The sequence below is a fragment of the Pyrus communis genome, chromosome 4 (genome assembly GCF_041283825.1).
Source record: "Pyrus communis isolate YQ-2024b chromosome 4, ASM4128382v1, whole genome shotgun sequence".
NCBI classification, from domain to species: Eukaryota; Viridiplantae; Streptophyta; class Magnoliopsida; order Rosales; family Rosaceae; genus Pyrus; species Pyrus communis.
In genome coordinates, this window is record NC_142568.1 from 12,583,265 (window position 1) to 12,655,353 (window position 72,089).

A 72,089-nucleotide genomic window follows, 5' to 3' on the forward strand; every position below is an offset into this window, starting at 1 on the left:
TACATTTCTGCAATGGATGAGTGCATGAGAATGAATGCAATGGATGCTTATTTATAGGTGAAATGGGGGGAACATGACTGCTAGGAGGGAATGTGGCTGCATGTTTGAATGATTAAAGGATGCATGTGGGTTGGAATTGCATGTGCAATGAATGTGTGGCTGCATGTGCAAGGGGACAATCTGAAAATGCATGTGAAAGCATGTGTTGGCTGCAATGATGAAATGGATGGGAGTGCATGTGGCTTAATTAATTAAAGGGAGTGCATGTGCAATGTTTTAAAGGATGGAATGCATGTGAATATGATGGAAATCTGATATGGTGATGGGAGATGCATGTGGCTGATTTATGCATGTGATTAAAGGGAGTGCATGTGCAATGTTGTTGTTGGTGCAATGATGGAGGAACAAGTGCATGTGAATGCATGGTGATAGCATGTGCACGGTTTTGGTTGGAATGATGGCAGATTGTGAAAACATGTGAATGCATGTGTTTGATGAATGATAAGTGGTGAATGATATGATAAGTGATAAGTGGTGAATGATAAGTGATGAATGATAAGTGATAAGTGGTGAATGATAAGTGATGAATGATAAGTAATGGGAGCATGTGAGGGAATGAATAATGAATGCATGTGTATGGTTTTGGGAGAAAGGTGGAGATGCACTGCATAAGGGAATTGGAAGGTTTAAATGTCCTAAAACTAAAGGGAACAAAGTTCCAACACTTTGGTCTTCAATTTCGTCCAACATTTTGGCGCCAAGCATAAGCTATCCATCCTTAGCCCAAAAGTGCTCCAAAAGTCTCCAAAATGCATCTTTTTGCTCCTTTAGCCCTTTGGACCTACAAACACACGAAAATAGCTTAAAGGACTAAAATAACTAAAGAAACATAACGTAAATGCACGAGAACAAGCCATTTAAGTCGCATGAATATGCTCCTATCAGGTTCCTTTCGTCGTGAAACGTATGTAATCACCCTAACATTTGCATCAACACGCATCCAATACCATTCAAGAAACATCACTAAAAATTTATGATTACCACTATTCTCTGGGAATACTAAATTACGTGCATGAGTGAGGAAATGCTTCAGTTGTTGAATCCTTTGCTCACAATTTTCTTCCCACTCATACATAACCTCTTTTCTCAACCATCTCGTCAATGACAAAGCAATGACTGAAAAATCTTTCACGAACCGTCCATGATAGCTTGTTAAGCTAGGATAACTCCGAATCCCAATCACGATTCGTGGTTGTTCTAAATTCTCAATTTCTGCTACCTTTTATGAATTCACTTGAATACCTGAAGCAGATATAATATGTCTCAAAAATGCTACTTGATTCATCCAACATTGGCATTTGCTAAACTTAGCATATAATCGACATTCCCTCGATCTTTGCAATACCGATTTAATATGTTTAGCATACTTTGCTCTAGCCTTATCAATCTTTTCAATAGCAACAACAACAAATCGGTCTAGATATCATTGGAATACTTCATTCATCAAATTCATAAAGTAGTAGATGCATTCGTCACTCCAAATGGCATCACCAATACTTGGAATGACCTTAACGAGTCCTGAAAGTTATCATAAGGGCATCCTCACCGATAATCTTCAACTAATAATATCCAGACCTTAAATCAAACTTAGAAAATATACAACCATCTCGAAGCTGATCAAACAACCATCAATGTGAGGTAACGGATAACGGTTTTCACTTGTTACTCGATTCAACTGCTTATAATCAAAGCACAGCCTTAACGTCCATTTTCTTTCTCACCAATAAACTGGGGTTCCCCCAACGTAATGTACTAGGTTGAATAAAACCTTTATCAACCAATTTCCAATTCTCTTAGTTCAAAAGGCAACATTCTATAATATAAGGTTTGTACCTGGAGACAAATCCATAGTGAACTCTACATCTTTGACTGGCGGCAATCCAGGTAAATTCTCAGGGAAAATGTCAGGTAAATATTTGACTACTCCCACTTCTTCCACACTACTAGAAGTGACATCACTTAGCACCACATGATATAAATATCCTTGGCAGCCTTTTGATAATAATCTCTTTGCTCTCACAGCATAAATAACGGCCTGCCTCACTCCACTTTGCATACTTACAAAAGTAATCTCTAGTCATCCAGACCGATGGAAAATAACATATAATCAATTCAACATTCAGCTATAAACATAGCTCATACTCTTTCATTCTAATCAACTCAGCCCTCGGCTGCATATATAACTCATAATTAACTCATCGTATCATGTATATCTTGCATACATTCAGTACCACCCCGCGTGGTCTGCAACTCATCACTGTATATAACATAATATGCTCTAGAATAACATCGAAATCCACAATCTAGTGAAACAAAAGTAGCTGGCAACAATATATACTCTACTATTACTGAGCACTATAAATAAGTACGATACTAACATAGGATAACCTACCGGTCTACTTGCTTAACGAATCCACGAATAAGTTATTAATATTACGGTCTGCAGCCCACAATACTGATAAATCATCGTTGTCTCGATAAGTAAGCAACAACTCTCGAGGGTGTAATATTACTATTTTGCCACTCATTAGGAAATACATACACACGTCTCAACCGCGTTTAAATACTACTTTCTAGGCAATAACAATAATAACGTAAAATTTCTACATTATTACCAAATAGACTCTAGCTAAGTCATTAAGAATAATTATCGTACCCCTAATCAAATCCAAATAATTCTGAGTATCTTGCAGTGATGTGTAGTTAACACATCCCTGGGCTTGTTGTTGTCTCCCACAACCTCTATTAGTGTAAATACTTCTTTCATGTACACCACGACCTAACTGACCATAATTAATAGATCCAGGAACTTGCTGGATCGGCGCTAGTTGTGGCAAAGAAGACTGCTAGGGATTCTGTTGGCTTTGGACATAATTTGCAGTTCTATGTCCCATCTATCCACTTGTAAAGCGTCCAATGCTTTCTTGCCTACATTCTCAAAGGTGTCCATTATTGTACCTACAGCCCAAAGGTACATTTCTTTTACCAAAATCACCTTGTCTCTGAGATCTGGGATTACCAATACATCTATCACTTCGCTTCTAGTCAATGGCATTAAAACCTTTGCCAAAAGAACTAGAATTAGCTTCACTTCTTTTGAAGTTCCGAATCTTTCTATATTCTTGATATGACGAATCATTAACTTTATCGTCCTCTTTTGATTCCCATTCTTTTATCATTCTTCTTTACTCTCGCTGAACATGTTCTCAGAGTCCTCAAGGCTCAACAACATCTTGTATATTCCTGGTAAGAATTACAATGGATAGTGGTCACCCAAAATACCACTGCCTTATGCCACCTAGCCTAAAACAATATAACACTTCAATCAAAATAGCAGCAATATTCGAATGGGACGAGGCAAGTCTGAGAACTTTTTATAATACTCATTGATCGTCAGCTTTCCTTGTCTCACATTTGCAAACTCTTGCTTTCTACCATCATAAGATGCCGAAAGAATAATTCTTTTCTTTAAACAAGTCCTTAAACAATTCTCAATCGGCTGTTTCCTCCGGTGACAACGAATTATACTCTTGTTTCCACCAGGATACAAGTTCATAACTCAAACCAGGTAATCGTCTCAACCCTTCTGTCAAAAGGAAGATTCCTTTGACTTGCATAATCTAAAACATCTTTTCCAATTGGTTAATCCATCACTTTGCTCCCTCAGGTTCATCATTTTTCCATAAGGTGATTCAAATTCAACTCATAACCCATCTTAAAATGTCCCTTTTTGATAATATACTGAATCACCAAAATAATGGTTTCCCCTAACAGCTAAATCAGGGAGACTAAATTCCTCTAACTACGTGGTTTGCTATGAGGCGGTGTAGTTCTGACAGAATTCACTAGAACTTCTCAAGATGTCCAAGATTGAAACTAGGCTCTGATACCAACTGACACGCCCCGTCCCGAAGGAAGGCATGCTGGCCGTCACGTGAGAGTGACGTAACCATTTGCACAGTTCGGAAGCTTTAAAATATACAACTTCTAAAATGAAACACCCGAAGGTGAGTCCTTATTTGGTCCATTCGGTCAGAACACCGTTGAATTTCCTCGTAGTCACCACACCTTTGTAATTCTTGAACCTGGAGGGGCGCAAAACAAAATTGAGTGGGTCAGCAAAACGAACGTATTCAAAACCTTCTTTTCTCTTTTGCATAAACTAACCCCTCGCCGTAAAACAAGTATAGTTTCCCAGAGAATAACATATATACGTATGTATAGATATGCCAGTCCTGCTCAAAGATATATCATTCATGCTCATAAATATGCCATTCATGCTCGAGAATATGCCACAATGGAAACTCATAATCAAATGTAAGTGCTCAAGCGTAATTCACATCAATAACATATAATCTGGCAGCCAGGAGTCACCTAACGTGACCTGTACGGCTGCATCTAGAGCTCCACTCTCAACTCAATAACTGAATCTGCACACGAGTCGGAACCACCTAACGTGGTCTGTACGACAGGCTGGGTGTAATATATATATATATGCTCTAGTGCTACGATCACGTGAAGCTGTGCGATAAATCGCGGGTCACCTACAAGTCGGAACCACCTAATGTGGTCTGTACGACAGGCTTGCACCTAACTTGGATCCAAGGCGAGCATGCGGTGCTGGTGAACATACACGTGAAGGCTGTGCCCTGGCCTCGGGCGGGAGCACTAACACCGGGGGTGCAGATTATGAGCTCTCTAATCCTCTCAAACTACTACTGCATACAAACATGAATACCACTTACCTGGCACTTACCTGTGCGTCCACAGCACCAAATACATATATATAAATGTATGCCACTACTAATGCATGTGATGATAGTATTTCAATCGTATTCCAAACGTATTTCATACGTATATCAAATGTATTTCAAATGTAGCTTACCTGGGCCTCCTCAGCACCATGCAACAGTATGCATAATTATGATAATGCACATATTAAAATATGATGCATATATGACAGAATATTAAATTCTTATTTCTTTTAAAATACGTTTTCTGGGAAATACGTCAAGCATACGTATATATATATACTGAAAAATAACTGCCCACTCACTGATCACATCGACGTCTCGTAGGTCCCTGAGCCTCCCCTAGCTTGGTTACATTCTTCCTCTGTATAATTTTCACCTATACAAAAAGTAACCAAATTGACGTTATTTAACGCACATACACCAAACATTCGTCCATAACTTTCTCATACGTTGCTCAATTTGGGTGTATGAATATACCACGGTGATCTACACGACGTCACGAACGCGTGACAATTTTCAGAACTCAATTTGGAGCTCTCACGCGCCTCCACGCGCCCTGTTCACGCGCTGCCCATGCGCGCGTCTTCTTCCTCGCGTCGCCGGACTGGTTTCGCCGGCGGTGGGTGTTTTGCCGGAATTTCTGGGTAAACTTCAAAGTGTCATAACTTCTTCATTTCTTAACCATTTTCGACGTATTATATATCAAAATGAAGGTATTGACGAGACGAACACATCCATACCTGCCTTGACCCCTAACTCGCCGTGGATTCGCCGGAAAAAGCCCCGAAAGCTCCGGCCAAACTTTGAACTTGTCATTCTCCTTGTTCTTATGTCCATTTTTCACGTAATCTATACCAAAATGAAGCCCTAATCATAATCTACCACGTTGGACTAGTTTTAGGGCCTAAAAACAACGGAATCAAACTTTTCCAAAAATACGAAAATTCGGCCGAACTTACAGTTCGTGATCCCGACGTCCAAATCCTTCAAACGAAGCACTCCGAGCTTCCTTAGGACCTCACCAAGCTTCCTACAAGCTTCAAAATCCCAGAAAACATCAAGTTTTACGTGTGCATGAACAGTGCACACGCACAGTGAAATTGAAATCCATGTTTTCCGAAGTGAAACTCACCTGAAATTGGTACCATCGTGTTCGTGTGGTCTTCAGGAGTACGATGGTGGTCTTAGATCCTTCGTTGGTATAGTTTTAGGGTGGTTTGTGGGTGGTCCGTGTGAGTTCGAAGAAGAGAGAGAGAGAACTGACAGAGAATGAGAGATTTGTGAGGGAGGAGAGAGAGAGAGACAAGATGCAGAAATGGGGGAGAGATTTGAGGGAGGTGGGATCCTACCCAATCCCCAAATCATCAAGCTACAACATATTTTACGCCCCTTAGTCCCGTTTAAGGGCATTTTCATAACTTCACGTCCTCGGAATTAAAATTCCGGGACGGGTTGTGACACCAATACACTCAATAACTCACTCATCAAATAAACAAATAGAGAAGGAAATATAATGAATAAATTCCTCTCTATACAAAGCTCAAAGATAATACAACAAATACAACTTTGATGGAGTGATAGCTAACCAATAAGAGGGCAACCACTTTCTTCTTTCTCTTAGGGTTGTCGGCTGCTCCTATTCTTTTTCACCTCTTTGCTGCTGCTTCTTTTTTTGCTGCTCACAACAAATGGCAGTTGCTGCCCTAATTAAAACTTAGCCACTTTCCGTGGCTTTCACAAAGGGCCAAATAAAAAGGGCCACTTAATGGGCTATTGCAAAGGCCCAATAGAATTTGGCCACAATTCAACAGCTAAGTCACAAAAATTATCCTTTAATTGTAATGAAATTATAACCTCTTTTTCCTTTTCTTTAATTCATGTTGATGTGTGGATGTCTTCTACTTTTTCCTTCACTGGTTATCATTATTATGTTCTTTTTATGGATGTGTATATTCGTTATTCTTGGATATTTCCCATAAAGCATAAAAATGAAGTCTTTTCTTATTTTCAAACCTCATTTAATATGGTTAAGAATATTTTCATTTCTTCAATACAATTTTTGCAAAGTGATGGTGGTACTGAATATGTTAATTCTCACTTCACTCATATTTTGTCAAACACGTGCTATTACGGACTAGCTGAACGTAACATCGATATATTGCCCAAGTTACGCGTCTCCTCTTAGGCACTTCCAGTGCACCCTTTTCACTTTGGGTGGAGGCTACTCTTATAGCCATCTTTCTTATCAATCTTTTACCTTCACGCACATTAGGGAGGGCTGGTCCATATACTCGTCATTTTGTTCGCTCTCTCTCTATCTATCTATCTCTCTCTCTCTCTCTCTCTCTCTCTCTTTATCTAGCCTTAGGACTTTTGGTTGTGCATGTTATCCTAACCTTGGGGCCTATTCTACTAACAAATTGGCATCTCGTTCCAAGGAATGCGTTTTTGTAGGTTACAGTGTACAATACAAGGGACATCGCTGTCTTGATCCTACCACAAACCAGATGTATTTGTCACAACATGTTGTTTTTTATGAGACAAAATTTTCATATGCTCATTTCGAGCTACCCCCTATTGGCCACAATGATGATTTTCAGATTACACTCATTGGATCCTCAATGTCGTCCTCCTCCGTTCAACTTCTATCCCCTGCCCACTGCCTGCAGTTCCACAACCAAAGTCGACTGTAGTTGCTGACTCCTTTGATAGGCCCCTAGTGCAGTTCTCTCATTCAGCTCTGCCCACCAATTTTGCTCATGCCGAGACAACTAGAGGACATTTACAAGTCACTAATGCTCATCCCATGGTTACCCGAGCTAAGGCCAGTATTCATTGGCCCAAATAGTGTTCTGATGGCATCGTACGATATCCCTTTTCCCATGCACTAGCTGATATGGCTTCCTCATCTCTTACTGAGCCTGCCTGTTACACTCAAGCTGTTTGTTCTCATGAGTGGTGCGCTGCTATGGCTAATGAATTCAATGCCTTGTTGAAAAATCAAATGTGGTCTTTAGTGCCTCCTCATTCTTCTCAGAACCTAGTTGGTTGCAAATGAGTTTTTAAAATCAAGAGACATGCCCATGGTTCCATTGAGCATTACAAGGCTTGGTTAATGGCTAACAGTTATCATCAACAATATGGTTTTGATTATGATGAAACAGTTAGTCCCATGGTCAAACCCACTTCTATCTGTTTGGTGCTCAATCTTGCTATTTCACAGGGGTGGTCTGTTCGCCAACTTGATGTTAAAAATGCCTTTTGCCATGGTGTTTTACGTGAGGATGTTTACATGACCCAACCCCCATGATTTGTTGATCCCTCATTTCCTTCTCATGTTTGTATGTTACATAAAGCTATTTATGGTAAAAAACAAGCGCCTCGGGCTTGGTTTCAACATTTCAGTTCTTTTCTAATATGCCATGGTTTTTGACAAAGCCAAGCTGACCCTTCCTTGTTCATTTTTCGTCATGAAAAGTATGTTATGTTTTTTTTACTGTACGTGGATGACATTGTTCTCACTCATAATATTCCTTCGGTTAATGCCAAGTTCCTCTCTTTCTTGAATTCAGAGTTTGAGCTTAAGGATCTTAGTCTTCTTCATTATTTCCTTGGCATAAAGTTACTTACGCCCCTTCTGGTGTTCACTTGACTCAAACTAAATATGTTGTTGATCTTCCCACTTGCACTAACATGTTAGACTGCAAGCCAGCTATAATGCCTATAACCTCTCAATCTCAATTGTGTAACTAGGATGGCAAACCCCTTATTGACCCTACGGAATTCAGACATCTTCTTAGGTCCTTGCAATATCTTACTCTCACACGACCTGATATTGCATTTGCTGTCAATCACATTGCTCAGTTCATGGCTCATCCCACAGTGACTCGTCTCATTGCTGCCAAATGGATTCTTCGGTATGTTAAAAGTTCTCTTGATTTAGGCTTGGGTGTTTTGACCCCATCATGGTTCACTTTTTCTCTGAGGTTATTTTGATGCTGATTAGGCCGGTTGTCCTGATACTCGTTGTTCGACGTCTGGCTACCTTTTGTTTCATGGGCCTAATTTGATTTCATGGAGTTCTACAAAGCATGTTGAAGGAGATCGAGCTTAGAATAGGAATGTTGATTTTGCCAATATTATAAATAACTTCTTTCCTTATTTGTGAATGATTTAGCTTGTTCGTAGGAACCATATTAGGATGGTTTTGTAACTATAAGTGTGTGGCTCTGCCTCTTGAATGAAATTATCAATTCATATCATTTTCTTACATGGTACTAGAGCATCTGGGCAATAAACAAAACCCTAGCCGACCTCTATGGCAGAAGACAAACCATCAGGCACGGCCTCAGGAATCTAGTAGGATAATCCCAATCATCAACTATATCTTCATTATTCAGACCAACCCGGTGCTATTCTTGTGCCGTAGCCTTTGGTCGAAGATAATTACAGCATATGGAAACAATCCATGACTATGGCCTTAACAGTCAAGAACAAAATCGAACTTGTAGACGGTTCAATCGAAGAGCCGAGTGAAAAGAATCTCAATGAATGGCAGCAGTCGAATCGCTGCAATAATCTGGTCCAGACTTGGTTGCTAGGGTCGATGTTGAAAGACATCGCTAGCAGCGTGATCAATTGCAAAAACGCCAGGCATATGTGGTTGGAATTGCAGGAGTGATTCTTGCATGTGAACGTGGTTCAACTGTTCAACATCGAGAACGAGATTCATGATTATGTGCAAGGAGGTATGTCTGCGGGATCTTACTTCACGAAGTTGAAGGGACTCTGGGATGCCCGTGATGCTTTATGCACTTTCCTAATCTGCACCCGTGGCTCAGTCAAGGAAGTGGCTGCATATTTGGACACGCAGAAGACTATGAAGTTCCTCATGGGCCTCAATGACCCATATGCAAGTGTTCGCAGCAACACCTTGCTGCAAGATCCTTTACCCACAGTGAACAAGGCGTACTCCCTCGTTCTGCGGCATAAGAAGCAATCGGAAGTAACAGCAGGAAAAGCTTCGACACAACTGGATGCGGCTGTGTTTTCCGTGAAGAATGCCAACCATGAATCCGAAGGAGACAAAGGTGAGTTGTAGTGCACCAAGTGTAACAAAACAAACCACACTGCCAAGAATTATCGTGCACACCTCAAATGTGCATTTTGCGGTTGGAAAGGTCACACGGCAGAATACTGCCGCAAGAAGAAGGCAGCGACTGAGGCTGACTTTGGGGGCAGTGATTTCCAAAGGGAACTAAGCAGCAACGTGTATGACAGAGATGAAGGAGATGAATTTCCCATTTACCGCTGAAGAGTGCAAACAAATATTGAGTGTGCTGAAAAACAGGTCTTCATCTGCTAATCATGTTGGTAATTCTACAATCCATGAAACACTTTCAGGTAAAGCTTTTTCATTCAACTCTAATGGCAAACAGAGTACTTGGATTTTAGACAGTGGTTGCACGTACCATATGATTTATGATCCCAATCTGTTTTCTAACTCGAGGCCGGTCACTAATCACATAGTAGAATTGCCGAATGGGTCCGTGGCACAAGTGACCCACATTGGCAAAGTTGTCTTGTCCCCAAATTTGATTCTTGAGAACGTTTTGTGTGTCCCGTATTTCAAATTGAATTTAATTTCAATTAGCAAGTTACCCAATTCATCTTGTATAACCATTTTTTTGAACCAATTTTGTATCATACATGACTTACGTTCGGGGATGATGATTGGGATCGGAATTGAACGGGAGGGCTTCTACTATCTCGATCGAGCCACGAAAGGAACATGCAATCAGGCACAAAGAGCCAATCCAACCCTTTGGCACCAACGTCTTGGACATCCCTCTACCAGAGTTCTTCCATTATTCTCCTTTTCAAATTTTAAACATGCTTCTTGTGATACCAACAAGTGTGCAATTTGCCCTTTGGCTAAACAAACAAAACTTCCTTTTCCTTCAAGTTCAATTACTACTCATTCCAGTTTTGATTTAATTCATATTGATATATGGGGTGGTTATAAAGTTGCTTCCATTCCGTGTGCCCAATATTTTCTTACCATTGTTGATGACTACACAAGATGCACATGGATTTACCTTATGAAACACAAGTCTGATGCTAGGGCTCTTTTAGTCAATTTCATCAATATGATTGCTACTCAATTTGATTCCAAAATTAAGATCATACGTAGTGACAATGGTCTTGAATTCAAACTTGGAAACTTCTACGCAGATAAAGGTATAATGCATCAAACTAGTTGTATCAACACACCACAACAAAATGGGGTTGCTGAAAGAAAACATAGACACTTGTTAAATATGGCTCGTGCCTTGCTTATTTAGGCCAGGCTTCCAAATCGTTTTTGGGGGGATGCCATTCTTACATCCGCATACCTCATAAATCGAACACCTACTCCTCTTCTTGATGGCAAAACCCCGTATGAAAAGTTGTTTAACAAAACACCTAGTTATTCACATTTGCGTGTTTTTGGTTGCTTGTGTTTTACTTCTACCCATGAACAGAATCGCTCGAAATTTGATCCACAAGCATCTCGGTGTATTTTTCTGGGATATCCTTATGGTCAGAAAGGATATCGCGTTTTTGATCTTCGTCACCAAAAAGTGCTTGTTTCTCGTATGTGAGTTTCTTTCAAAATGTGTTTCCTTTCTTACTTCCTCATCAATTCGCTGCGTCACCACATAATCAAAATCTACCCAACATTTTTTCTCATCACCTTGACCCGTTCTTACACTTCGACATGGACTCCCTCTCCAAAACTTTACCCACCGGCCCACCTCCACCTACCGGCCCACCTGACCACACTTTACTCACCACACCCACTGCAGACCTCACCGATCTGCCCTATCCCTCCCGTGCAATCGCTCCTTCCCCAAACCCATCTCCTTCCCCACTAACCCGCACCTTCACCACTTCTGTCACCTACACCTACCACCCCAGCTCCGCGCCGCGGCGGTCGCTCCACCCGGCCGTCTGCCTATTTGGAGGACTTTCAACTCGAGGTTAGCCTCCATTCACGGACCGCCCCGTCATCCACGAACTTGGTCACCCATTCAGGTACGGCTCATCCAATCTCTCAGTTCTTGTCTTATGATCACCTTTCTCATCTTCACAAAACATATCATGCCCAACTTACCCCTCTTAAAGAACCTACAAGTTTCTCTCAGGCAGTCCAAATCCCACAATGGCGTGCTGCCATGAAATCTGAGATTGATGCACTATAGGCTAATGGGACTTGGAGCTTGGTGTCGTTGCCACCTCATAAACGGCCGGTTGGCTGTAAGTGGGTGTATTAGGTGAAATTGAAGGCTGATGGAACAGTTGAACGCTACAAAGCCCGTTTAGTGGCCAAGGGATATAGTCAGGTTGAAGGCGTTGATTACCGGGAAACTTTTGCCCCGTTGCCAAGGTGGTGACCGTCCTTGTCCATCTTAGTGTGGCATCTCTGCGTGGCTGGGATCTCCATCAATTGGATGTGAACAACGCATTTTTGAATGGTGACCTGGATGAGGAGGTGTTCATGTCCTTGCCTCCTAGTTTCGGACGAAATGGGGAGAATCGGGTCTGTCAATTGCACAAGTCGTTGTACAATTTAAAACAGGCATCTAGGCAGTGGTTCATCAAGCTGTCTACTGCCCTTAAAGCTACGGGATTCCAACAGTCACGATCCGACTATTCTCTATTCGTCTGAAGTCGTCAAGGCAACTTCCTGGTGTTGCTTGTATATGTTGATGACGTCATATTGGCACGGAACAATTTGGAGGATATAGGGAACACGAAATTATTCTTAGCCAACCAATTCAAGCTTAAGGATTTGGGGCAACTGAAGTATTTCCTCGGCATCGAAGTTGCCAGGTCACAGCATGGAATTAGTTTGTTGCAACGTAAGTATGCCTTGGAAATTTTGGATGATGCTGGATTTTTAGGTGTCAAACCTTCTCGGTTCCCTGTGGAACACAATTTATCACTCACACAGTTCGATGGAAAGTTATTAGATGATGCTTCGGCATACAAAAGAATGGTTGGGGCGTTGATATATTTGACCATAACTAGGCCGGACCTGACTTATGTCGTACATATACTGAGCCAGTTCATGGACAAGCCACGACAACCGTACCTGGAAGCAGCCCATAAAGTGCTTAAGTACATTAAGCAAACACCAGGTCAAGGTATCTTGCTACCATCTACAGGGTCACTCCAATTGCGGGCATTCTGTGATGCTGATTGGGCACATTGTAAAGACATAAGGAGATCAATCACGGGATACTGCATTTTACTCGGGCAAGCACCGGTCTCTTGGAAGACTAAGAAACAAACAACAGTATCGCATTCAAGTGCGGAAGCCGAGTATCGTTCCATGGCTACCACTTGCTGCGAAGTCACATGGTTGAAGAATATTTTGAAGGATTTGGGAGTTAATCACACACAGCCAGTAACCTTGTTTTGTGACAATCAGGCGGCTATACACATAGCATAGAATCTGGTGTTTCATGAGAAAACCAAACACATAGAGATAGATTGCCATATGGTTCGAGAAAAAATTCAAGAAGGGATGATTCAGACAGCTCATATTTGAACTGCAAATCAACCGGCTGATTTGTTCACTAAGCCATTAAGCTCGACACAGTTTGAAGTGCTACTTGGCAAGTTGGGTGTCATAAACATACACTCCAACTTGAGGGGGAGTGTTGAAGGAGATCGAGCTTAGAATAGGAATGTTGATTATGCCAATATTATAAATAACTTTTTTCCTTATTTGTGAATGATTTAGCTTGTTCTTAGGAACCATATTAGGATGGTTTTGTAACTATAAGTGTGTGGCTTTGCCTCTTGAATGAAATAATCAATTCATATCATTCTCTTACAAAGCAGCCTACTGTTTCTCACTCCAGTACAGAATCTGAGTATCGCGCCCTTGCTCATGCATGTGCTGAATCAATTTAGGTGCCTTACCTTCTTCATGACCTTCATTTTGCTTCTCCCTACTCCTACTTTTCTCTTTTGTGATAATCTTGGCACTACCAAACCCGTTGCTTCATGCTCGAACGAAACATATTGAATTGGACTATTATTTTGTTTGTGAGGGGGACAAACTTGGGACTCATAAGGTACATTTTATGCCGTCTGTTGATCAACCTGCGGATCTCTTGACAAACGGACTTTCCAAACAACGGTTTCTTCTACTGCGTTCCTAACTTCTCGCCTTTCGGCCTGTCAGTTTGAGGGGGGATGTTAAAAATGAAGTGTAGCAGTCCTGGCAGTCCAAAAGCAACCGTTCTTTTTAGGTTTAATAGTGATTATTGTGTCTTGATTGTTTTGTCCTCTTGTATACTTCAGTTACATACTTGTACACTAATTCGTACGTGTATATAATTGGCACCTTTGCTATCGATGAAATCATTAAATTTTATAATTTCTGCAGATAGACTTTCATTCCATGGAAAAAAAGGGTTACAAAAGAAGAGCACGTGCTCGGTCCATTTAAAAAGAAAAACCATCCTCCAGGAGCACATCTACTATAAACCCACGAGGGAAATCTAACCACAGGCAAAGGACTAGCAGCTCTAAGTTCACAGCGGGCTAGGCGATGGGCAACATTTTTGGCTTGATGACAAACGTGGGTATAAGAAGCCTCAGTGATCGATCGCAGCAGGGTTTTAGAATCCTCAATAATACGACGAAGATACAACATATTAGTGGAAGGATCCCTCAGTGTTGAGATAATCTTATGTGAATCGCTTTTGAACATTGTGAAAGCCCTTGTTGACGCCAAAACCAAAATACCATGTTACTCCTTGTATTAATAACTTGAGACAATTTGCAGATATTGTGGTCCCTTGTATTACAAGTTAACAAAATCTTTGCTCTAATGCAGAATATAACTGGCGAGGAAATTTGTCAAGTTAACAGTATTGGGAGTCTTAAAGCACCTCGACCTGATGGGTTGCATATATACTTCTTTTTATCATGGGTGTTGGGATATGGTTAAGGGTTCAGTTTGTGACTTAGTTAAAGACTTTTTGAATAATAACTGTAGCTTAAGACTTATTAATCATACTAAAATAGCTCTAATTTCCAAAATTGAGAATACTGAAACAGCCTTCGTTAAAGAATTGTGTTTCTCAAACTCAGGGTGCTTTTGACCCGGTAGATCAGTTCATGATAATAGTCTTGTAGCACAAGAAATGTTTTCTACTTCTAAGAACAAGAAAGGCAGATTACGTGCAATGCTGTCAAGGTAGACCTTGAAACAGCTTATGATTTTCTAAACTGGGGCTATAATAAGTATGTCATAGATATATTTGGTTTTGATGATTGTTCGATTAAGTTAATTATGGAATGTATTACTTCCATTTCTTTTTCCATGTTGATCAACGGAAAACCTTACGGTTATTTTTATCCTTCTAGAGGCGGTAGGCAAGGAGACCCTCTGTCACCTTATTTGTTTATTCTTTACATGAAACGACTGGTAAGACATTTGAGTAGAATGACTATCATTCTAAAATCTCATGTGAGTCTATTAACTTCCCCCTTTGGTTATAAATTCTATAATCTAGTATTTTCAGATGATTGCTTGATATTTGCTAGGGCTTCAGGTATAGCTGCCAGGAAAATTTGGAGATTTGGAATTTGTTTTTCTTTGCTTCTGGTCAACAGGTTAATTTTCATAAATCTTCTCTTTATTTCTAGAATTGTACTAATAGGAATGATATTGGAAATATTCTTCATATTCAGCATAAGTCTACTATAGGTAAGCATTTAGGAGTACACAATAAAATTTTTTGGAAGGATCCTACTAATACCAAGGAATTAATCCTCATAGTTAAAGTTAAGTTGGCTGGCTGAAAGGTTAATATCCTATCTAGAGCTAGGAAGTTGTGTTTAATTTAATCTTATCATACCGCCTAACCATATTATGATCTGTTTAAAATGGGCGAAGTGAAAATAAACTTGGATGGGTGTGTGGTTGGAAACTGTGTTGCTACTGGGTTCGTCATTAGGGATGAAAAAGGTTGCCATATTATCGTGGGAGCAACGAATTTGGGAGAAAACACAATTTCTGTGGCTGAAGTTTTGGCCTTGAGAGATGCTTTGACTTTTGCCAAGAGGACGGGTTTTCAGAATATTTGTGTTGAAGGAGACTCAAAACTGGTCATTGAAGTTGTTTAGGGTCGATTCGCAATGCCATAGAGATTGACGATTATTATAGAAGGCATCATATGACTGGCTGGAGCTTTTCAATCAATATCTTGGAAGCATATACTTCAAGGGAAGCAAATTTTTTTACTTATGGCATTACTAGTGTTGGGCTTAGTATTCAAAATGTTCCCATTTGAGATAGGGCTCTGCCCATTGTAGCTACAAATGCTTTCTTATTTGACTGTATTGGTAATGATGTGACTCTGGTCATTCTATTTTATAATTAGGCCAAATTTTTTTGGTGATCCTTGTGGTGATACTCTACTTTTAAATAGACCATTGTGGAGAAAAAACTATTAATTGTAATTCTGTGGTGAAACTTGTTATCAATCAAAGTCCAAATTGAATTTTTCCTCATTCCTCTGTCATTTGTAGGAGCAAAATTGTTATTTTTGTTTTTATTGAGTCCAGCAACCAATCATAAAGCGCCATATGAACATAAAAAAAAAATTTATTATTAAAACTTTTAGAGCTACAATAAAAGAATAAATAAACAATAAAATTACAAGGTTTATATTATCAGACTTTCTCATTTCAAGAGAGCCAAGAGTCCAAATTCAAGATTTAAAAAAATCACAAAGTACCTCGCCATGTTTAGATTAGAATATAAGTTATTATGCAAACATTGAATTTAGTTTCATTTTAAGAAGAACAGTGGTGGACGAGATGGCTATGGTTATGTGAGAGAGAGGGGGGAAGGTGGTGGGTGATCGTTGTGGTTGTGGCTGACAAGGGTAGGGATTGGGGAGGGATATCTTTTTTTTTATTTTATGTTTTCCTTTTATTTTTGTTGATCATAAAAAAGTGGAATTACCAAAAAGAAAAGAAAAAAAGGGATGGAATGACCTTTTTACCCCTACATGTGGATGAGATTTTATAAATTTTTCACTTTGGACTACGATTGATAACGAACTTCACCATAGGATTCAGATTAACACTTTTTTCACCACAGGGGTCGATTTAAAGTAGTGTCTCACCACAGGGATCAAGAAAAAAATTTAGCCTAATAATTAATTTAATTTCTTAAGGAAAAAAAAAAGTATCTGGTTAGTAATTACTAACCAAATGCTTATACTAGATTTATTATGTCCTCAGAAAAGCTAAAGGCTCATTTGGTATCCTTCAAAAAAATATTTATCATTTCTCAAAACATTTTTTAAGAACATCTTTGAAGAACAAAACTTGTTGACATTAGATTCAAAATTGTTTTAAATCTCAAAAATAATGGCATCGTCCTCCATCATTTCCTTGATGGAAAGGGGAGAGAGGAGAGGCGAGATAAATTTGTTGAGGGAGAGGAGAGAAAGAGCAGATAAAATTGCGTGAGAGAGACGATAAAGGGAGGATAAAGAAGGAGAGCAGAAAAAATTGGGAGAGCGGGTAGAGAAACAAGATAGAGAGGAGAGAGCACATCTTTTGAGTTTAAAAACTCTAAAATGATACGCTTCTGTTTTTAAGAGATAGGTAATTTTTTAAGTAGCTCTTTAAGTCCAATCTTTTTTTAAATCAAGAAGAAAATTATTTCATAAAGAGAAACCTCTAATACAATAGTTACCAGTACAAACAAATATAAAAGCATTATGAGCAAGAGTCCGAATACAATGCTCCCAAATATGAGGACAAGATAAGATACGATCATGGTGAGCTAAAGCATCAGTAGCAAAATTCAATTCCCGATAAATATGGTTCCACTTGATATTTGTAAACTTGTAGACAGCCACCGGATGTCTTCAATAATGGATTTCAAGTTCCAAGGAACTTGACAAAGCCCATGCACCGATTGAAGAATCAACATACAATCGCCTTCAGCCATGTGGAACTCTTTTTTGTTCGTCGTACTTCAGACCTTCCCTCAAATCTCAATTGAATACATCCTCTTTAGAGCATTCCCAATGAGGCGCTCTATACAAGGCTGGAAAAGTAGTGGATATAGCCCAATTTAGAGCTTTGAGGAATCTTTGGAGCTCTAAAAAAATTTCTCCCATTAAGGGGCTAGCTATATAGTTTCTGGCTCTATATGGGGGTATATATTTATTTATGTTGTAATTGATTAAGCATTAAATTTATTTTTGTAGTAACTTTTCTTAAGTTGCTTTTTTTTATGTGTTATCTTAAATTTTTGCTTATGAACTTTTCAATCTAAAATAAATCAAATTCTAACAGAGTTTGATTTCATCACTTATACACCATTGTAGGTTCTCCTATCTCAATCTCATCCGTTGGTTGGTTTCTACGAAATCATACAAGATAAGATTTCATTCCATAATAGTCATTGGATTGGATTATCTTATTGCAATCTCATATGTTGATTTATTTCTTTGGTTAACTCATTCTCCAAAATCAAATAAGATATGATTTCCTTTCATAACAACCATTGGATTGGATTATCTTATCACAATTTAGTTATGTTGTTGGTTTATGTTTTTGATTTAGGCCTCTAATTTCATCACCTTTTTTTATGAACTTTTCAATTTAGAAAATTAAACATAAAGCACAACAGTTTTTCTTTAGTCAGTAATACCAAAAAATAGTCAGTTTATAATTTATTAATCAAACAAACGGTTGAAAAATAAGCCTTTTAAAATCATGTTTTGGAATTAAAAATTGTGACGTCTAGATTTTGTGTTTTGCTTTCTATGTCAAAAATTGTAAACGATAATCTCTCAAGGGTTTATCTCCTCACCTCAAAGGTTTGTTCATGCATACGCATTTCATGCTTAAATTTTCAGTCCATTCTGTCTAGTGATTCTCTTTTGTCAAAATTTCTCGCTGCTTTCATGCAATAAGACAGCCTACATGGGCCAACTGAAACCTTTTTCCTAAGAGTGGAGTTTTCATCCTAGATCCTTCCAGATTACTTTTGCACTTGACACGTGTTATTTGGTCTCCTTTGTCATTCAAGCCTTCCTTTGATTTTTGGTTAGAAAGTTTATATTTTTCTCAAGAGTATGTTTATAGTTTTGAGCCGCCTCTTGTATTCTTCATTAGAAAACCTAGTTGTGAAACCATCTTCATGCATTAAACACCGAATCATTGCATAATAGGGTTGCATTGTCTTCATGGTTTTGCATTAAATCCGTGGTCAAGTTCTTCAAGTTTCAAATCTGTTTATTGACCCGTATTTCGGGTCCATGTTGGTTTTTTCCTTCAACTATTTGACTGGAGAAACTGACTGGTCAATTGAATCCAGATTTCATGTCATCTATATAATCATACCATTTGCATCTTGTGAAGACTAAAGACATCTCCATCTTAGGCAAAGTAAGGTTGCACAAAGGTACAGTTGCTTCATAGATTAGATCTAGGAATTAAGTTTGTTGTGGTACTTTGTAAGAACCTTATTTGTACTAGTGGATTAGACTCATTGGAGACCTTGGTTTTATGGTACTTTGTAAGAACCTTATTTGCTCTAGTGGATTTGACTTAGTGGAGACCTTAGTTTTTTAACCTAGGGGTGGGATTTGCGGCCAAAACTTTCTTGTGTTCTTTGTCTTATAAAGTTATCTTCATAACTCATTGGTTAGTAATTGTTATATACTTTGTAGGACTTGCTACTGGATTTAAATTGATAACCAAGTGAACTTCATACAATATTCAAGAATAAACAAGACTGTAGTTAACAAATCTTAATAACCTTAGTTTATTTGGCTTATTTGTATTTGGTTGTAAGATCTCACATCGCCTAGAGGAGTGATCCTTATATGTATATTCTCATCCCTACCTAGCATAAGGCCTTTTGAGAGTTCACTGGCTTCGGATTCCATGGGAACTCTGAAGTTAAACGAGTAACGTGCGAGAGCACTCCCATGATGGGTGACCCACTGGGAAGTTCTCGTTTGAGTTTCCAGAAATAAAACAGTGAGGGCGTGATCGGGGTCCAAAACGGACAATATCATGTTACGGTGGTCGAGCAGGCCCGGGATATGGTGAACCCTAGGCTGGGATGTGACAATATGGTATCAGAGCCTAACCCTGACCGTGGTGTGCCGACGAGGACGTCAAGCCCCTAAGGAGGGTGGATTGTAAGATCCCACATCGCCTAGGGGAGTGATCTTTATATGTATATTCTCATGCCTACCTAGCATGAGGCCTTTTGGGAGTTCATTGGCTTCGAGTTCCATGGGAACTCTGAAGTTAAGCGAGTAGCGTGCGAGAGCACCCCCATGATGGGTGACCCACTGGGAAGTTCTCGTACGAGTTCCCAGAAACAAAACCGTGAGGACATGATCGGAGCCCAAAGCAAACAATATCGTGCTATGGTGGTGGACCAGGCCCGGGATGTGACATTGGTTGACTAACAAATCTGTATTTAGTTGACTAGTGCATTTGACTAATCATTCTAGCAGATTTTGAGTTTTTATTACAGGTTATTCTGCCTAGTACCAATTTAAAAAATGAGGTTCACCCATTTATAAACTAAAAAAAAAAAAAAAAAAAAAAAAACCCAGGCTGGGCCCTCAATTTGGTGTGGGTCCCCTTACTTTTTCAGAGCTAGATGTAACCTATTTTTTTGCCACCGAAGGATTGAAGTTCCAAGCTCATGTAGTGGAAGTAGCCTAATTTTTCGGCCCTTTGGGGATTAAATTTTCACTGGAACTCAAATGTAGTAGCCTCAATGAGGATAAAGTTCCTATTAGATGTAACTTTTTGGGCTTGTTTATTATTCAACTTAAATCCAACTTTTAAACTCAAAAATAATTTCAGTCTTAAGCCTTGAATTCTTGTTTGATAGGACTATTTTCAAGAACTAGACTCAAAACTAACTTTTAAAAAAATAGACTATTTCTTAAAAACACCAAGATTGAGCTTTTAGAATTTTTCTAACTAAAACTCTCAACTCTATGTATGTCTGTCATTTCTCTCTCCGCAATATCTCATCTCTTCCTCCCCGCCATCTTTTTCTCTCTTCTTGCCCACTCCTTCGTCTATGAACTCTCTTTCTTTTTCTCTCTTTTTGCTCATTCTTTACTCTCTCTCTCTCTCTCCTCAAATTTATGTTCAAGGTAGCTTGAATTTAAACAAGAAAACAATTCTCTTAAAAAAAGATTAAAAAAAAAAAAATTTATTTTCATGACTTAAAAAAAAAAAAAAAAAAGGTTTTTGAATTTTTGAGAATTTTTTTCTTGAAACTTTTCAAAAGAGATGTTTCTTGAAAAATGGTAGAATATCAAATAGGCCCTTAATTTTCATATTTTCTTAAGAAAGGTAGCTTTACATCATCCCTTTCCTTCTATTGATTATTAGACCCTTGTGTTCAACCATGGCCATTTGTTCTTAAGTATTCAATTTTCATTCTATTAAAGGTGGTTTTAAGTTCAAATGTCATGGACTAAGGATTTGAGAAATTTCACAACAAAAATTGTTGGTAAAAAAATATCGTTACATGAGAAAATTTTTATCTTTGAACATGCCTTTCTGTTAATATTTGGAGCAATAACTTCAGACGTATTGTGAATACCCATGACATTCACGAGGGCCCTAACAAGCTCTTGGCTTCAAATGTTAGAAATTTAGATGATTGAACAATTGTTTTTTTACACAATGATATATTTACAATAAAAGATGGGTTAGCAAATTGTTATCAAACTTCTCATTTACAAGATCAAGCCTAAAATCTCTCACTTAAAAGTGAAAAAATATTACTAAACTTTAGCCCTAAGTAGCAGAAAATGGGACAAAATTTAATAAGTGACGTTTAGATTTTTTATGTTTTTTTGTCAAAATTTATTGAGTCCATTGATTCCATCATGCTTCACCTCTCATCTACCTCTCTTGATGAATTGCACGGCTTATTGCTCACCAATGAACTCTTAATTGTCTTGTCGCAAGAAAATTGCAACTTCAAGTGCATAGGAGCCTTTTCATGCCTTCTTCGTTCAATCTTAGGCACCAATTCTTCCTACACCACCTTCTCAGGTGTTTGCTGCTCACAACAATCAACCCTTGCAGTCTTCATTCAGATACAATTTCAACCGAGGCAAGAATACTAGAGGATATAACAATAATCATGCAAATCGTGGCTCTTATCGTGGAAATCATGGTAATAATTCTCGAGGCAATTATCAGAATACTCAAAACTCATCATTTTCTGGCACCAAAGTACCTGTCATATATGTGGCTCAACAAGCCATGAAGCTATAGACTGTTTTGATAGGATGAATCCTGATATTTTTTGCAAGATACCTCCATCTAAATTGGCTGCCATGTGTGCACATTATAATTCTAAGTCACCTACTTCTTGGCTTCTGGAGTCTCCTCCTAATCACTAATGATATTTTGCATATTTAGTCTCCTGCTCCATATCAAGGTGAAGACAAAGTCTATGTTGGAGATGGTACAGGTTTGACAAAAAATCATGTTGGCTCCTCTATTTCACATACTCCCACTTATGCTTTTAAATTGCACAATGTCCTGCATGTGCCTCAAATGTAGCATAATTTACTATCTACATATCAGTTTCTCAGAAATAATCATTGCTATTTAACACTTAACTCTGATGGATCCCTTGATAAGGATCGTTTTACAAGGAAGACGCTTTTGCTAGAACAAGTTAGAGATGGCTTGTATCCTCTCCAATGTTCCTCCCACATGTCAAAGGTTCCTGCAATCTCTCATTTTTCATTAATAAGTGTCAAAACTTCAGCTCGAGTATGGCACAAGCGTCTAGGACATCATTCCTCTCCTATCTTTAGAAGAATAATAACTGGTAATCAACTTGCACTACGTGGTAAAGCTTTTATGGATTTCTTTTGCAATGACTGTGCTATTGCCAAGAATCACAAAGTACCATTTCAAAGGACAATGTCTCGAACTTTTGCAATGACTGCGTTATTGCCAAGAATCACCTTGGGAATTGCTTTTTAAAACTTCTCCAGATTATTCCAAATTGAAGGTTTTTGGTTGTACTTGTTTTCCTTGGCTGAAACCATATGTTTTTCCAAGTTAGATGGCAAAAGTATTTTGTGTGTATTAGCACCAGTAGTAAGAGAATCTGAAATTTCTTTGATTTGCTGCAAGTAATCAGAGATAGATTAAGAGCCTTTTTGAAATGACTGGAGGCGTGATCGAAGTTGATGAACGTGTGCATCAAAAACACCACCCAAGCGTTGTTCAAGCTTAATCCAGAGATTGTGTGAGGAAGATACACCAATAATGAAGGGAATGATTTCTTCGGAGAGTGTAGAATTCAGCCAAATCAAAATATGTTGATCCTTTTCATACCACAACTCAAAGGCTGGATTGAGCAATCGATCAGGAAGCAACGATGAAGGACAAATTTCTGAGCCATCAATGATGCCAAGAAACTAGTAGCGCCTGAAAATTGGAGCAAACAGTGCTCGCCATGGAAGGTAATTGGATTTTTTGAGTTTAATTGGAACCATACTTCCAATGTTTTGGATGGTGAGAGAAGTGTAGGAATTTCACAGATTTGGGGAATTAGGGTTTGAGAGTTGAACCAACTCAATCGGAGTTGAAGATGCAGAGTGAGAAGCCATTACAAAGTTACAGAAGAAAATTGGAGAAGTACCAAAGCAATATTGAGTTGCAGACAGAGATGATTGGAGATACACCAACAATCAAGAAGTCACCAACGATCAAAGAAGGGCAGAAGCAAGGATGATCGAAGGGGTGGTGAAGTAGTAAGCGAGAGATATTATAAAGAATCTTAAATATCTTATTCTGTAAGAAATCTCACTTTCATTAACAAAATGATGATTACAACAATAATTGTTATATATACATTTGTGACCCGGTGGACATTTACATAATTTTCTCTAACACTTCTAAATAATTAAAATAAAGACAATGGCATATACATGACACGTTCTAACTAACTCTATTTAAAAGGTACCCAAATGGGCCATTGTTGGCAATGGCATCCCTCTGCAAAGCCTTAATAACCAACAAAGCTTCACCTTCAAAAATCAAATGTGTTGCCTCCAATTGTCTGCCTACTTCCACAGATGCACGAGCTACAAGAATCTCTGCCAACATAGGTGAGCAAATCCTGAAAGCCATAAATTTCCCATTCTCGTCATGAACCACCACCCCACTTCCTCTGAGAGCTCTGTTTTCATCCCAAGCACCATCAAAGTTGCATTTAATCCAACCATGGTCAGGTTTCTGCCATTTATGCGTTGTGGGAACCCCTCTGGACCTTTTTACTTCGTGCCACTTTTTATATTCGTTCAACCAAGTTTATGTATTGGTATGAACATCCACCGGATCTATGGATGCACCTCTCAACAAAAAGTAGTTTCTTTCCTTCCATATACTCCATATTATAGCTAAGACCATATCGAAGCTCTATCTTGACATCGAAGCAACTAGCTTCGCCAGCCATATCCTCATCCCCCCATGTCTATCCTTTCTTATCCATAGACCCAACACATTTGAAAACCATATGGATATAGACCTTGGGCATTCCATTAACAGATGCTCCACAGTTTCGGGGTCCCTGCCATAGAATATGCACATTTCCTCCCTTACAACCTTCCGTTTTCGATAGTTTAACTTAGATGGTATTGCATTCCAGCAACACCACCAAACATAAATTTTTATTTTCCTCGGAATGTGAGCTCTGCAAAGTGCCTTCCATAAATATTTGATATCCGTGATAAGAGTATATTTATGCTACTTAGTTATATTGTTTCCTTGCATTTAGTTAGTTAATTACTATCTATTTTAGTCTTTTAAGCTATTTTCGTATGTTTTTAGGTCCTAATGGCAAAAGGAGCAAGAAAGTGCATTTTGAGGCTATTTGGAGCAGTTTTGGGCATGGATTGGATAGCTTAACTATGGAGCAATGTGGATGGACGAAATTGAAGTTAAGAGAAAGCTAGGAAAGGCTAAAAATCTGGAGAAAAAAGTCCAAATTCAAAGAAGATAAGGAAAGAGCAAGAAATAAGGAACCTTATCCAAACCTTATCCAACCTTATCTTATCTTATCCTATCCTAATCTTTTCCTACCTTAATCCCAACTTCAAAGAGGACTCATTTTCACATTAAATCACCTAAATATCAAGTTCTAGAAGCCCTATTTTCGTGCATTAAGTTTATGCCACATGTAACCCTTCTAGAAGTTCTAGAATCTGCCACAATGACCATTCCTTGTCCTCCTTGGAATCTGATTGAAAGTGTCCTTGTTCTTTGGTGATTTGGAGTCCTAATTCCTCTCCTTTTCAACCCAATTTCGTGCCTCCCCTTCACCCTATAAATACATGATGCCACAACACTCAAAAACCACCACCCTCTACCACAAATTCACACCACACCATCCACCACACCTCAAGAGCCTAAATTCACACAAATCCCTATTGTTATGATTTTCACAAAACTTAATGACTTTTGATATGTATCTTTATTATGCGTTTCATATAGAGAACTTGAGAAAGATAATTTGGTTGTGATGCGTATTCCATCTAATTCAATGAAATAAGGAGAATCTGATGGTTAGTTGTGCGATGCAATTAACTTGAGGCGTTGTCATTCATAGTCTAAAGGAATAATAACTAGAAATTGGTTCATATGCATATGTGTCATGTGTGGAGAAGGACCCTCTAGCTAGCTTATCACCCATAGTTTTCCCTAATTTCGTCCAAGTTGTTTAGAGTCTTTATAATCTGTTTGTTTTTACCTTAATTTCGTCCAAAATCCAATCCCTCTTTACTTTGTTGTGTCAAATTAGTTAGAATCTGTCCAAGTTGTGTTTTTAAGTGTTTTGAGTTAAGTTAAAAGTTATTTTCGTCCAAAACACTTGTTGAGTCTAAAATTGAGTCTTTTTGACTGTTGGTTGCTGTTTTAAGTGTCTAAAGTTAGTTTTGAGTCTATAGAGTCTAGTTTAGTGTTTCTTAGTTTCAATTGTGTTGATTAGCATCCCTTCTAATCCCCAGCCGAAAACGATCCCTACTTTCATATACTACAATCATAGGGTTAATTTGAGTGTTAGAATATTTCACATCAATCCGCATTCATAGTAGACCCACTAGGTTCATCCCTATAAATAACTTCGCAAGACTGAGCCATGATAAGTGCTCTTTGTTGTGAAAATACCATATTTCTCCCCATGCAAATCAAGGTATTGGGCTGTTTGAACAAACTTAGAGGGATGCTTCTGATCAGAGTAGCCTCCTCCTCAGAGAAGATACTATGAATGAACTCTAAATTCCAACAGGTGTTCTCATCCTCATTGAAGAGACAATTCACAGTTGTATCACACTCCACACCCATCGGAACATGACTTAGCACTTTATAAAAATGGTCTCTAGGCAACCAACTGTCACTCCAGATTTTGATTGAAGTCCCCTCACCAACCCTTTATCTTGCTCCCCTACAAATAATAATACGAGCTTCCGTAATACTTCTCCAGCAATAAGAGGAATTAGCTTTCACAGGGGCTAAAAGAAAATCATGCTTAGGAAAATACATTGCTTTAAATAATTGGACAGAAATGGATTGTTGAAAGTTTTGAGTAGAAATTTCACTGTCCCACATTGGTCACTACCAAAAAGTTTCCTCACCTTATGAGGCTTTGTCCCTTATAGAAAGTGATTAGAGTGATGGACCATGGAGAATAAAATTGGGCTCACCCTTGGGGTAGGCTTTGGGGTGTACTAATTAATTGATAATTAATATATAATTTTTAATTAATTATTTATTTATTTTCAACAAACACATCTTTTCAGATGAAGTCTGAAGTGATGAAAGAACACTAGAGCAAAGTACCCCTTTGAGAAGATGTCTCCCAATAGACACATCTCATTCTCATACCTGTTGCGAACAGGCATAAACCTAATATATATACATCCATCTGCATGACATTTAGAACATAGAAAAACAAAATTCTTCTTCTACAATCCAAAACATCCTTACTGAGAGAACCACAAAGACATTCGCTAGAAGTCAAGTTTTCCGGTGCTGGAATTCTGACTTAGATCGTTGAATCCGAGTGAAGCAGACGTCTGAAGAACTACAAGCACTTAGTAGGGACAAAATATATGTTTCAAGGACATTGTAGTATGCAAGCCTTGATCTTAATTTGTCTGTTTCATATTATTTCACTTTGTTCATACTTTGTTAATTTATTTATTTGCATTTATTATTTATTAACATATATAAAATTATCATTTATTGTTGATATTTATCCAACTGGGACTTACGTTGACAGAGCATTCTTCAACCTTGTCTCGCTAGTAGAGTGAGATTAAAAGCATACAAGTCTTTGAAATTGAGACCCCCTTTGCTCGTGGATTTACATAATTTGTGCCACTTCAACCAAGGAATGTTTCGTTTGCCTTGTTCATGTCGCCACCAAAATTGAGCAACCATTTGATTTGATTCATCACAAAACATTTTGGGCAATAAAAAGTCTGCTTTGTGTATAATGGTACAACTTAGGGCATAGTCTTGATTATGATCTATTTCCCTGCACTGGTAAGCAAACTACCTTTCCACCCATTAAGCTTCTTCCACAATCGATCCTTAATATATGAAAAAGTGGCTTTCTTAGCTTTACCAAGAAAGATGGGAATCCCAAGATATCAATCATGATAGTTCACCCATGGCATACCCAAACAATCCATTAGAAGTTGTCCGTCGTACTCAGTTAGATTCCCACTAAAGGCCACACAACTTTTTTGGAAATTAATCACTTGCCCAAAAGCCAATTCATAGTTTTTCAGCAAGTTTTTCAACTGTATGCACGCATGGATTGTACTTCTAGTGAAAATAAAATTGTTGTCAGCAAATAACAAATGGTGCACACTTGGTGCCTCTTTGCAAACCTTTACACCTTTAATTCGTCCCTGTCTTTCCCATGCCTCAAACATGGCTGATAATCCCTTAGCATAAATGACAAAAAGGAAGGGTGAAAGGGGATCCCGTGCCTTATGCCACGCTTTGGATGAATGTAACCTACCAGATCAGCATTTAGTTTGAACGAATAAGTAACTGTGGTAACATAAATCATTACCAGTTGAATCCATGCCTCTGCAAAACCCAACTTTCTCATCATTTGCTGAAGAAAATTCCATTCAACACGGTCATAGGCTTTGCTAATATCTAATTTCAAGGCCATCACCCCATTCCACCCCATTTTTTTCTTTCTTATGCATATAATGCGCAATCTCTGAAGCAACTAAGCTATTATTGGAAATTAATCTTCCTGGGACAAAACACTTTGTCTGGGAGAAAAGATATCTGGAAGAATTCTCCTTAACCTATTGATAAGAACCTTTAATCAAATCTTGTAAATGATTTTACATAAGCTAATCGACCTAAGTTGGGTCATTAACGTTGGATCTTTATTCTTTGGGATGAGAGTAACATGAGTGAAGTTAATTTTCCGCAGCATGCAACCTGAAGGCAACAGTGATCAAACCCCATTGCAAATATCTTGTCCCACAATCTCCCAATGTTTCTGACCAAAGCCGGGGGACATACCGTCAAGACCCAGAGCCTTAGTCGGATGCATCTAAAATAAGGCATGTTTGATTTACTCATTCGAAAAAGGTAGGAACAGTTCAGCATTCATCTAAGCCGACACATTTGGTTCAATATAGCTTAACATTTCTGAAGCTTCAGTATGTTCCGAAGAATAAAAAAGATTCATAAAGTAATCTACAATCACTTTCTCTATACCATTTTTATCTTCATGCCAGATGCTATGTTCATCAAACAACCTTCCTCGAATCAAAAGCATTTCTTCCGTCTACCTCATGGCTTTGCTGCCCACTCAATCAAAATAGGGATATGGTCTAATAAAATAGACTTTAAATGCATAACCCTGAAATAAGGAGATAAATCGAGCCATGATTCATCAACCAAAGCTCTGTCTAAACGAACTTTGATGCCCCTGAACAAGTTGCTATCCAAGTAAACTTATTTCCAATTGAAACCCATGTCTTGGAGTTGGCACCTAATTAAAGCATTTTGAAAACCTTCCATTTGTCGATCACCATGCACATCACCACCTTCTTGTTCCTCTGCTTTTAGGAGTTCATTAAAATCCCCTACACCACACCATGGCAAGGATGAGTTATTATGGATAAGTTCAAGTAGCTTCCATGACCACCTCCTTTGCTACATTTATGATCATGATTCATGCAAATGGAATCAACACTAGTACAAAAACATGTTTGCGCAATGTTTTGTGCGTCACGCAAGATTTTGGCGCCAAACCAAGAATGTTTTACCACTTTTTTCCCAACTTTGCTCGACCCAGGTGCACCTGCGTCGCGCAAAGTCAACGTCTTTTTTTTACATCACTTAATTAGTTTGGGAGGTAGAAACTAAAAACTAGTTATTATGATTGTTGCAGGTGGTAATTTTTTTTCTGCTCCCAATGCAATAAAAGAATATAGTGCAAAATTAGGTGCTAGAGAGGATTTGTATGCCTTATTTGGCATGGAAGCCACAACTCTTTACCTTGATGTCAAATACACCACAGTGGACGAGTACCTCAACCAGTTTGTCTAAGACTTGGAAGCGTGTTGATGGTTTTATATGAATTAAACTGGCTATCTTTCCAAATAAGTAGTAGGTAGTTTGATGATTAATGTACCTCAGGTTGCGTGGAAATAACTAGCATATGGGGACAGGTACTTCCCCTTTGTCTCATCTTTGTTCAACTCTCTGTACTATCTTTTGTTAAAATGAAGGAATATTCAAAGGTTATCAAGATCTTGTCCTGGAATATTCAAGCTTGGATATTCCATGACACTTGGAATATTGAATTGGTCAGCAAACTAGTTTACTAGTTCCATGTTTGGGTCAATATCTAAGAAAGGAAATGAAGGTTTAATGCTTTGAAAATCTTCTATGAATTCATACATTGGTCTTTCTTTTCTTTTTTTGGATTTGCAGATGCCGCTGCTTGAAGGCTTCAATTGAGTTTTGGATAATGTGGGTGAGGAGCTACTATTTATAGTGAAGGAGTTCTTGTGCATAGTGAGGAAGGTGTTCACGTGGCACATCTGTGTGTCCCCTATGGGCCCTATTTCAAGAGATATTACAATCATGTTTAACTTTGAAGTGTATGATCATGTTTATTAATATATGATATGAAGTGGTTGAACTTTGAACAAAGTGTGAATCAGTTAGATATTATATTCTAGATTTTTTTTTGGTTATTTTTTTAGTGGATTTTGAGATTTTATGGATTTAAGGATTCAATTACTTTCTATTTTTCTTATTTAGTCCCCAAGTAATTGAAGTAGGAGTGATTTGTTGTTGACCAATTCAACTTGGCTATTTTTTTCTTATGAGTTTTGGTTCAACCTTTTGAGTTTTTAAAAATATAACTTTGCATGACGCCAGAGTGGGCCAATGCGTTACGCAAAGGCTGTTTGATTGATGTACCAGACAACGTGTCACACAAAAGTTGTTTGCGCGACGTAGCAAACAATACGTCATGCAAAGGTTGTTTGCGCGATGTACCAACCAATGCGTCGCACAAAGTGTTTTTATATTCTTGATTTTTTTTTTTTTTTTTTAGTAGATTTTGGAGATTTTATGGAATTAAGGATTCAATTACTTTCTATTTTTCTTATTTAGTCACCAAGTAATTGAAGTAGGAGTGATTTGTTGTTAACTAATTCAACTTGGCTATCTTTTTCTTTTGAGTTTTGGTTCAACCTTTTGAGTTTTCAAAAATATAACATTGCGCGACACCAGAGTAGGCCAATGTGTCACACAAAGGCTGTTTGCACGACGTACCAGACAATGCGTCACACAAAGGCTGTTTGCGCGACGTACCAAACAAAGCGTCACGCAAAGGCTGTTTGCACAACATACCAACAAATGTGTCACGCAAAGTGTTTTTACTACTTTCATCAAGTATAACATAAGATTTTGGTATCCATTAGTGTAAATATTTTAAATTGAAGATCAAATTAGTTCATTGTATTCATATGGGATCAAGGAAATCGGAGTTAAAATAACCGTTAAATCATGATTTTTTGTTTATAACCGTCGAAAAGTTTTGTTCTATTACTTGATCTCTGAATGTTTCTTTTTTTACGATTTTTGGTGCATACGATCTCGAAGTATATACAAACAAGTATGACGGTTGGATCGTTGAAACTAGTTTCGTACAATGTATATCCTAACAAAACAATAGATTCACTAACACTTAAAGTTTATTTATACTTTCATGAAGTATAACATAAGATTTTGTGGTATCTACTAGTGTAAATATTTTAAATTGAAGATCAAATCAGTTCATTGTATTCATATAGAGTCAATGAGTGTAGCTATAAAAAGATCATCAAAATCAGAGTTAAAATAACCGTTAAATCATGATTTTTCGTTTTTAACCGTCGAAAAGTTTTGTCCCGTTACTTGATATTTGAATGTTTGGCTTTTGCGATTTTTGGCGTATGCGATCTCGAAGTATATACAAACAAGTTTGGCGGTTACATCATTGAAATTAGTTTCGTACATTGCGTACTCCATCAAAATGATAGATTCACTAACACTTAGAGTTTATTTATACTTTTATTAAGTATAACATAAGATTTTGTGGTATCCACTTGTGTAAATATTTTAAATTTGTTGATTGTATTCATATAGGATCCAAGAGTGTAGCTGTAAAAAAATCATCAAAATCGGAGTTAAAACTACCGTTAAGTCGTGATTTTTTGTTTATAACCGTAAAAAAGTTTTGTCCCATTACATGATATCTAAATGTTTGTTTTTTTGTGATTTTTGGCATATGCGATCTTGAAGCATATACAAACAAGTTTGACGGTTGGATCGTTAAAACTAGTTTTCGTACAATGTGTTTCCCATCAAAACGATAGATTCACTAACACCTGGAGTTTTTTTATACTTTCATTAAGTATAACATAAGATTTTTTGGTATCCACTTGTGTAAATATTTTTAATTGACGATCAAATTAGTTCATTGTATTTATATAGGATCCAAGAGTGTATATGTAAAAAATCATCAAAATCGAAGTGAAAACTACCATTAAATTGTGTTTTTTCGTTTATAACCATCGAAAAGTTTTGTCCCATTACTTGATCTTTGCATGTTTGTTTTTTACAATTTTTGGCATATGCGATCTCGAAGCATGTACAAACAAGTTTGACAGTTGGATCTTTGAAACTAGTTTCGTACAATGCGTTTCCCATCAAGTTCAATAGTATATATATTTACTACGTAGATTTTAATTTATTTATTTTGTACTTATAACACTTAAGAAATTGAATGATATATATGTAAAAAAATTATTGTGGGTTTTGTTAGAAAAATATATTATTGTGGGGTTTATGTAAAAAAAAAAAAGTTGAATTTGAAGGGAGTAAAGTTACATTTTCAGTAATTTTTATAATAATTTAAAAAAAGATGCCTTAATGTGGTCATCGCGCAAAACAATTTTGCGTGACGACAAATTGTATACCTACGTCGCGCCGATTGTATTAATTTTTGCGGTGCAATAGTGAAAATTAGGCTTTTTTTTTTCAATTTTCCAAGTTTGGCAACCTTGAACCCCATAGATCTCTCTCTTCCTTATCGTTCTTTCTTTCGCGTAGACCTGCATCTCCTCTTTCTTTCCTGTAGACCTCTCTCTTCCCTCTCGCTCATCTCTTTCTCGTAGACTGATAGAAGCATATTCATGCGACTTAAATGGCTTGTTCTCGTGCATTTACATTATGTTTCTCTAGTTATTTTAGTCCTTTATGCTTCTTTTGTGTGTTTTCAGGTTCTAAGGGCTTAGGGAGCAAGAAAGTGCATTTTGAGGCTATTTGGGGCACTTTTGGGCAAGGATTGGATAGCTTAATCATGGAGCAAAGAGGATGGACGAAATTGAAGCCTTGTATGCTCTTTGGGGACATCAAACAAAGGGCCTAGCCCAATCAAACAAATCCTTTGAGCCATGGAAAACCTCTAGCCCAATCAAACATATTATGCCATGCAAACCAACCTATTTTAGGCCCATTCTATGTACTTAAACCCTAGCCCTTTAAACTAGCCCTATTATCACTTATCACTTTCATTCACTTATCACTCACCACATATCATTCATTTATCACTTAACATATCATTCACTTATCACTTATCATACTCATAATCATCTACACATTTCAACCATTTAAACATATGCATTTCAACTCACATGCACATCCACCTCTTTCCACCTAATCCACATGCTTTCACAACCTAAAACACATGCACATGCACCACTAATCCCTTCACTTTCATGCCATCATTTCCCCCCCCCCCCCCAATGCCGTGCACTCCTTGAGCATTTCCAGTTTTTCCCCTTCTCTTTGTATTCACAAGTCACATGCATTCACTTCATCATTACACCACCACTCATTCTTTAAATCCACATGCACTTTAATAATTCAATTACCCCATTCACACACCTTTTCTTCAAACCTAACCCGTGCATTCCCTTGCATTTCCACAATCTTAATCAGCCAACACATGCACAAATCCATCCATGCCGTGGGTTCCCTTTGCTCCCCTTGTGCAATTCCAGTTTTCACATGTGTCCTAGCTGTTTTTCCATCATTCCTCCACACAAATGCTTAAACAAACAGCCATATGTTCCCTCCACTACCCCTATAAATACCCTAGCATTCATTCACTCCCCATTTCAATTCACATCTCTCCATTTCTCACACCACAACACAAACACACACCATCTTCACATCCTGAAATTCCCTTCCTTGCCGTGGGTTTCTTTCCATTTTCTATCTTTCCTCATCCATTTCCATAAGTCCCCAATCCATTCAACACACCAACAACATCCCTTAGACCTTGTGCCATAATAACGAAGAAGAGAAGAGTGCCTAAACGTTCATACAATTCAAGTTTGAGTTGTTGGAATGTTTAGGTGTTTCTTTGATTTCAATGTTTAAATTCAATTTTCTTTGTTTTGTAATGGAAGAGAAGAGTGCCTAAACGTTCATACAATTCAAGTTTGAGTTGTTGGAATGTTTAGGTGTTTCTTTGATTTCAAAGTTATGAGGAACTAAACCCCCTTTAGCTAGGGGGTGATTCAAAATACATGTTTATGCTTGCATTATGAATTGATTACTTTTGGTTGGAATTTCATAAGTTGTGGATTCAATTTGTTTAACCGTTTGATTGATAACTTATTTATGAATGTTTATTAAGAATGCGCGCTTAATTTTCATGCATAAATATGACGCTAGAATATAAGTGAATTTCACCTAATCGTAATGAACTTATATTCACAAGTAGTGGAGGTTGCTTATAAACAATCGCGTTAAACGAATTCTTGGCATAAGTTTCATGCGTATTCCATAGTAACGAATGCCTCGTCGATGTTTATGATTTCCGTTGAACTTAATGATCTTTGTTGAATGTCTCTATCATGCGTATTCCATAGTTAGGGACTTTGATTAAGAATAATTTGGTTGTAATGCGTATTCCATTCAATCCAACGAATCTAGGGAAATCTGAAAGTTAATTTAAGCGGACCTAATTAACTTGGAGCATTGAGTTTCATAATTTATCGAAAGACCAACCGAAAATCAATCTTGTATGCAAGTGTAACATGTGTGGAGAAGAACCCCTTAGCTATTCCATCATCCATATTTTCATCACATTCATCTTTACTATCTGTTTTAAATTATAATCTGTCCGTTTAATTTAATCTCGTCCAACCACAATCACCCCCCTTATTTTGTTAAGTCTTATTCATTTGATTTGTCTTATTTTATGTTTTTGAGTATTTGGAGTCTTTTAAACTTGTTTTGAGTCTTTTAGTTTGTCTTAGTGTTTTAAAAGTTAGTTTTATTTATTTGAGTCAAGTATTTAGCATCCCTAGTTAATCCCCGGTTAGAACGATCCCTACTTACATCATTACTACAATTGTCACAAACCTGAAGTAGAAGAGGAAGCCACGGATTGGGTTAAAGAGGAAGTACCAACCATGGCCGTGGACAATCGAACCATTAAAGAGCTTTCTGCCTCAGGTTTGGCCAATGCAGCCCCTCTTTGCATTCAATACCCCGCGGCTGCCCAAGGCAAGACCGATGAATTCGAATTGAAGTCAAGCTTGTTGCACCATATTCCGAAGTACCATGGGCTTTCCATGGAAGATCCCAACAAGCATCTCAAGGAGTTCGAGGTGGTTTGTTCGAGCATGACCCCCGTCAATGTGGATGGGAGTATATTGAAGATGAAGGCCTTTCCATTTTCACTTATGGACAAGGCCAAAGATTGGCTCTACGAACTAGCCCCGGGAACTGTGACTTCGTGGGAGAGTATGAAGCGTGCTTTCTTGGAGAAATTCTTCCCTACTTCGAGAGTGATTCTCCTACGGAAGAAAATTAGTGGTATTCAACAGAATCATGGTGAGACATTCCTGGCTTATTATGAGCGCTTCAAGGGCCTTGTAGCTTCATGTCCTCAACATCAAATGAAGGAGGAACTTCTCCTTCAATATTTCTATGAGGGCCTCCTTCCTATCGAACGTCAAATGCTTGATGCATAAGCGGGAGGAGCATTGGTGGACAAAACACCAAGGGATGCCAAGATTCTCATAGCCAACCGAGCACTCAACGCTCAACAATATGAAGGAGTGGGTCAAAGGGAAGCCCCACGGCAACAAAGTGTAAATGAGGTGAGTGCTATTTCTGAAATTCAATCACAACTTGCTAATCTTACTTCTCTTGTTTCTCAGGTTGTGATTGGTCCAAAAGCACAAGAACACCAAGTTTGTGGCGTGTGCTCAATTCAAGGGCATCCATCCGACAAGTGCCCTCAACTAATCGAGAATGGTGGGTGGGAATCTGCCAATGCAATTGGTTTCCAAGGACAAAATCAAAACAACCCATACTCGAACACTTACAATGTCGGATGGAGGGACCATCCAAACTTCAAATGGAGGGAGCCACAACAAGCTGCCCAACAAGGAGGATTTAGGCCAAACCCCCTTGGTTTTTATTCCAAGCCGTATGCACCCCAACAACCCCAACAACCTTCGGCATCATCTCATTCAGGTACGTCCTTGGAAAGTGATCAAGCTATGCAATTACTAACCTCTATTTCGCAGGGATTGCAAAATCAAAACAACCGGATAGCAAATAACTAAAAGGAGATGATGGATATGAAGAAACAAATAGGGCAGATTTCTGAGTTCCTTGGACAGATTAGAGAGCAAGGAAAGCTTCCTAGCTCAACCACAGTCAATCCAAAGGGAGGATTCGAATCCGCCAAGGCCATCACCCTAAGGGGTGGAAAAGAAGTTGGGACCGAGACAAACAATCCCAAATCTGCCCAGAAAGTAGATGAAGAGACGACACAACCTGAGGCAGATCACCCTAACTCGGCCAAATCAGGTAATTTAAGTTCAAATTCATGTACTTTACGTCCTAATCTGCCCAATGTACCTTTTCCTAGCAGGTTCATGCAAGAAAAAAAGGAAGAAAGCAAGAAGGACATTCTTGAAACGTTCCGGAAGGTGCAAGTGAACATACCGCTTCTCGATGCAATCAAACAGGTTCCAAAGTATGCTAAATTCCTCAAGGACCTATGCAATACAAAGAGAAGAAGGGCAAACAAAGAGGTAGTGAAGGTAAGCGAGAATGTGTCCGTTGTTTTGCAACGTAAACTGCCTACCAAGTGCAAAGACCCCGGTAGTTTCACAATTCCTTGTGTGATTGGACATAATCGTTTTGAACATGCCATGCTTGATTTAGGTGCATCCATAAATGTCATGCCTTATTCTATTTATGCATCTATGAATTTGGGTGAATTAAAACAAGATGGTGTAATTATACAATTGGCCGATCGTTCTAACGCGTATCCAAAAGGAGTTTTGGAAGATGTGCTTGTGCAGGTGAACCATTTAATTTTTCCGACTGATTTCTACATCCTAGACATGGAGGATTCAGCCCATTCTACATCTTTGCCGATTCTCCTTGGTAGGCCATTCATGAAGACGGCCCGAACGAAGATTGATGTATACAAAGGCACCTTGACAATGGAATTCGATGGGGAAGTGATTGATTTTAATATTTCTGAAACTATGAGATATCCCGTTGATGACCATTCTTGTTTTTCCATTGATGTTATCGATTCTTTGGCGCAGGTATACCTTGAAGAATTGAACGAGGACGCCCTGGAAACAACCATCACTAAGGCCATAGAGCGCAAAAATGAAGGATTTGGGCCAATGCAAGGCCACGGCAAGGAGGAGGTATTCTTTGCAATGGGTTCTAGTGAAGAAATAATTGAGGTTGTGGCAGCCCTTGAGTCATTGCCACAACAATATGGTAAGGTTCCACTCTCACTTTCAAATTCAGTTTCCACTAAGATGCTACCTTCTGTTGTTCAGGCACCATCGCTTGAACTTAAGCCGTTGCCGGACCATTTGAAGTATGTGTTTTTGGGAAAAGGCAAAACATTGCCCGTCATCATTTCATCAAGTCTCACGGCAATGGAGGAGGAGAAGCTTGTGAGGGTGCTGCGAGAGCACAAAACGGCCATAGGGTGGACTTTGGCCGACATTAAAGGAATAAGCCCTACCACATGCATGCACCGTATACTTCTTGAGGAGGGGGCTAAACCAACTCGAGAGGCTCAGCGCCGTCTCAACCCTCCAATGATGGAAGTTGTGAAAAAGGAGATTATCAAACTTCTTGATTGTGGAGTGATTTATCCGATCTCTGATAGTCGTTGGGTGTCACCGGTGCAATGTGTTCCAAAGAAGTCCGGAGTGACAGTGGTGAAGAATGCTGAGAATGAGCTTGTGCCAACCCGCATTCAAACAGGTTGGCGAGTATGTATCGATTACCGGAAGCTAAATGCCATGACTAGGTAAGATCACTTTCCTTTGCCATTCATCGACCAGATGCTCGAAAGGTTAGCCGATCATGCTTTTTACTGTTTTCTTGATGGATACTCTGGATATAACCAAATTGTGATAGCCCCGGATGATCAAGAGAAGACCACATTCACATGTCCCTTTGGAACATTTGCTTATCGTCGCATGCCATTTGGCTTATGCAACGCACCGACCACTTTCCAAAGGTGTATGGTAAGTATATTTTCCGATTTTGTTGAAAAGATCATTGAGGTTTTCATGGATGATTTCAGTGTATTTGGGAGTTCATTTGATAATTGCTTGGATAATCTGACCTTAATTTTGAAACGATGTGTTGAAACTAACCTTGTCTTGAATTGGGAGAAATGTCATTTTATGGTGAAACAAGGTATAGTTTTAGGACATATTGTTTCAGAAAAAGGAATTGAAGTAGATAAATCGAAAATAGACCTTGTACGTCACTTACCCTCTCCTACTTCGGTTAGAGAGGTACGTTCGTTTCTTGGCCATGCAGGGTTCTATAGGCGTTTTATCAAGGACTTCTCCAAGATGTCCAACCCTCTTTGCCGATTGCTTCAAAAAGATGTGCCATTCAAGTTTAATGAAGAGTGTAATTCGGCATTTAACCAACTCAAGGAGAAGCTAGTCTCGGCCCCCATTATTGTACCTCCAGATTGGAGCCTTCCGTTCGAACTCATGTGCGATGCATCCGACTATGCATTAGGAGCTGTTCTAGGACAAAGAAGAGACAAGCGGCCGCATGTCATATACTATGCCTCTCGGACTCTCAATGATGCCCAATTGAACTACTCCACGACGGAAAAAGAACTTCTAGCTGTGGTTTTTGCTTTAGATAAATTCCGTTCATATTTAATTGGAACTAAAGTAATCGTTTATTCTGATCATGCAGCTTTGAGGTACTTACTCACGAAAAAGGAAGCAAAGCCGAGGCTTATCCGATGGATGCTTCTTCTCCAAGAATTCGATATCTAAATCCGGGACAAGAAAGGAAGTGAAAACGTGGTGGCTGACCACTTGAGCCGTATGGTGCATGAAGAGGATGCCGTGCCTATCATAGAGACATTCCCAGATGAGCAACTGATGTCCGTCAAGGTAAGTGAACCCTGGTATGCTGATTTGGTGAATTATTTGGTGTCTAAACATGTTCCTAGAGAATTACTTAAACACCAATGTGATAAATTAAAGAAAGAGGCACGGTTTTATGTGTGGGATGACCCGTATTTATGGAAATATTGCCCTGACCAAGTTATACGTAGGTGTGTGCACGATTTTGAGTTTAATGCTATTCTAACCTTTTGTCACACTTATGCTTGTGGGGGACACTTTGGCACTCAAAGAACAGCACTTAAGGTGTTAGAATGTGGTTTTTATTGGCCTACCATCTTTAGGGATGCTAGAACATTTTGCATGTCTTGTGATAGATGCCAAAGAACGGGCAATATTGGTCCTAAACAACAAATGCCGCAAACCCCCATTTTTAGTGTTGAAATCTTTGATGTTTGGGGTATTGATTTTATGGGTCCCTTTCCTTCGTCACATGGGTTTCTTTATATATTGCTTGCTGTGGACTATGTGTCGAAATGGGTGGAAGCAAAAGCCACCCGAACTAATGATTCTCGAGTGGTTGCAGATTTTGTGAAAACTAACATTTTTGCAAGGTTTGGAATGCCACGAGTGCTAATCAGTGATGGAGGTTCCCATTTTTGTAATCGAACCATCGAGGAGTTGCTCAAGAAATACAATGTCACACATAAGGTGGCCACACCTTATCATCCACAAACGAGCGGGCAAGCCGAGGTTTCGAATAGGGAAATCAAGCAGATTCTTAAGAAGACCGTGGAGCCTACAAGGAAGGATTGGAGTTTGCGCTTAAACGATGCATTGTGGGCGTATCGCACTGCCTACAAAACCCCCATTAGGATGTCACCTTTTTGGCTCATCTATGGGAAGCCATGCCATCTTCCCGTCGAACTAGAGCATCGTGCACATTGGGCCGTCAAAACGTTCAATATGGACCTTGATGCCGCAGGTTTACATAGGAAGCTTCAATTATGTGAGCTTGATGAAATCCGAAATGAAGCATATGAGAATGCCCGGATTTACAAGGAGAAAACAAAGGCATTTCATGACAAGATGATTCGTGCCAAGACGTTCTCTATTGGGCAGAAAGTGTTGTTGTTCAATTCTCGCCTTCGGTTGTTTCCGGGTAAGTTGCGTTCCAAATGGGTTGGTCCTTTTATTGTCACTAATGTTTTCCCTCATGGTGCAGTACAAATCAAAAGTTCAAGGACGCAGCAAGAATTCAAAGTGAATGGGCATCGATTGAAGCCCTATTACGAGATGTTCGAGGAGCATGTCGTGGAGGAGGTACCCCTCCATGCCGTGGAACCTAGTCAAGCTTAAACGGAGGTACCGTCCGGCTGCAAAACGTAAAAGAAAGCGCTACTTGGGAGGCAACCCATGCATTCAACAAAGGAAGACTTAGAAAGCACTCCAATTCCAGATTCCTAAAAACTCTTCTCTTTGTTGCTATTTCGTTTCTGCCTTGTTAGGTTGTTTAGTTATTGTTGTTTGTTTATTAATTGTGTGAGTCTATGATTGTAACATTGAGAAAATGTTTGATTTATTGATAGGCACTGCTAAACAAAGAAAGATGGAGCCTTCACAAAGGGCGTTTACTTGAAGCCCCACTACGAGGTGTCGAAGCAGAAGGCATAGAAGCGGGAGGCATCGGGGCAGAAGACATTGGGGCAGAAGGCATCGGAGCTAGAGCATTCCAGGCCTCAATACTTGGCCAAGCGCTGGATGACCCAGGAAACAGGTGCCTCTGGAGATAAGCCGCAAGCCTTTGACGGTCACTGTGAATTCGACCCTCAGATTCTTGCAGTTCATCAAGCTTCTTCTTCATGCCCGACGAATAGTTATTTGCAAGCACATGCAAACTTCTATTCTCATACTTAAGCTGCTGGATCTCCTGCTTGAGACTTTCCACCTCTGCCATCAATGATTCCACCTGACGGGAGCGGGCAAGCAGGCGTTGGCCCATGTTGGACACAGAACTCGCACACTGAACACTAAGTGCGAGGGACTCTTGAACGGCCAACTCATCGGACCGTCCTGACAGCAGCCTACTATCTTTTGGAGTGAGGAGGTTCCTAGCTACTATTGTAGCTGTTGTGGCGTCCTGCATCACGGAGTCTTCACCTGTGAGAGGACCGTTAGAAGAAAAGAAAGAAGGGCGCCATACGTTACCTTGACGCGGCGCGCCCGTATCACTGCTAAGGCTCAATTCCAAGCTAAGGTTCGATGAGTTTGCCATTTTTCAAAAGTGTTCAAAGAGAAGGGATGGAGTTAAATTTCAAAGGGTCGGAGTCGATTTTCAAGAATGGGAAATCTTCAGAGTGTGTTTGTTGTGATGATCGATAGCTCTATAAAAAGCCAAGGCGACGCGTCCACCGATTCAAGAAGCCGGAATTTCCGGCGTAATTTAGGCGACGCTCCCTCGGCTTTTCAGAAAACGCGTTCAACTTTGTCAAAAGATTTCTGACAAAGCTGAAAACACGTGGACGCCATCATCGCAACTACACATCTTTAGCCGACAAGCGCAAAGTTCGGCGACGCTTTCTCTGCTTTTCAGAAGACGCGTGCAACTTTGTCAAAAGGAGCCGCATCTGCACTACCACGTGTCGTTCAGAAATCGAAGGGGCGCCTGCTCAGGAATCGAAGGGGCGCCTGCTCAGAAATCGAAGAGGCGTATTCAAAGATCGAAGAGGCGCCACTATTTCAAAAAAAAGCCGGAGTTGCGGGATCAAAACGTTTGTCGACAAAGGTAAAAAGTACCATCACTTGCTATTATCTCTATATATGTCGACCTTCGTATTTTATGGCAGGGCAAACCTGAAGAAAATGCCCAACTTTCCCTCACCTCTGAGGGCGCACTCCCAGCAAAGCCTTTCGAAATACTCAATTCTTTCTTCTTCCCCAAAGATGATACCAGATGTCTGGAGTACAGATGACCCAGGAGGAAACAGCACAACAAATACATGTGCTGATTCATTCACCACTTCTTCAAAAGCAAAGGTATCTCATATCATCAAGGTCAAAAGCAAAAGTATCTCATATCATGCTCTTTCCCTGTCTTTTTCTTTGTCCTTGTTCTTACTCGCATGGCAAAGTAAAAGAAGCAATCAGCCGGCACTTGGAGTCAGTCTTCCGTTCTGGAGCCAATTGCCTGGAATCTATTCCTGATTGCTTACCTAGCGTTGCTCTCGAGTAGTCATCTTCAACGGTTGATACACTTCCGGAGAAGGGACCACTTCTGCAAAGGGGAGCGAGTAAGGCAAGTGAAAATGATACATTGAAGCATGTGGAGACAAACATAGGTTGAGTTATCCTCTAACCCTTTTCATTACGAATTGGAAAGATTGAACAAAGAAACAGACCAAAGGGGTAAGCTCAGACCTTCGGGGAAGACCAAAAGAATCCTCCAGCCCAGTAGCACAAAGGAAAATCAACGATGGGCGGCAACCAGTTCGAGAGTAAGCCTGTGGAATCAACAAAATCAAGCATCAATGCAATCACCAAGGAGAAGATGGAATTTACATTCCACAACCAGATTTGCGTCCCTAAACTCTTCTCTTTGTTATTTACATTATGCCATGTTTAGTATGTTTAAGTGCTTTTTGTGTGTTTACTTATGTTTTGTGTGAATCTATGCTTAAAACATTGAGGACAATGTTTGATTTAAGTGTGGGGGGGGGGGGGGGGGGGCTTAACTAATGTTGTTAATGCAAATTCGTGGGATTTTATCACCCATAACTTCAAATGTTGTTCCTTGCTGTTTTAAGGTGTTTTTAAGTTGTTTTAGAGTGTTTTAGTGTGTTTTGTTTTATAACTCCGAAAATCACATAAAAATTTGAAAAACATTTTTTTTGAAAAGCCTAAAAAGAGTGTTTTGAGTTGTTTTTGTGTCTTAGGGTACCTTCCAACGTTATGATAAGGATTTGGTTTGTAATTGCATGACTGTTAAAAAGAGTTATTAACATAGAGAAAAGTTTGATTTACTCTTGGTATATGCTTGGTTATGGTTATAATGTATGACTTCACATGCAATCATAAAAGAAAAATTCGTTTTAGTAACATGCTTGAAGGAAGGAACTCAAACAAACGCTACAACCCTGTGAGACTCGAGCCATTACCTTCTTTGGAGAGTTATTTTCTGTGATTCTTTGTTTTCTAAAAGTTGTTGCATGATCTCATTATTCCTTGCTTGGTTGCTACTTAGAATGCAATTGTATCATGATAGAACTAAATGCTAGAACTTATATCCGTTTCATTCAAAGCATGACATTGATTTGCATAACATATATCAAGATGAAGTTGTGTAGTTGCCACCATAACCAAATAGCCTTACTTCCCATATTTCGTATTTGTTGTAAGTTTTAACCCCGTTGAGCCTCGTTTAGCCTTTATTCTTTATTAACCCACATTATCCTTACCTAGCCTAGTTTAGGACAATCCACACCCTTGTTCTTAAATGATAGTGAGCATGACTTAAATGAATTCCTTTTGAGTTACATTATGAAAGAAAATGAGTGTGGGGGAGAGAATGTTTTGTTCTTAAGTGTTTATGTATGTTTTGAGAGTCAAAAGAAAAAAAAAAAAAAAAAAAAAAAAAAAATTGTGAAAAACATATGAAAAAGAAAAACAGAAAAGAAAAGAAAGAAAGGAAAAAGAGCTTGTTCCCCCTTGTTCAAAAGTTGAGTTTTCATTCAAAAGTGAATTCTACGTTAATTCAAATGCTTTGCTCGCTATTTCTTTAAGAACCTTTGTTTTCCATATCCCTTCTTTGTTAGCCAAACACCTTTAGCTCCGTTTCAACCCTTATGCTTCTATCTTGAGTGTTATGTGTTTCAATTTGTGGAGTTTGGAATTGATATGAGCTTATGGAATCACTGGTTCTCATTCTAAGTAGTAACATTCCATTCATGAGATCATATCTAAACATGCTTATTAACTCCAGAAATTGCTTCCTTTGACATACATATATGTGAGTGTTCGTTTTTATGTTCACATCAATTTTCTCACATATAACTAGTTTAGGGTGTGTAGTCAGAAAATCTGAGTGAAAACTGAGTGCATATCTTGTAAGGAATTGAGCAAATTCTCTAAGGCATGTTACTACATTCAAAACATGGTTTTAAATACTTAATTGTGAAATAGTATGTGGTGACTGTGATTAAGAATGTAATTAAGTGTAAAGATGACTAAAATATGTGGGAATGATGATTTTTAACTTGTCATGTGCATTGGAAATCCCTGAAACGATTGTTTGGAAGGTGTAGGTTGTGTTTTACGTGTTTAGTGTCGTTTTGTTTATTTCTTTTTATTCTGTTTTGCTCGAGGACTAGCAAAAGATAAGTGTGGGGGAGTTTGATAGAAGCATATTCATGCGACTTAAATGGCTTGTTCTCGTGCATTTACGTTATGTTTCTCTAGTTATTTTAGTCCTTTATGCTTCTTTTGTGTGTTTTCAGGTTCTAAGGGCTTAGGGAGCAAGAAAGTGCATTTTGAGGCTATTTGGGGCACTTTTGGGCAAGGATTGGATAGCTTAATCATGGAGCAAAGAGGATGGACGAAATTGAAGCCTTGTATGCTCTTTGGGGACATCAAACAAAGGGCCTAGCCCAATCAAACAAATCCTTTGAGCCATGGAAAACCTCTAGCCCAATCAAACATATTATGCCATGCAAACCAACCTATTTTAGGCCCATTCTATGTACTTAAACCCTAGCCCTTTAAACTAGCCCTATTATCACTTATCACTTTCATTCACTTATCACTCACCACATATCATTCATTTATCACTTAACATATCATTCACTTATCACTTATCATACTCATAATCATCTACACATTTCAACCATTTAAACATATGCATTTCAACTCACATGCACATCCACCTCTTTCCACCTAATCCACATGCTTTCACAACCTAAAACACATGCACATGCACCACTAATCCCTTCACTTTCATGCCATCATTCCCCCCCCCCCCCCCCAATGCCATGCACTCCTTGAGCATTTCCAGTTTTTCCCCTTCTCTTTGTATTCACAAGTCACATGCATTCACTTCATCATTACACCACCACTCATTCTTTAAATCAACATGCACTTTAATAATTCAATTACCCCATTCACACACCTTTTCTTCAAACCTAACCCGTGCATTCCCTTGCATTTCCACAATCTTAATCAGCCAACACATGCACAAATCCATCCATGTCGTGGGTTCCCTTTGCTCCCCTTGTGCAATTCCAGTTTTCACATGTGTCCTAGCTGTTTTTCCATGATTCCTTCACACAAATGCTTAAACAAACAGCCATATGTTCCCTCCACTACCCCTATAAATACCCTAGCATTCATTCACTCCCCATTCAATTCACATCTCTCCATTTCTCACACCACAACACAAACACACACCATCTTCACATCCTGAAATTCCCTTCCTTGCCGTGGGTTTCTTTCCATTTTCTATCTTTCCTCATCCATTTCCATAAGTCCCCAATCCATTCAACACACCAACAACATCCCTTAGACCTTGTGCCATAATAACGAAGAAGAGAAGAGTGCCTAAACGTTCATACAATTCAATTTTGAGTTGTTGGAATGTTTAGGTGTTTATTTGATTTCAATGTTTAAATTCAATTTTCTTTGTTTTGTAATGGATGAGAAGAGTGCCTAAACGTTCATACAATTCAAGTTTGAGTTGTTGGAATGTTTAGGTGTTTCTTTGATTTCAAAGTTATGAGGAACTAAACCCCCTTTAGCTAGGGGGTGATTCAAAATACATGTTTATGCTTGCATTATGAATTGATTACTTTTGGTTGGAATTTCATAAGTTGTGGATTCAATTTGTTTAACCGTTTGATTGATAACTTATTTATGAATGTTTATTAAGAATGCGCGCTTAATTTTCATGCATAAATATGACGCTAGAATATAAGTGAATTTCACCTAATCGTAATGAACTTATATTCACAAGTAGTGGAGGTTGCTTATAAACAATCGCGTTAAACGAATTCTTGGCATAAGTTTCATGCGTATTCCATAGTAACGAATGCCTCGTCGATGTTTATGATTTCCGTTGAACTTAATGATCTTTGTTGAATGTCTCTATCATGCGTATTCCATAGTTAGGGACTTTGATTAAGAATAATTTGGTTGTAATGCGTATTCCATTCAATCCAACGAATCTAGGGAAATCTGAAAGTTAATTTAAGCGGACCTAATTAACTTGGAGCATTGAGTTTCATAATTTATCGAAAGACCAACCGAAAATCAATCTTGTATGCAAGTGTAACATGTGTGGAGAAGAACCCCTTAGCTATTCCATCATCCATATTTTCATCACATTCATCTTTACTATCTGTTTTAAATTATAATCTGTCCGTTTAATTTAATCTCGTCCAACCACAATCACCCCCCTTATTTTGTTAAGTCTTATTCATTTGATTTGTCTTATTTTATGTTTTTGAGTATTTGGAGTCTTTTAAACTTGTTTTGAGTCTTTTAGTTTGTCTTAGTGTTTTAAAAGTTAGTTTTATTTATTTGAGTCAAGTATTTAGCATCCCTAGTTAATCCCCGGTTAGAACGATCCCTACTTACATCATTACTACAATTGTCACAAATAGGGTTTAGTTTGTGTGCGTATAAATAACGCATCATAGACCTCTCTCTCCTTCCCGTAGACCTCTCTCTCCTCTTCACAACCTTGAACCCCAAATCTTGAACCCAGACTTGTCTTTCCTCTTCACAATCTCAAATCCAACCACCACCACTACTCTGTCGGTTGTCTCTCTCTCTCATTCTAAACGACGGGCAGCCACGCGAATCTCAAAGCTGACTCGAATCAAGTCCCAAAATCAAGGTAAGGGTTTCTTATTTTCGATGGGTTTTTGTTATTTAGGGTTTAGGGTCAAATTGCATGTTGATTTCTTAGTACTTTGTCGAAATCTCCAGGTAAAATTCGTCTCCAGGTTTGATCCTCCACTTCCAACCATTGGCGGAAGACTATTTGTTTCTTTTTACGTCTGCCATACCGGATTGTTGCCGGATTTCCCACGAATTTTCAGGCCACTTTGGGCACGGCCTCTCTGCAAATCTAAACTGAGGTATTTTTTTTTAAACCCATTTTTGGAGTTGTTATTAATTTTTGTGAAATATTTGGTCCGGGTTTTGTTTCCCGTTGCACACCCAAGTCTAATCTGTGTGTAATATCCTCCACACTCAACTATATGTTTCCATCCAGTTGGAAATTCATGGGTTCCATGGGTCCCTTGGCATCCACAACAATGTCATCCTCCATTTTGGCAGCTGTTTCCTTTTAGGGTTTTTGTGTGTTTTTCCTAATGAATTAAAATGCCCTCAAGTTCATCTGATTATTGCTGCAATGGATCATCAATTAGATCCTCAATTGATTGAGGGTATCAATTGACATCACCCTTTTAACTTTACCATGGTGTGGTTCCACAAATTAAGTCATACCACTTTCTCTCAGTTAAATTCTTAAAGTTTTAATTGGAATTTTGGAGAGTGTGTTAAATTATGCATGTAGAAAATTGTGATTGAATTCTTATAACTATGAGAGGAGAAGCATTTAGTCTAATGGGGTTCATCATAAAACGTTATGGGTGAGAGGAGAAGCATTTAGTCTAATGGGGATCATCATAAAACGTTATGGGTAGAAGAGGATATGGTAAAAACATCTATGTCAAATAAAATTTCCCAATTATGTTCTCTTTCATCTTTCTTTCTCTCTCTCTCTATACATTTATGTATTCATGTAGATACGTGCATGCGCGCGCGCACACACACCGAGGTTAAAACTTGGCTCCTTTTGGAAGAGGAGGTCTCCTCCTGAAAGTTATGGGGAAGAGGAAGCAGAATAAAACAAAATAATTAAAATTCATAGTGTCGGTTGTCACTTAAGAGAGTAAGGCAAAAGAAGAAGCATAGTAAAAGAAAATAATTAAAATCCATAGTTATACTAAATATTGAATAGGCAGGTTATATCTAAATATTGCTGAGCAAAATGATGGAGCCTTATCCTCTCTTATTGTTAGAACTATTTCATTTTGCTCTTCCTTTCTAAGAACAGTTGCAATTCAGAGGCCATCAAGGTATCTCATTTAATTATATATTTTATACATGTGTGTATTGGATTATATATATGTGTGTGGGTGAATGTGTGTTTCTCTGTCCCTGTGGATTTGTATTGGTTTTCTCTTTTAGGTTGATTTAGTTAATGGGGTTTGTTTTTGTTTTTGATTAATTTGGTTGTTGTGAAAGTAATCAAACATTCAAAGCTTGGAACTAATGGTCTTTCAAAGAGGTTGGTTGTTCAATGTTTTCATTTATGTCTTTTTAGTTGTATAAACCGTGTTTAGTATTTTATTTGTATTGGTTGGTTTAGATTTGGCCCAAGAGAGTAAGAAAGCAACGATGTATAGTGATGTAGGACGTGTAAACTGTGATGTCAACTATACAACAATGGCTAAAATAGAAAAATGTTAAATTTTTTATTTTTTTTAAAAAAGTGGAACTCTTCATGAACTTAGGCACCCTTATGTTTCTTGTACCAAATTTTATAATATTGGCATGAAAATTAACTTTAAAATTGTGAAGTGGAAAAGTGTCCATGAAGAGTATCACTTTTGAGAGAGTTCTTAACATTTTTCTATGGAATATGATGTGTAATGATTAGATACATGTATTATAATATGAGTCAACGATACAATAGTAACAGAAAAAGTATTGGAGTTTGTGAGTTTTGTATTCTTTCTATTCTTCTAGTGTTCAGTGAGGGTTTGATTCCCCAAAACTTGATGTTTTAGAGGCTTTTCAAAGTGAGATTAGGTTAAATTACCAAATAAACAAAGGAGATTAGTAAGAAAGGATATGCTTGTACTTTGGATGCTAATTGATTAGTTTCAAATGCAAGAAAGGATTAGTTTCTAATGTTATATTTTTATGGTTGAAAAAGTGTATAGATGTCGCAGTTGTTCTTCCAGATCGACAACAGGGGAGGTCAATGCCTTGAAGGAGGAAGTGACAACCCTAAAAGGTCAGCTTGCAACCCAGGACGAGCAGATAAAGGCCCAGAGCGAACAGATGAGGGCCCAAAACAAGCAGATGAAGGCCCAGTACGAGCAAATGAGAGCCCAGGGCGACCAGATGAGTATGATTGTACGGACCTTAGTGATGTCCTGTCTCCAAATCCCGATGGCAGCACCTGATCTTGCTCCACATTCGACCTTACAGCCACTTCGCTCAACCGATACCCAATAGTCTGATGTATCAAACCTAGAAGACTACTTATTGTAATTTTTTCTTTTTTTGTTCGGACGTCTTGTATGTACATTTTCATATAGTTTATAATTAAATAATTTTTCTTGGTTTATTATTTATTGTTTAGAATTTAATTACAATATTTATTAAAAATTAAATCAAAAATATTTTTGTCACAAAAAAAAAAAAAAAAAAGAAATTGTGCGACGAAGAAGTTTCATAGGTCAAGCAAAGACACTTTGTGTGAAGTAGGGTCGAGCGTCACGCAAAGACAATTTACGTGACATAGGGTCATGCGCCGCACAAAGTGGGTTTGCGTGACGTAGGGTTTTGCGTCGCGCAAAGTGGGTTTGTGTGACGTAGGTACATGCGTCGCGCAAAGACACTTTGCGTGACGTAGGGATATGCATCACGCAAACCCTGCTTTCACAGGCTTGGCACTCGATGAAGGTTCATTGGGCAAATTTTTGCGCGACTTTTTTTACTTTGGCCGACGAAGGACGTATGTCGCACAAAGTGTTTTTTGTACTAGTGTAAATTAAGACCCTATATCTATACATCTCAAAAATGGAAGCTCATGGTTGAATTCGTCCTCAGAGCATCTCCAACTCTTGGGTTAAAACCTAAAATTTTCAACCCAAAAAATTTAGGGTCTATTTGGTATCGTATTTTTAAAAAAATATTAGAATTTTTCAAAACATTTCTTAAGAACATTTTTTAAAAACAATTTTCTTTAAGATCCAAAAACTTATTTGGTATTAGATTTTGATAGGAGCATAATTATGCGACTTTGTTATCTTATTTCTTTGCATTTATTTAGTTAATTTCTACTTATTGTAGTAATTTAAGTTATTTTTGTATTATTGTAGGTCCAATTGGTAAAGATGACAATAAATGGCAAATGTGGATAGCATATGGGTTGAATGTTTTTGGTGTTTAAATGGTGCTAGATAAGTGCTAAAATTTGGAGAAATTAAAGTTGAGGCTTGGAAGGCAAGGAATTACACAAGAAAGAGGAATCCTAATTGGAGAGGAACATTATTTTATCCATCCTATCTTATCTTACATTATCTTATCTTATCTTATCTCCAGCTATAACGAGGAATCCTAATCACATTCCAACACTTTTTACCTGATTTTTAGAGTCCTAAAATAACTCAAAAACGCCAAAACCCTTCCTCCTTGGATTTAGCCACTCCCCCTATATATATGAAATTCGTGCAGCGATTTAAAAGTGTGCTATGCCTACCATTCATCCACTGAAGTTGCTGGAATTTTCAAAGTTCTTTCTATCTTTGTTTTAAGTTTCAATGTTTATTTTACATTGCTTTTCAGTTATGATGAACATGTGTAACTAAGTTTCTTTTTAGCTAGAGGTGAATTCGAAATCATGATCATATGTTTTATATAAATTGATAACATCCAATTATTGTTTCGTAAAACATGATTGCGATTTACTTATCTGCTTTATAGAGAACTTATTCTTGTATGTTTCTTAAGGGTGCACACTTAGTTTGCATGCAAGGATTTGATGCTAGAATATAAGGGAATTTCACCTAATCGTTATGAACTTATATTTGCAAGTAATAAAAGTAACTAGTCATGATTGAGTTAAGTAAATTCTTGGCAGGAGTATCATGTTTTCATAGTTATGAATGCCTTGTCAATGCTTATGATTTTCACAAAACTTAATGATATATTATATGTATCTCTATCATGCTTTTCATAGTTGGGGAACTTGAGAAGAATAATTTGGTTGCATCGCTGAGTCCAATTCAATGAACTTAGGAAAATCTGAGAGTTAATTAGTGTTGTTCACAATTAATTTAGGGCATTGTCATTCATGGTTTATTGGAAGAATAACTGGAAATCAATTTGTATGCATATGTTTCATGTGTGAAGAAGAATCCTCTAGCTATCCTCTCACCCATATTTCATTCACAACTTAATTTAATTGTTGCCATTTACTTTTGTTCTCATTAAACTCATCCAAAATACCCCCAGTCATTATTTAGATGTTAGTTTAACTTAGTTTTTAGTTTTACAAGATTAATGTGTGTGGACTAGCATCCCTTCTAATCCCCGAAATAGAACAATCCCTACTTACTCGTACTACGATTGCATAATTTATAGGGTTTAATTTGTGTGTTAGTTTCTACCACATCAAATTGTTTGGGCCCAAAATAATATTGTTGGGCCGAGTGTAGGTTTGTGCTCTGCCCAAAGCCTTGTCAAAAGTACTATGGGCTGCCTGATGATTCCGGGCCATTTAGCACAGATGGTCGAGTCCTATCACAAGAAAGAGTAGTTCAGATAGGCAAAGAGGGTCGAGGAAATCCTGGTGCAATTAGGATTCTCGACCAACAATGAATAAAGCCCCAAAAAGAAGTGAGTTCAAAGTCCTAATGGAAGTAGGGTTGTTCGAAGCAAAGTTGGAACGAAACAAGAACTCCCCATCCAGATATAAGTTTAATTCGATCTCAAGAAGGAGTTGGTGCTATAAATACAAGACATCATGCAACAATTGAGGACCTCCAATTCAACACATAATTGCCCTGCGCAAAACCTCTCAAGCAGCTTGAGATTTTTATTTTCCTTTTCTCGCTGACACACCTTCAGTTTGGATAAACAGCACTGTGGAGGCATCCGGCGAACACCTTCAGTTTGGATAAATAACACTATTGCCATAGAATCAGCCAACCGAGGAGCACCTTTAGTTTGGATAAACAGCACTGCATCGAGGCCGACTGGTTATCTATCCAAGTCTCGACTGAGAAGGGTTTTCGAATCCTTGTTGGCAGAGGTCATCTTATTAGCATTCTCGGCAAAGTAAGGTGTTACGAGCTATGACATTTGGCGTACTGGACGCCGAGTGATTTTATGATTGGATATTCACAAGTAAGTTTCAGAGTTCGGCATTCTGACGGCCGAACCACATTCACCATCAAGACATACATCATCTTTGAATATTTGTGTCCGTATAGTTTGGTGTCGATTCGACGTGCTTATACTCTTACGAATATAATCACGGTGACCGAATCGGGCATCGACGATTTGTGAACTTCGTAGAACTAGCAGCCTTGTCTTCAGGCTCTAGAACCCGAAAACCGAGAGCGTTCATTCCTCGGTCGTAGTCGCAAGGTAAAGAAGTCAGCAACGCACTCAACGTAATATCAACAAATTTTACTCCTCGGTCGAGCTTGGCTGACGAGTTGGCATGCCCCGCATTCAACCGAAAGACCTAGTTAGCTTATTAGTAACTCGGCCTGCGCGCCGCGTAGGTTTTGTAATTTTTAGGGTCGATATTTTGGCACGCCCAGTGGGACGGTGTGCTAGACCTTCAGAGTTCACGACCATTGAGACACGGTTTGTAAAGAAGAAAACAATCATGGGAAAGTCAACAACTGACTTACTTGTGCATGGACCTGGGCAAGATTTGTCTCAGGCACAAAATCCGATCGTTGTTGCACCACCCGAGGCTACAAGTGCGACACACCGAGATAAGGAAATTTGCTTTGGCAGACAGCCTTGCAATCTAGATATTCCCAACCAAACGGCTGGTATTTTTCTTGAAGGAATAGTGGAAGATTGCGGCGAAGATGGTGGGGAGGGTTCTGATCCGCCGACTAGGTCATTTCTTCGGAGACGACTTGATGAACAATATCGACAGGTCGAGCAACCGATTGGCCAGAAAATGAATAATTTACTAGACGCAATACGAAGCAACAACGATACACAGACCAAGATGCTTAAACTATTGGTCAGTAAAGCCTTCGGAGATGGCCATGTCAGTCAACCCCAGCAGCCTTCCTTTGCCAATGCCCCATTACAAGCCGAGAAAGGATCTGCTCGGCTACAACCAATCGACTTAGAGAAAAGAGGCGAACCAAGCAATAGATCTGACAGACCTGACTAGGGAGTGGAAACAACATTTGTTAATATGACCAAGGTCCAAAGAATGATCGACTCGGCCCTAAAAAAAGGTCCGAAGTTCCCAAAATTCATCCACTCGTACCTAGCTTGTGTCGAAAGGTTCGAGTACCGTAGAGGCTTCAAGATCCCCGACTTCAGTCTATTCACTGGAGAGTCGTCTTTATCCTCGTTAGAACATGTAGCTCGGTTAACGGTGCAATATGGGGACGTCAATAGTGACTTCCATAAGCTACGGCTATTCAACTTTTCACTGACAGGGTCAGCTTTTGCTTGGTACATTAATCTTCCGCCAAACTCCGTCCAGAGTTGGGAAGAATCGGTCGAGAAATTCCATGAACAATTATGTCGACCAAGGATGGAGATGTCCGTTTCATCGTTGGCTAGGATGGCTCAAGCTTCGGACGAGTCACCGATGGAATACTTAACAAGGTTTAAGTCAACCAGCAATTGGTGCCGAGTACCTCTTCCTGAAGTTGAATTCGTCAGAATTGCCCTAAACGGCCTGGACGTGGAATACAAAAAGAAATTCCTGGGGGCAAATATTCGAGATATGTACGAACTTGCTCCACATGTTGAGCAGTATAATTATTTGCTCCGAGAGGAAAAAATATCGAAGTCCCCATCCCGGGGAACACTATACAAGAATCCCACAGTCAGCTATGCATTGGCCGAAAGTGAAGACCCCTAGTATGCTAGTGTGGACGTGGCTAAAATAGTGATAGATAAATGATGCGTTAATTTATACGCACACAAACTAAACCCTATTTGTGACAATTGTAGTAACGATGTAAGTAGGGATCGTTCTAACCGGGGATTAACTAGGGGTGCTAATCTAATTTGAATTGACTTTAAAACACAAAAACTAAATGTAAATACTCTTAACAAGACTACTATGACTCAGAATGGCTTTGAAAAACTCAAACTGCATAAAACAATCAAACTGACTCAAATAGAAACTAGAACTTGATTTAGACGAATTTGAAACTGTTTATGACTCCAAAAGCTTAAAGATACAAAAATAAAACAAATACGAATGATTAAGACTCAACGAAATATGGGGGAAATGTGTTTGGACGATATTAAATTAAATGGACAGAATATAATTAAAGGCAAAATGTAAATATGAATGTGATGAAAATATGGATGATGGAATAGCCAAGGGGTTCTTCTCCACACATGTTACACTTGCATACAATATTGATTCTCAGTTGGTCTTTCGATAAGTTGTGAAACTCAATGCTCCAAGTTAATTAGGTCCGCTTAAATTAACTTTCAGATTTCCCTAAATTCGTTGGATTGAATGGAATACGCATTACAACCAAATTATTCTTAATCAAAGTCCCTAACTATGGAATACGCATGATAGAGACATTCAACAAAGATCATTAAGTTCAATGAAAATTATAAGTGTTGACGAGGCATTCGTTACTATGGAATACGCATGAAACTTATGCCAAGAATTCGTTTAACACGATTGTTTATAAGCAACCTCCACTACTTGTGAATATAAGTTCATAACGATTAGGTGAAACTCACTTATATTCTAGCGTTATATTCATGCATGAAAATTAAGCTTGCAATCTCAATGAACATACATAAATAAGTTATCAATCAAACAGTTAAACGAATTGAATCCACAACTTATGAAATTCCAACCAAACGTAATCAATTCATATTGCAAATATAAACATAGTTTCGAATCACCCCCTAGCTAAAGGGGGTTTAGTTCCTCATAACCTTGAAATCAAAGAAACAACTAAACATTCCAACTCAAACTTGAATTGTATGAACGTTTAGGCACTCTTCTCTTCCATTACAAAACAAAGAAAATTGAATTCAAACATTGAAATCAAAGAAACACCTAAACATTCCAACAACTCAAACTTGAATTGTATGAACGTTTAGGCACTCTTCTCTTCCTCGTTGTTGTGGCACAAGGTCTAAGGTGAGCTTTGGGGATTATGTGAAGTGTTTTGGAGGGATGGGAAGGGGTTGGATAGTGGCTGAAATGGAGGATAAAAACTGCACAGATTGGAAGGGGATTTGCGGCACAAGGGTTGTGTTTGTGTTGTGTGAAATGTATGAAATGAGATGATATGGAGTGGGGAGTGAATCAATGACAAATGAATGAAGTGTGTGTGGTTTATATAGGGAGAGAATGGGTGAGAATGTGGCTGCAATGCATGTGAAAAACAACTAGGAAAGTGGAAGGAAAGCTGGAATTGCACAAGGGGAATGCTGGAAAGTGGAAAGGATGCACGGCATGGATGTTTTGGTGCATGTGTTGGCTGATTTGGTTGTTGGGAAAAACATGTGTTTGCATGTGAATGTTGTGAATGGCAGCTAGGGGAGGGAATATATGCATGTGGTGGCTGAATGATGAAGAGAAGTTGCTGAAAATCTAAGGGAAAGGCACGGCATTGAAGGTGTTTTTGTGTTGAAAATGCATGTGATTGCATGTGTTCAAGGATAGAATATGGCTTGGATGATTAATCCATGGGATAGACAGCTAAGGGGGGAACATATGCATGTTGGAGCATGAATTATATAATGAAAAGTGAATGATTAGTGCTCTAGTGTTAGGACAAAGGTGCAGCTGAAATGAAAAGGGAAATGCAAAGGGAGTTTGAAGGGAAGGCACGGCATGGATGTGTTTTGGATGTGTGTGTGTGAATGTGTGGCTTAATGATTAAGTGAATGAGTATGTAGATGCATGTGGATTAAAGGCGTGTGAATGGTGGTGTAATGATGAAATGAAATGGCTAGAAAGTGGCAAGGGAATGCATGTGTTGATGATTTGTGGTGCAATGATGAAAGGCAAAGTGCATGTGTTGATTTGTGGTGCAATGATTAAGTGTAATGGCTGAAAATGGGATGGATTTGCAAGGGCCACAGCAATGAGGGAATGATTGTGTTCATGTGGCTGAAATTGGTGTGTAATTGGGCTAGGGTTTAAGTGCATGAAATGGACTCAAATTGCTCCCCCTTGCATGGCAAGGAATGGTGTTTGTGTTAAGCCCATGGCAAGGTGTTATGTGATTGGGTTAGGGCCATTGTTTTGTGTCCTCAAGTGCATACAAGGCCTTCAATTTCAACCAACACTTGGGCTCCAAGTATAAGCTATCCATCCTTAGCCCAATAGTGCTCCAAAACACTCCACAATGCACCCTTTCGTCAAACACGTCTTATTATCCTGAAAACACACAAAAGAAGCATAAAGGACTAAAATAACTAAAGAAACATAACGTAAATGTACGAGAACAAGCCATTTAAGTCGCATGAATATGCTCCTATCAATAAACCATACATTTGCAAGGCATTAGCTCAAGTAAGTTCCAAAGACGCCAAGACCCGCTCAGTCGCTGAGGAGATGAGTAAAGCATCTAAAGTTTACACTTTGATATCACCAAAGCCGATGCAATCTTCGACTAGTTGTTGGTAGCAAAGATCATCAAACTTCGGCCAGGACACAACATCCCTAAGGCCGAAGAATTGTAGGGTAAAATATATAACAAGTACCATAATTCAAACAAGCACAATACCAATAATTGCATTGTGTTCCGAGACGCGATTCAAAATTGGATCGAGAAGGGTAAGCTAAAATTCCCGGAGAAACAGATGGCGGTCAATGTTAATCCCTTCCCCTCGACAACAATTGGTATGGTGGATGCTCATCTCCCTAAAAACAAAGGAAAAGGGAAGGCCAAATACGTCCCGGTGCAGTATGTCCGTAAGCAGAATGGTCAACCAAGACTGAAGATTGATTTATTTTCAAATGCACCACCTACGGAGCCCTCAGGGCCGGCCATCGATGAACCTATGACAAGTTCTAGTGCCGAAGAAACTCATGAATCAATGGTTTTATGCGACCACTGTAAAACACAAGTTGAACCTAAAAAGAAGGCATCATCGACACCAACTTCAAGCCCACTATCCACGATCGCTACCAAATCGCAAAAGGAACTCAGTGCTGGTCCACAACGCCAAGTGTTTAAGAGACTCGGCCCACAAGAGCAAGCAAAAGACTCGACCCCAGTCAAACGGTGTCTTGACTTTGATGCACCATTCTATAATAAGGATTATTGCTCGCGCAACTCCAGCAACTTGGGTTCGTTAGTCGTTCGAAAAACCTTCAAACCGCCCAGGCCACGAGACCAACGTTGGTACAGTTACAATTCTCCAACTAGCCTATATACGACGTTATCTAAGTTTCAAAAATGTTGTCGCCCACGGATAGATTACATGGCTCGACGACAAGAAGCACAGGCCAACTCGGCTACCCGGTGATAGCCAAAAGAGGCAGTAGGAAGCGTTGACGATCGGCCGACCCCGAATATCATGATCGAATTACTTGAAGGAAAAAAGGCAGCTGCTCGCGACTTCGAAACCACCACTGAAGAGTCCGAGAAACTCCTCAAGATCCTTCTTCGGCCTGGGGAGATGAGAGCTCGTCTCGAGCATTTTAGACAAAATGCCGAAAGGAAACTTTCTCCGCTACCACCGCCAAAACCATTAGTCAAAGTACGGCGCAACATGCACCCTCCATTCCTCAGTGAATCATTGGACTACATGTGGGAATTTCATAAGAAATATTCTGCCAATGACTTATACGGACTACCCAAGGCATGTCAAGACGCCCTCGACCTAGGACTAACTTACCTTGATACGGAGCCAATTATCCAAAAAACTTCTGATCCAACACTGAAAGCTAGGTTCCAACATATACGTGAGGCTCGGGTCCTCAACTTTGAGGTCGACCCCTACAAAGATATCGACACCGCCAAATTACCCTTTTCACTCGAAGACCTTCAGCATTTGCGATATCATTTCAAAGTTTTCTCGGTCGTATCCCTTTTCAGCCTTACGGTCGATGAGGAAAATCGTGTGGCGCGTTTAGATGCATACCTGGACACCAGGAACGCCCGCATCACCTACAAAGAACGAGCCTGTAAAGTACTACAAGAAAGAAATCAATCTTCGGTCGTAAACGCGCTCACGGAAGATAGCCAGAATAGGATAGATTCAGTCCATAAGCCTTAGAAGCAGGTTCATACCGAAGCGCTGAATAATCCAATTGACGACGTTCCAATGACTGATGCTACGTCTACTACTCTAGAAGACAACGACTAAGACCCGATGGGTTCCTCGATCCTTGAGCATATGGAGATCAGTCTGGTCCATGTCTTATCGGCTGAGTTCCAACCAAGCATTCATCAATCAAATTTCTTGGATGGGGACGTCGTAGCCAAAGAAGCAACACAAGTGGATTTCGTCGCTACTGACGACGATGGGGAAGTCAGTAAATGCGACAACCTTAAGGCAGCCCTGGCTGAATTATTTCCCCATTCCCCCTCGGTTAATCGCCAACATCTAAAGCCGTTATACGTCACGGGTTATATTGAAGGATACCCCATTTCTAAGGTGTTTGTCGACTGTGGAGCCACAGTCAACATCATGCCGATTTCCGTTATGAAGGCATTACGCCGTTCTAATGACGAGCTTATCCCATCAGGGATAACGATGAGCAGCTTCATGGGCGACAAGTCTCAAACCAAATGAGTGCTCCCATTAGAAGTCAACGTTGCCGGTCGTCACCACATGACGACATTCTTTATAATTGACTCAAAGATTGACTATAATGCATTGCTCGGCCAGCAAACCAATTGCATTCCTTCATCACTATACCAAGTTCTCATCTTTTAGGACGGCAAATCGGTCGTAGTGCACCCGGCCGATAATCAGCCATTTGAGACCAATATGATTCAAGCTCTTTATTATGACAATCACGTCGGCTATATCACCTTCCAGAGTTTTAACAAGGATGGAAGGCTGACCAGAATTTCGATTCAGAAAGCTATCGAGGTAGGCGCCGAGACTGTACAATAGGATTCGGCGAGACTCGCCCTGGCAGATCTAATCACCAATGCGAATGATTGACGCCATCAAACAAGAAAGGCGTCGGGCCGTGATTTCATCGACCATGGAACGTTTGCTAGCCCATTGGTAAGCCACTGCCAAGCAACCACATTCCGGCATAAACTTAATCGAATTCTTGGTCGAAGCAGATAACGGCCCCGTTCTTTCTTTAGACAAAGTTCAGGCCGCACCGACCAAACTCGAAGGCAATCGGCCTCAGGTTAAAGACCAATTGGAAGAGATCAATGTTGGCACAGCCGATAAACCGTGACCATTGTTTATCAGTGCGTTATTACCACCTTCTATGAAGGACAGGCTTTGTAAATTGCTTTATGAATTTAAAGATTGTTTTGCGTGGAGTTATCATGAGATGCCAGGCCTTGACCGAAACCTCGTCGAACATGAGTTACGCATCAAAGAAGGGTGTAAGCCTTTCCGACAACCCTCACGTCGTTCTCGACCAAAGTACGACTCGGCATAAAGGACGAATTAGTTCAGCTTCTGAAAGCTGGGTTTATTTGGACCACCCGGTACATTGAATGGTTGGCTAATATCGTCCCGGTGTTATAGAAAAGTGGAGCCCTCCGCATTTGCATAGATTTCCGTAACTTAAATCTGGCCATTCCCAAGGATGAATACACAATGCCAATCTCGGATTTACTAATTGATGTCGCCGCCAATCATGAAATGTTGTCCTTCATGGATGGCCATGTCGGTTACAACCAGATCTTTATCGCTGAGGCTGACGTTCACAAGACCGCATTTCGTTGTCCAAGGGCACTCGGTACCTACGAATGGGTTGTCATGCCATTCGGCCTCAAGAACGCCGACACCACATACCAACGAGCCATGAATACGATATTCCATGACCTGATAAGTACGTTCGTAGAAGTTTATATCAATGACGTGGTAGTGAAATTGAAAAGTTGCCGAACACACCTAGATGATCGTTAGCAAGCATTTCTCCGCATGCGCCAGCGTAATCTCAAAATGCACCCGGCCAAATGCGCATTCGGAGTATCAGCCGGTAATCTTTTAGGGTTTCTGGTGCACCATCGCAACATTGAAGTCAACAAGAATAAAGCTCGAGCAATCATTAGCGCTCCACCCTCGACCACCAAGAAGCAACTCTAGTCATTGCTCGGGAAGATAAATTTTCTTCGTCGTTTCATTGCTAATTCGGCAAGAAAAATGAAAGCATTCTTTACACTCCTCAAACTTCAAGATTCCGACAAGCTTGAGTGGTGCGAAGAACACCAAATGGATTTTACGCAAATCAAGGTGTCCCTTTCCACGCCACCAGTACTAGTTCCACCTTGTCACGATAAACCTCTCAAACTATACATTTCAACAGCCACTAAATCCATCAGTTGTCTCCTCGCGCAAGATAACGATGCTGGGCGTGAACAAGCTATCTTTTACCTCAGTCGTAATCTGAATTCGCCGGAGCTCAATTATTCACCCGTCGAAAAACTTTGTTTAGCTCTGTTCTTTGCCACATCCAAACTTCGGCACTACATGTGCCCATCAGTCACACAGGTCATTGCCCAAACAGATGTTATTCGTTACATGCTCACTTGGTTTATCGTCAAATGCCGAATTGGGAAATGGACAATGGCTTTATCAGAATTCAGTTTGCAGTACGTACCCCAAAAGGCCGTCAAATGCCAAGCTTTCACCGATTTTTTGGCCCAACATCCTTCTTCTTATGGCTTTAGGGGCAGCGACGTCGACATCGGCTTAATCACAACACCCGACAGCCACTGGACGATGCATTTTGATGGTTCCAGTACCTCGACCTCGGCTGGTGTTGGTATTGCCATTGAATCGCCCGACCACTACCGTTGGTATTTTTCTCTTAAGTTAGATTTCGGCTGTACGAATAATCAAGCCGAGTATAAAGCTCTTATCATCGGCCTCCACGTCCTACACAATTTAAGAGCAACCCGGGTTCTCGTCCTTGGTGATTCTGAACTGGTAATTAACCAACTCAACGACGTTTTTCGTTGCATGAGTTGCACTTTGGCACCATATCACATAGTCGCCACCTATTTGGCTGAGTCGTTTGAACGGATTACATTTGAGCACATTTCGCGTATTCGGAACACTGACACCGACGAACTAGCCTAAATCACCTCCGGAACACAACTCACGGGAGGCAAGCTAGGCCAGGTAACACCCACAGTCTTGCGATCATACCCAGCCTTGGTCAATCAGTAAATTCTCTAGCACAATCACGTGATACATACGAGGGTGATGTTGTTACCATCGTTGCTAGAGCGGGAAGACCTTGTTTCATGTGTTGTCGAGACACTACCGAACGATTGGAGAATGACAATTCTACGGTATCTCGATAACACCAACAAAAAACACGACCGGAGAACAAGGGTCCATGCCACAAATTACGTGTCATACCAAAACGAATTATATCGAAACGGTGAGCATAGGTTACTATTATTGTGCCTCGGCCCACAAGAAGCTATCCAAGCAATGGCTGAAGTACATGAAGGAATTTATGGAGCTCACCAATTAGGACGCAAAATGTGCTGGTTGCTCCAACGACACGGTTACTTCTGGCCAAGTATATTAAAGGATTGCATCAAATATGTACGGGGATGCATACCGTGCCCGATTCATAGACCAATGCAGAGAGCCCCAGCCGAATTACTCCACTCAATTACTAAACCATGGCCATTCAGGGGATGGGCAATGGACGTAATCGGCAAAATCATACCATTGTCGGGAGCGGCAAAACACGCATGGATAATAGTAGCAACCGATTACTTCACTAAGTGGGTCGAGGCAAAATCATACGCCGAATTAACAGCTAAATAAGTTTGCAGCTTTGTAGAGGAAAATATTATGACCAGATTCGACGTGCCAGAAATGATCATAACCAACAATGGCACAATCTTCACGGCCGACATGTTTAGGGAATACATGGTAAATCTGAATATCCGACTTGAGTAGTCTACGCCGTATTACCCACATGCGAACTGGCAGGCCGAAGCGAGCAATAAGGTATTAATCAGCATTCTCGAAATAACGGTAAGAGAGAAACCTGGGATGTGGCATTTAAAGTTAAACGAAGCATTATGGGCATACCAAACTTCACCCCGGTCCGTCATCGGAACAACTCCTTACGCGTTAACTTACGGACACGACGTTATGTTACCAGTCGAGCTAAGTATAAACTCATTACGAGTGATCGAGCAGAGTAGTTTGTTTAGTGCCGAATATAGTCAAGCTATACGACAAGAGTTAGAAGACTTAGAAGAAAATCGGATCGACGCAAGTAATTTATTAATAGCACAGAAGAAAATTGCCAAACGAGCTTATAATCAACGCGTCAGACAAAAAACGTTCGGCAAAGGAGAATTGGTTTGGCAAATGGTGTTGCTTGTAGGAATTGAAGACCCTAGGTTCGGCAAATGGTCGTCGAATTGGGAAGGACCATTCATCGTCCATAAGGTTCTCGGCAAGAGGGCATATCATCTTAGAGACCGGACGGGGTTAATTCATAAATTACCAATCAATGGGAAGTTCTTAAAGAAGTATTATCCGGTCACATGGGAAATGCAAGAATAGTCTGTTTCATTAACAAGCTCGTAAAAACGGGTATACAACTACAGATGATCGACCTATTTATAGCTAGATACCCTTAAGGTGAGGAGGGAATGAGAGTTTTGAGAACAGCCTTCAATTCTAACCACCTCACTTCACCCATCGTAACCTCGGCCTGCCGATTCCTCTTATCCATCTTCAGCTGCTCGACATGTTGCACATTAGCCGCATATTCAATTAGGAAGAATTTGCCGCCCGACTCAAAATCTCTTGCTAGCTTGGAAGCAACTGTCGACCTATTGTTGAAGTTCCGCAATTTGACGGTCAAGGTTGGCCAGTGCATCTTTTTTTAACTTCAACGTATCGACCCGTGGACGCAAAGCTTCTTGAACGACCATCGCGGCTTTCAAGTCATCTTCGGCCCGGAGAGCTCTCTCGAAAATACTGAAATAGTCTCAAGTTCATTCCAGAGCAGAAGAAGCTCGAGTAATGGCTTCGTTGCTTAACTGACCATCAACCGCAAGATCGTTCAGATATGTCCCCACGGAGTCGAGGCCTTGGCACTCAAGGATTTGTGATGCCGAAAGAGATAGCAATTCATGTAGCCTGATGAGGGCATTTAGTTCGACCGTTAATGCGGAAGTTTTTGTTGCGGGCGCTAAAGAGCCAACCGCCCCCGAAGTAATCGCAATCAAGGTGTCGAGCTCGACCTCCCATGAAGGCTGCACAAGAAAGGAAAATGTCAGCAGAAGGAAAATTATATGGAATGCATAACAAAGGGAATGTGTTTCTAGACCTACCGGGAAGAGACTTCGGCCATTCCCTCTGGTTCATTACTCAAACCTAGAGAACTTAATGGCCGAGCCTAGTGCCTAAGACCGCTTCTCAATTTACGCGGCTGATGGAGGTTATCTACATTTGATGGCCACTGAGGTGGCCAGGAAATATAGATAACACCCTTCGGCGCATAAAATTGTCGGTGAAATGAACGTTCGGGCACCTAACATTTAATATTTTTCTGAGTTCAGATGCGTCATGATAAAATTAATAAAGAAAGAAGAGTGAGCCTTACAAATGCCGAGGTAACTTCTTGTGGAGGAATGTTGAGGTCTTTATCTTGTGGATGAAGCGACGTTTCGGCTGTTGCCTCAGGCTCGACCAGGGGTCTCTTCCCACGATCGGCCATGGGAGGATCCGGTTGGACGGCTGCCTCGACCACAGGGGGAGGATTGATGGGAGAAAGGTTGGCTAGTCGAGGGCGACGCTCCAGCTGGATCTCGTCACTTTCGTCCCTCTCATCGTCCTAAAGTAAAAAGCTGTTACGACTGGAAAATCGGATAAACGAAGGTCATTAGCAATGGAATCATACCTCTTCCAGAATGACCGTCAGTCGCTGGATGAGGGATGCCTCGACGAGTGCAGCCGTCTCCTCCAAGACAAGCGCAATAACCAGCTCCGAAGCCACAGCTGGAGCAGCAGCCGGTTCGGCCATAACCCCAGTTGTCGGTACGACCGGGTGATGAAAGGGCAATGGTAGTTGGTTCGTCAAGGCCTGGATAACCAGGCTGGGAGGAGAGACGATAGGAGCGGTCACTCCCATGGACTAACTGAAGATGACGTGAATCTTTCGTTCCTCATTTTTCGCCAATTTCTTGACGCATTTCAAAGGTCGAGGAGCGTCATCTCCCGTCTCAACGTCCCAATAGGGCTGCTTGGTCGATGGAATGCGATCGATAGTTGTGGTTTTCTTCGAGGAGAGGACCAAATTTTTCTTTGCCACCGCCGCAATGACCATATCTGCTAGTTTCAACACACGACCACCTGAGAGAGCAAAGTCAAGTCAATAACATTGCCCAAGTAGTTGAAGTGCAAAGGGAGAAACGACAATATACCTTGGGTCGTTTCTTTGGATTAGGCTGCAGGAGCTTGTTTGGGTCGGTCGCTAAAGATTTTGATGACCACGTCTTCAGCCGAGACGCCGAAGAAGTCGCGGGTGTACTCATCCCACCAGTCCCCAAAGGTGTCAGTACCCAGAAATTCAGGAACAGTCGGTCAGAGCCGAAATTTTTTACACTTGTCCTGAAACTTTTGTTTCGTCGTTTTACACTCCCTCTCAGAAGAACCAGAAAGGCATCCTCGACTTAGGAGGGAGTGATAAGCGAGCAAGGGTACTGGGCAACCCTGGAGGTAGCCGAGCTGCCGGGCGATGAAATGGGGATGATAGACCTCCCAACTGGCTCGGCGAGCGTCGTAACCGAGGGGAAGGTCGTGTGTTAATACTAACGAACCTCAGTGTTGATGAAGATCAGCATCTTTGGTCTCATCCCATGCCATCTTCGGAAGCTTGATCAAGGTGGGGTATTCCTGACGCCGACATACTAAAAACTCGTCGTTAGAAAAGACGTTCAGGCCGAAGAAGTGTTTAAGGACTTCGTCGGCCCGGTGAGGAAGTGCCGGTCGATAGGCCAATTGAGGACCAAGCGCTGCGATAGGTTGGAAAATGGGGACTTCGGGCCGAAGAGTGGAAAAATAAACCTGCAGCCAGATTTGGAATACCCAGAGGGGTCCGTTCTGGTGCGAGTCGATTTTTTTTATGGTTGTTTCGGCCAAACAACGGAAAAGATTGGCGAGGATGGCCGGAATCAGGGCCAAGGGGTGACCGCTAGCCAGGGCTTGAGCCACCGACATGTTGTTGACCAAACACTTGTTCGACTGGGTACAACAGATGAATTTGTTGTACCAGTAGAATAGGAAGGCTTCATGTTCTCCTTTCCTAAGACTCTCTTCGCCTCGGCCAGCGAAGTGGAGGATAAGGGTGTTATAGTTAAAGAAGTTCTTGTGTAGCTTTTGAACTTCTTCTTTCGAAAACTCTCGACCTCCTTGGCTGAGTGTCTCGACGGCCCGTTCTTCGAATAACGCCTTTAGGTTGAGGTTCGATGGGCACCCAGAAAGGGCAGCATCTATTGGGAGACCAAATGGGGAAGTTCCAAGAATAGCTGAAATATCAAGAACGGTGGGGCTGAGAGGGCCGAAAGGAAGGATCATGGTGTTGGTGGCCGAACACCACAAACTCAGGGCCGCCATGAGCAGCTCTTTATCCATGGTGATCTCCACGGTCGAGAGCTTGATGGCGTCATAAATGTCGAGAGCTTCCCATTCTTTGCCGAAGAATATTCTCATTCAGTCGACCCAGGCTACCTAGGTTACAGTGGTTGAGGGCCAAGCACCATTTCGACTAGTCAAACCCTTGCAGCAAGGGTGTTAGGCACTGTTCCTTGAGGAAGTTGGTGATGCACGATTGCACTGCATCTTTGAATAGTGGCCCCAGAATTTGATGAGTGGTGGCTAGGTCGTTTTCAAAGCGTAGCATTTTGATAACGCTCCGGTCGATGAAATCTTTGCATTTGTTGCACTCATCGGAAAACTTTGAGATGAAGGAGGCCATTGGTAAGGATTCGAAGGTTCGCATAGGTTAAAAATGGGGTTTGTGAGAGATGAGCTTGAGGTTTTGTGGTTTGAGCAAGCAAGAATGGCGAAAGGAAGTTTCAAAGTTTCTGAAGGCGTGGGATGCAAATGAAAGAAATTTGGGTATTTATAGGCATTTCAGAAGGAAGATCGAACGTTTGGTATTCGGAAGCGCTAGATTTTTGAATTTAAGGGAAAATCAACTAGGAAATGGCTAATCATTTCGGATGTCTTGGGAATCGTTAAAGATAGGATCGAGGCTTTCAAGGATTTGGGATGCACGATTGCGTGCGACAGCAGTTTTAATGCATTAATGAGGGAGAGACATTTCGATAGGCGCATGTTTTCGAGGGCCATGATTGAAAGTTGTTAGCTTTATCGGAGAATCGACATGTGGCAGTACGACGGGAGTAATGAGGATCGTGCAATCATATTCCATAAATGCGCATAGTAGTGGTTATCGAGAACAGTTAAGTCTAAAGGCAAAAGATGTTTTCGCTTCTTCAAGGTCGAGATCCAACCAAAGGTTGGCAGTCGACGACCTCAGAAGTGAGGGGGTAATGTTTGGGCCCAAAATAATATTGTTGGGCCGAGTGTAGGTTTGTGCTCGGCCTAAAGCCGTGTCAAAAGTACTATGGGCTACCTGATGATTTCGAGCTATTTAGCACGGATGGTCGAGTCCTATCACAAGAATGAGTAGTTCAGATAGGCAAAGAGGGTCGAGGAAATCCTGGTGCAATTAGGATTCTCGACCAACAATCAATAAAGCCCCAAAAAAGGGTGAGTTCAAAGTCCTAATGGGAGTAGGGTTGTTCGAAGCAAAGTTGGAACGAAACAAGAACTCCTAATCCAGATATAAGTTTAATTCAATCTCAAGACGGAGTTGGTGCTATAAATACAAGACATCATGCAACAATTGAGGACCTCCAATTTAACACACAATTGCCTTGCGCAAAACCTCTCAAACAGCTTGAGATTTTTATTTTCTTTTTCTCACTGACACACCTTCAGTTTGGATAAATAGTATTGTGGAGGCAACCGGTGAACACCTTCAGTTTGGATAAACAACACTTTTGCCGTAGAATCAGCCGACCGAGGACCACCTTCAGTTTGGATAAACAGCACTGCGTCGAGGCCGACTGGTTACCTATCCAAGTCTCAGCCGAGAAGGGTTTTCGAATCCTTATTGGCAGAAGTCATCTTATTAGCCTTCTCGGCGAAGTAAGGTGTTACGAGCTACGACATTTGACATACTGGACACCGAGTGATTTTATGATTAGATACTCACAAGTGAGTTTCAGAGTTCGGCATTGTGACCGCCGAACCACATTCACCATCAAGACATACATCACCTTTGAATATTTGTGTCCGTATAGTTTGGTGTCGATTCGACGTGCTTATACTGTTACGAATATAATCACGGTGACCGAATTGGGCACCTACGATTTGTGAACTTCGCAGAACTAGCAGCCTTGTCTTCAGGCTCTAGAACCCGAAGACCGAGAGCGTTCCTTCCTCGGTCTCAGTCGTAAGGTAAAGAAGTCAGCAACGCGCTCAATGTAATATCAACAAATTTTACTCCTTGGCTAAGCTTGGCCGACGAGTTGGCACGCCACGCATTCAACCGAATGACTTAGTTAGCTTGTTAGTTACTCAGCCTGCGCTCCACGTAGGTTTTGTAATTTTTAGGGTCAACACAAATTCAAAAATTGCTTTTAAATTTTAATATTAAAAAGAAAAAAATTACCATACAACAACTCCCCGTAGATTCAAAAACTACTAGCAAATTCAATTTAAGAGACAAAGAGATCCAAAGAGAGGTCGGAGGAGAGGAAGATGAGAGAAAAAGAGAAGAGGGAAATAGGAGAGTGATTTGGAAGGGAGGAGAGAGAAAGAAAAGAGAGGTTAAGGTGAGGAGAGAGAAAAATTAAATAGAGATAAAGAGCTAGCAGAGAAATATTGGAAGTGAGAGGAGATGAGAGAGAAAGTAGTGGTTTGGAGTTTAAAAACTCTAAAAACTCTTCTCTTTTTTTTTCTTTCTAACAGTAGACTAATTTTCAAGTTAGTTTTGAGTTTAGTATTTTAAAACAGTCCAACCAAATATTCAAGATATAAAACATAAAGTGCATTCTTGAGTCTAAAAGTTAAATTAAAATAAATTACCAAACAAGCTCCTAAGTTTTAACCCAAAAATATATTTTATTCTCCTACCCTTCTAGGTTAAAGTTTTCTTCTCCATGTCGTTTGATCAAAATGGAGCAATTAGGATTGCACATAGGTGGCCGATAACCCCATCAGGATGGGCCCTACTTTTGCATGGCACTATCCCATTTCCCTTCCTTTTGCCGTGTTCCATTGTGTGTGGCGCGTCCCCTTGCATTTTCTCGCCCTTTTCTGTCGAGTCCACGCACATGTAGTGGCCCAGGTCATTTGCCTGTTTCTTGAGTTAAATTTGTCCTAAAACTAATTTTTGGGCCAAGGATTGAAGTTAGTTGGGGTGGATTTAAAAGCAAAAATTTAAGTTTTATTGTAAGGATTGGAGTAAGCCTTAAAAAATAAGGGCAAAAAAAAAAGTCAACTGGGCTTTGTATAATTGAAGTAGTCCATTACATATATGATCTACTAACCAGTAATACTGTAATAGTATAATATGAAATCTTGGGTATATACCAGCATCCTCCAGTTGTATCTTTTATTAGGAAATTTAATTTATAATGAATTTAATTTTTATTTGAATGAAAATTATATATGATGAATTGTGACTATTCATGAATAGAGTTGTGACTGTTGAATTACAGAAAACGATGCCTTTTAATTGACGAGGTGCAACTATGGACTCTTCAAGGAAAGACAAATATTATGAAGAGCCATTTTCACATCTATATAAAAGTCTCATCACATTGAGTCATTAGTTAATTTTTTTAGTTGAGTCATACATGTTCATGTGAATGTTGAGAGTGAATCCCACGTTGATGAGAGAAGGACCATGCATGTGCTAATAAGTAATTGTGCTGCTCCCCATACTTCTATTTGGTTTTATGGTTGAACCCTATCTTTTTTTATGGTATCAGAGTATGTTGTCCCACGTGTGAAGCTAAACAGCCACACGTGTTCCACGTCTCCCGAGCTGTCAACGTGCTATGCTTGAAAATTCGCCACATGTGAAGGGGCATGTTGAGAGTGAATCCCACACTGATGAGATGAGGGCCTTGCATGTGCTTATAAGTATTTGTGCCATGCTACTCCCCATATTGCCAATTGGTTTTCTGGTGGAACCTCAACTTTCTTCACATATCATACTTAGAAATTAAGTGAGCATGAGAGAGTTCAACACAATTGGTTCAATAGAGGCATGTAATTTGGAGAGCTACTATTACAAGGACGTGGTCATTGTACTCTGAGAGACAATTGTCGATTAACTATGAACACCATAGTAGGGTGTAACTTATTATCAGGTTTTTTTAATCCATATTCATTTGCATATAGCATCATATTTGTTTACGAGTATGCATTAAACATGTGTATTTATGTCACATCCAGGTCCGGGGGGGACCACTTCCCGGGCCCGCTCCACCACCGTAGCACGATATTGTTCGCTTTGGGCCCCGACTACGCCCTCACGGTTTTGTTTCTGGGAACTCACACGAGAACTTCCCGATGGATCACCCATCCTGGAAATTCTCTCGCGCGCTACTCGCTTAACTTCAGAGTTCCCATGGAACCTGAAGCCAGTGAGCTCCCAAAAGGCCTCGTGCTAGATAGGGATGAGAATATACATATAAGGATCACTCCCCTGGGCGATATGGGATGTCACAATTTACTTGCATGATATTTTATGAATTTTATATGTGAATAATATAAAAATTAGACCTTATTTTTTCATCTATTTTTTTTTTATTTTTATTTTTTACGTTCTAGTTTATGAGCTTTTTACTTTATACGACTTTTCATTCAATTCTTTTGAAGCCATTGGATTCTTTTTTTTTTTTTTTTTTTTTTTTTTTTTTTTTTTCGAGAATCTCTTCCCTTAGGGCATCTTCCTCGTATTGTCAATAAATTTGACGGATAAATGTTTACGTTCTAATATGATATCAGAACATACCATTCACGCGTTGAGCTTAACAGTTCAATATGAATTGCCCACGTGTTTAAAATATGATACCTGATAGGAGCATATTCATGCGACTTAAATGGCTTGTTCTCGTGAATTTACGTTATGTTTCTCTCGTTATTTTAGTCCTTTATGCTTCTTTTGTGTGTTTTCAGGTTCTAAGGGCCTAGGGAGCAAGAAAGTGCATTTTGAGGCCATTTGGAGCATTTTTGGGCATGGATTGGATAGCTTATCCATGGAGCCAAGAGGATGGACGAATTTGAAGGCCTTGTATGCACTTGAAGACACAAAACAATGGCTCTAGCCCAATCAAACACATTATGCCATACAAACCAACCTATTTTAGGCCCATTCTATGTACTTAAACCCTAGCCCTTTAAACTAATTCATTTATCACTTATCAAACCATTCACTTATCACTCACCACATATCATTCACTTATCACTTAACATATCATTCATTTATTTCACTTCCATACTCCTCTTAATTCCACATGCATTCTCACACATGCACATCATTCACTCACATTTCCACCATTCATTCTTTATTCCTTTCCAAACATCTCACATGCATTTCTTCATTATATCCTAACCCTACATGCATTATTTATTGCATCTTCACATGCATTCACACACACTTTACACATTCAAACCGTGAGCTCCCATTCCTATATGCCATTTTCAGATTTCCACCCACTAACCTAGTCATCAACACATGCACTTCCACCTTTCATCCACAATGATTCATGATTCATTCACTTTGCATCCTTTAAATCACATACTTTTCCATCATTAATTAGCCACTTGCATCTTAAACAAACAACCATATGTTCCCTCCACTACTCCTATAAATACCCTTGCATTCATTCATTCAATTCATATCTCATATTTCCATTCACAACACTTCACACAACACAAATACCATTCCATTGCCGTGAGTCCCACTTCCATTTTCTGCATATTTTCTCTTCATTCTTCCATCTCCAACCACTCCCTACTCCATTCCACATACACCTAAAGCCCTTAAGCTCACCTTAGACTTTGTGCTACAACAACGAGGAAGAAAAGAGTGCTTAAACGTTCATACAATTCAAGTTTGAGTTGTTGGAATGTTTAGGTGTTTCTTTGATTTCAAAGTTTAAATTTAATTCTCTTTGTTTTGTACGTATGAGAAGGGAAGAGAAGAGTGCCTAAACGTTCATACAATTCACGTTTGAGTTGTTGGAATGTTTAGGTGTTTCTTTGATTTCAAAGTTATGAGGAACTAAACCCCCTTTAGCTAGGGGGTGATTCGAAACTATGTTTATATTTGCAATTTGAATTGATTACGTTTGGTTGGAATTTCATAAGTTGTGGATTCAATTCGTTTAACTGTTTGATTGATAACTTATTTATGTATGTTCATTGAGATTGCAAGCTTAATTTTCATGCATAAATATGACGCTAGAATATAAGTGCGTTAAACGAATTCTTGGCATAAGTTTCATGCGTATTCCATAGTAACGAATGCCTCGTCGATGTTTATGATTTCCGTTGAACTTAATGATCTTTGTTGAATGTCTCTATCATGCGTATTCCATAGTTAGGGACTTTGATTAAGAATAATTTGGTTGTAATGCGTAGTCCATTCAATCCAACGAATTTAGGGAAATCTGAAAGTTAATCTAAGCGGATCTAATTAACTTGGAGCATTGAGTTTCACAACTTATCGAAAGACCAACTGAGAATCAATTTTGTTTGCAAGTGTAACATGTGTGGAGAAGAACCCCTTGGCTATTCCATCATCCATATTTTTATCACATTCATATTTACATTTTGCCTTTAATTATATTCTGTCTTTTTAATTTAATATCGTCCAACCACAATTCCCCCCCCCCTATTTTGTTAA

General features: G+C 39.7%; 2 long non-coding RNA genes across 2 annotated transcripts; one reads left to right on the top strand and one right to left on the bottom strand.

The window, feature by feature from the left end:
- Positions 1 to 5,376: 5,376 nt before the first annotated feature.
- On the bottom strand, positions 5,377 to 6,139 carry LOC148697467 (uncharacterized). Its single transcript, XR_015961234.1, has 4 exons — positions 5,947 to 6,139; positions 5,774 to 5,851; positions 5,555 to 5,663; positions 5,377 to 5,454 (listed from the first exon to the last, which is right to left on the bottom strand). It is a non-coding gene; the product is annotated as an uncharacterized LOC148697467 (long non-coding RNA).
- A 26,326-nt stretch (positions 6,140 to 32,465) lies between these two features.
- On the top strand, positions 32,466 to 49,325 carry LOC137721783 (uncharacterized). Its single transcript, XR_011066716.2, has 4 exons — positions 32,466 to 32,631; positions 46,565 to 46,793; positions 46,903 to 47,037; positions 48,909 to 49,325. It is a non-coding gene; the product is annotated as an uncharacterized LOC137721783 (long non-coding RNA).
- The last annotated feature ends 22,764 nt before the right edge of the window (positions 49,326 to 72,089 follow it).